At 44.9% G+C, this 56,090-nt stretch overlaps 2 protein-coding genes and 1 pseudogene across 2 annotated transcripts in view; 2 read left to right on the forward strand and 1 right to left on the reverse strand.

Annotated features, from left to right (window-relative positions):
• Jhy (junctional cadherin complex regulator) overlaps positions 1-5,038 on the forward strand; it is a 63,698-nt gene extending 58,660 nt beyond the window's left edge. Inside the window, exons 6-8 of the mRNA XM_050133533.1 lie at positions 1,650-1,730; positions 2,437-2,565; positions 4,674-5,038. Of these exons, the coding sequence (XP_049989490.1) occupies positions 1,650-1,730; positions 2,437-2,565; positions 4,674-4,871 (408 nt within the window). The 3' untranslated portion in view covers positions 4,872-5,038. The remainder of the gene's footprint in view (positions 1-1,649; positions 1,731-2,436; positions 2,566-4,673) is intronic.
• A 16,441-nt stretch (positions 5,039-21,479) lies between these two features.
• Bsx (brain specific homeobox) lies at positions 21,480-25,068 on the reverse strand. The gene is made up of 3 exons (XM_050133497.1): positions 24,807-25,068; positions 22,761-22,957; positions 21,480-21,719 (listed from the first exon to the last, which is right to left on the reverse strand). The coding sequence occupies exons 1-3, from the start codon at positions 25,066-25,068 to the stop codon at positions 21,480-21,482; spliced, it is 699 nt and encodes a 232-aa protein (XP_049989454.1).
• Positions 25,069-25,652: 584 nt separating this feature from the next.
• On the forward strand, positions 25,653-54,570 carry LOC126495949 (60S ribosomal protein L13-like; annotated as a pseudogene).
• The last annotated feature ends 1,520 nt before the right edge of the window (positions 54,571-56,090 follow it).

Genomic DNA, 56,090 nt, shown 5'->3' on the forward strand with positions numbered 1-56,090 from the left:
CCTGCCTTGAAAAATGGTCTGTCAGTTACTCTAGGCCTTAGCCAAATTTGGGTGATTGCCCAGGTAGACAGTTGTCTCTGTCATCTCCTGTACATTTTGGAAGCTTCTTGATTGCACTTCCTACCTACTCAAGTAATATTATCTCCCTTTTCAGGCCTTTGATGGAGATGAAGATTAGATAATCATAGTTAATTTCCTCATATGATTTAGCCAAGCCATTTCTAATACAAGACTAGACTCTTTAGGATAGAATGATTATTGAAACATTTAGCATATGTTCCTTGCTTAATATTGTTTATGCTGGTCGTAATTCTAATTTTTATAGTTGATATTTGTCCTTATTGCATATAGTTTTTATTAGGCTTAGAACTCTTTTATTTAAACAAAAGGGAGAGGTGCTGTAGGAACTCCTTCAGCCAATAGCCTTTAAGATACCAGCCCACTTGGGTGTGACCCCTTAGACTGTAAATGCCTAGATAAAGCTTGTTCTTGCTCTCTCTCAACTTCTGGATTTGGTAATTGGAATAATTGGATACTCAGTTCTGAGCTAGTGTAGATTGTTTATAACTTCTATCTTCAGTTCTATACTATCCCAACAACGGGTTGTAAAATGTTCAGGCTGCAGTGTCAGCACTTGTCTTCAGAGTGTCTCGAAAGGCAGGCTTCACCCCTCCACAGGGCTTTCTGAAGCAGTGTGTGTTGACTGCCATTATGTGAGGCGGAGTCATTTGGTTTAGCAGACTGCTTGAGTGGACATCATGGTAACTGCTGCCAATTGTGTTATAGATAGTTCAGTTAAAAATGCTAACCAAAAAACAAACCATAGCACATTTTCTAATTGGTCTTAATAACAAAAACCCAGAGTCCAATATTAGGGGATGAAAACTGAGAGAACAGAGAAGCAGAGCAGTCAGCCACTAGAGAGACCTTTTACCTCTACCAAATCCTCAGACTGAATATCCCGGCTGCTTGCTGTCTCAACAAAACCTCAGACGGTCCTGCTGCTCAGACCGCTGTACAGACTGAATGTGCCTCAGACTGACTGCTTCGGACCGCTGCCTCGGAATGCACTGAGCTCCTGTCTCCACCCACCTTGTATTCCTCTCTCTGCCCAGCCAAAATACTTCTGTCTCCACCTCCCCAGTGCTGGGACTAAAGGCATTGGATCCCAAGTGCTGGGATCACATTTGTGTGAACTCTGTTTCTCTTTTAGACTGGATCAATTTAATGTAGCCCAGGGGGACAATGAACTAACAGAGATCCATCTGCCTCTGTCTCCCAAGTCCTGGGATTAAAGGTGTGTGCCACCATTGCCCAGCCTCTAGTGGCTTAGTGCTGCACTCTGATTTGCAGGCAAGCTTTATTTGTTAAAACATAAACAAAATATCACTGCAACAAATCGTTACCTTGAAATTGCTTATTATTTCAGAATTGACTTTCTTTTACTGGAGAAGTGAAAAAGTCAAAATATATTGGCTAAACCAACTACAAATACCAAATAGACTATGATCAGTAACTACCATGAAAATGGCGCCATTGCCAAGAAATGCGCTCGTTTTCCCACCTTCCACCAGAGCTTCTGGTCTCCTCTGTCCTTTCCTATGACTACTGATCCTTAAGAGGAACCATTTCTGTGGTTTTGATTTCAGAGTTCCAAGCTGAAAGGCTATCAGAAAAGAGACGTGAAGCTTGGAGGCCTGGGACCTGACTTGGAGTCCGTCAGAGACAAAGTAAGTGGCATGTGGCATTTTCAGACTTGGTGTCCTCTGCCTGTCCTTAGCAATACGGTGGGGGGAGGGGGGTGCACTCTGGCATCAAACCCCATGCAAACATCTGGCACTGAGTAGACACCCCTCAGAACCAGCCATGCTGACACAATAGAGACCCAGATACTCCTGCTTGGAAAAAAAAATCTTAGCCTGTGTTATCTTATGCCCTGCCTTTTAGTTCGATCTGAAGAGTGGGGTGCGTGAGTGTGGAAAGGGATGTGTGTGCTGTGTGGTTGTTGGTCTCGCTGATAGAGTTGTCCTGATAACTTTGAAGTGGCCACAGAGACGACACTTAGGATACGAGTTCCCCAGCCCCGAAGAAATGCATCCACTTTACTCTCTCTCCTCCAGTGAAAGGAGATCTTCCTGTAATGTGTTTGAACTGCAGTTGCACTCAGGCATAAAAAGAGGATAGTTCAAAGTTGGAAGCAAAAATGAAAATAAATTGGGTAAATGCAACAAAGAAGAGGCTGAATAGGGTTTAGCCTCTGTTAAGAGAGCCCAGGGAGGGCCGCTGCACTCACGGCCGGTTCTCCGGGGAAATATTAACCAGTTCACTGCTGCCACCTTACACAAGTCACCCCCCTGAGCTGCCCACCTCGGTTAAACCAGTGTCACTGGGAGAATTAGCAGAGATTAGCTCACTTTACTCCATTTCTCTGAGCAGATGCAAAAATTAATGCAGCAGAAAGAATACGCAAAGCAAGTCCAGGAATACAACATGAAGACACTGTCCGTTCTGTCCAAACCACAGACAGCAAAACCTGAAAGTAAAGCAGTGATTTCTCGGCAGAAGGTAAGGAGCTCGCATCGGGACACGTACTGCTTCCGTCAGAACTAAAAGGAAACTTTGGTCACCACCTAACCTTAAACAAGGTGTCTGGAGCCAGGCATGGTGGCACATGCCTCTAATCCCAGCACCAGGAAGGCAGCGGCAGGTGGATTTCTCTGAGTTAGAGGCCAGCCTGGTCTAGAAAGCAAGTTCCAGGACAGCCAGTGCTGCTATGCAGAGAAACCCTGTGGGAGGAGGTGGGAGATGTGTTTGGGACACAGGAGATATTTAGTCACAGCCATTCCTGCACTTGCATGTTATCCACTAACACACACACACACACACACACATACAACTGTTAGGTCGGTATGTTGTCTTAGCTTTATTACATGTGAAAATAACAAAGTGACTTCTCATCAAGAGCTAGCAGGCTGGACTAACTATTGCTTTCATTCTTTATAATTAAATTACTTTCAAGGAAATTAGCATCCTCATGTTGTTCACGCAAAATAAATTAAAAAATCCTCATTGTTTCTTTTAAGTTCTTTTCACTATGCTTTTCCAGGGAGAATGTATGGGTTCCTCTGGTGGGAAAAAAAATTAAAAATACAGAATGTGTGTCCTCTGAGTTGTCATCTAACAAAGACTCGGGATGGGAACGAAATGTGTGCTGTGGAGACCCTCTGCCACCCCCTGCCTGCCTCAGCTGATCCATTCGGTCCCATACAGCCATGGGGACTCCTGGCAGGAGAAACAGGTGATGTCTTGGTGCCTTTAGGAACGGAACGTGTGCAACCTGTTCTCAGTCACCAACCATCATATTAACTCTTCCTCAGACTGTGACAGCCTCGTTTTCCCCCGCTGCATTTTCATGCCCATCCCAAAGTGACAAATCTATTAGAGAGGCGCCGTGTCTCTCTCATACAGAAGTTCAAAAGGCGAACATTTTATGCTTTAGTGTTTTTTTTTTTCCCTTTCTGGTGCTTGGAAATCTATCCGTTCCCATTTCAGTTGTCAATAACTTCTCTTTTTTAAGATTTATTTATTTATTTTTATTATGTATACAGTGTTCTGCCTGCACACCAGAAGAGGGCACCAGATCTCATTACAGATGGCTGTGAGCCACCATGTGATTGCTGGGAATTGAACTCAGGATCTCTGGAGGACCAGTCAATGCTCTTACCCTCTGAGCCACCTCTTCAGTCCCAATAAAGTCTCCTTTAAAAGCAAAGCTTGAGGCAGGGAAGGTGGCTCAGTGGTTAAGAGCACTTGCTATTTTTACAGAGACCCAGGTTCAGTTCCCAGCACCCATGTAGTGGCCTCATCTGTAACTCCAGTTCCATAGGACCTTCGTCTTCTGACATCTGAGGGTGCCAGGCATGTACGTGATGCACAGACATGTATGCAAGCAAAGCACTCATACACATAAATCTAGCAACAAAAGCTTAAAACTGCAAAACCAGTATGAATTCTGTTGAATTCCCCCTCCCCTGGTTTGTTCCGGCACCCTCAGATGAACAGAACCAAGGGTCATGTTCATGTTGGCAAAGGCTCTGTCGTTGAGTGGCAGCCCTAAGCCAACTGATCCCATTTTTATCATAACTTCACCTTTAAAACATGGCATCTACTTTTTAAAAAACTATATTTTCAACATCTATTTTCTATAGATACACTTAAAATACCCAACTTTTCTTTCAAAGAACAATGGGATGCAATGAACAAAGTTGAGTTTTCATCAACTACAGTGTTGTCTTCAGTCTCCGAGTCCTTCAGCTACAAACAAAGGTAGAGAGGCCTGTTGATTCTATTGGAATCTTGGTTTTAACAAGACTCTCAGAGAGTTGGCCCAATAAACTAATGAGATATCTGCTAACAAACACTTAAAAGAATCTGCCATGGTAAAAACATCTGAGTAACCTAACAGCTGTCAAACCACCCCTCTCCAGCTCCTTTTCGCTCCACAATGCCTTGTTTAGTGACAAACTTACTTTGCGTAAACTATGCACAATAACATGTTATCTGCATTCAGAAGGCATATCTGCCCATAATTACCACAGTCTCCATCGCTATCATAAACCTCTCCTAAGACTAACTTCCCACTTTAAATGGTATTTTTTCTATTTTGCCTCCAGGCTTTGGAATATGCTAAAACCATCCCCAAACCCAAACCACCAAGTCTGACGGATCAAGCACCAAAGAAAACTAAGAAGACACAGAACAGTGAGAAAGAAGGAAGCTTACCAGAAATTTCCCTGCTGGAGATCCTGCAGAGCAGGCATGAGCGAGAGAAGCAGGCTGTGGCTGCTTTCAAAGTCCTTCACATTGTCTAGACAGCATTTGGTGGGGATCAGAACTGCCGTGGAAGAGCGGCGGAGAAACGAAACAATTCCGTCTATACTGAGTGGCAACCCGGCACTGTCACCTGCCAGCCGCCTTTGTCTGCTCTGTGTGGAAGTTACTGTGGGGCCCAGGTGGACACTGGGATATGTTTAACCTTCTGGATATGAAAATACATAGTTTATTTATTTTAAAATCTTTTAGAATATGGACTGATAGAGAGCTAGACAATAAAGCCGTTGGTTTACATTGGGTCTTCTGGTTTGTTAACTACCTCTGTCCTTCTTCCACGTCAGGAAAATTTACAAGTCCCTCCAAATAAATTTGTCTGCGTGTGTTTCTCTACCCCCCCCCCCCCGAGACAGAGTGTACAGACTTGGTTTTTCCTAACATGTGTTTAGCTGATCTAATCACTGAGGTAATACTTAGGCTTTCAAGTTTCAAAAAAGTCTATTGCATAAAGTGGAAAATTTGAAGATATGTCTATATGTGTGTATTGAAATGGGGGGAGGGGAAAGGGCCTAATTTCATACTAAGAGAACACTGACATTAGTCACAGATTCTACAAGTCCGGAGAAACCCACCCCAGATCACTGTATGGTCAAAGCCATCATCAACTCCATGGCTATGAATGTCCTCGGCAGCATGTCATCACTGTGGCTATCTTCAAATAGTATCAAATGCATGCTCGTCAGAGTCTACTATGGATGTAAATATTCATTCTCTCATTTTTCTCCTCTGAAACATTATCAAGAGTATCAATCTTAAAATTACTAAAAAACCAGGAGTGATCACATATGTTTATAATCTGAGCACTCGGGAAGTTGAGGCAGGGAGGGTGGGAGTGCGTTTCAAGTTGGAGGCTAGCATGATCTAAATAGTGAGAGTCTGTCTCAAAAGAGCCACAACAGCAAAGGACTACCGTTTACCTCCTTCCTGGACATTGCATCCTTCCATGAGTGTGTCCAGAAATGAGGCATTCTAATGAGCTAGGGCAAATCTGTGTGCATGGTCGAAGGATCAGCTTTGTGCTACCTCCACACTCCAGAAGCTGAGCTGAAGCAAGCTTTACCGTCCAGCACATAAAACCCTGGGATGGTGGTTCTCAACCTGTGGATCACGACCCTTTTCCACAGGGTTTGCATATCAGATATTTACATTATGTTTCATAAAAGTAGCAAAACTACAGTTGTAAAGTAGCAAAACTACAGTTGTAAAGTAGCAACAAAAACAATTTTATGGTTGGCGTCACCACAACATGAGGAACTGTATTAAAGGGTCACATTAGGTCACCTTGGGAAAGTTGAGAATCGCTGCCCTAGGACATCAAAAGTCCTTACTCAGAGACAAATAGCATCTAAAATACTTCAGCCAAAGAAATAAAACCATTGCTGAAAGTTTGGGTCTGAAGTCAAAGAACGAATTCAATGAACCTTCATGTGGCCTCAAGCCATCATGGCATCAAGGTTTAGTGAAATGTCACTAAGCCACCACAGTCCAGACAGAGGAGTCAGCACAGAGAAGGACAAATGCTTTGTATTTCCTTCTGTGAGTGGCACAGTATTGACAGTATTAATTTCATAAACCCAAGTGATTCATTTTATAGCATTTGTTTAGAAACTCGAAAAAAAAAAAAAAAGAACCAGCCTATTGGAAGTCAGCCGTGTGAACCAACATGGCATCAAAATTCTCTATGAGAATGCATGGAGGGCCAGCAAAAGGCTTAGCAGGTAAAGGCGCATGCCATATAACCTAGCAGCCTGGGTTCAGTCCCTGATGCCCATGGTGGGAGGAGAGAACTGATCCCTGAATGTTATTCTCTAACCACGTGCACACTGTGCCATTAACACACACACACACACACACACGGACAAAATACCACAACCTAGGAAATCCTTGAAGTTTGATGAAACAAGACAGTTGAGGACTAGAAGAAAATAACAGAAACAAGAAAAGAAGGAAGGGGTGGGAGGAAGGAAGGAAGGAAGGAAGGAAGGAAGGAAGGAAGGAAGGAAGGAAGGAAGGAAGGAAGGAAGGAAGGAAGGAAGGAAATTTGGACTTGAGTGATACCATGAGGGAGACAGCAGGGGCCTGGGGAGGATGCATTTGACCAGATGTTATATGAGCCATTGAAAGGCATAGGACAGATAATTTTGCCTGGTCTCTATGAATTGGTACAGATAAAGGCTCTTTAAGCCCCATGCCTTCTCCTTAGCACGGCCTTCTTTCTGACAATGCTTTTTCTAAAGTTTCCACAAGAGCAGGCTCTTACGTGGAGCCTTTTATTTTTTACAAGTAGCTGAATTTAATGACAGCTGTCTTCTTGATATTGTTTTGTGCCGTAAGGAGTCTCTTGGGACTTATCCAGAAACCAAGTCAAGAAAAGACAGTATCGAGGAACAAAATAAAAGGTAATCCCAGGAAAGGCAATGATGCCTAATGGGCCCAATTGGGGCTTATTATTGGTTAATGAATCATTGTCAAAACATCACAGCAAGCATGAGCGTGCACAGTCTCATCTACAGTGAGAAAATGACTCTTCATCCCAACCGTTATTAACTGGGAGTTGTTTGAAAACACGTCCAGTAATTACAACAACACTGGAGCTAATTGAGAACTCTGAGTTGACAGCAAACAGCCCACAATAGCAGACTCGGTCAACTCAGACGGGGTTTCTTTTCTAATTACTTACTGAAAAATAGCAGGGAAGGAAATTGAATTTGGGTGACAGACTGCAGGTATCAAGCTTAACTAAATCTCCCTATGGTACATACATGTGGATCATATACACAACCATGATGTATGTATCATGATTTAATTGCTGTCTCCAGTGTGGTCTTTTTAGGATTACCGCTCCCTAACATGCATTTCAGCCAGCGCTCGAGCATCCGTAGGCATAGGGCAGCTCACTCCTAAGGCTCTGTACGGTTTCATAGTTTCGGTTCCCAGTGGGCAGAAACAGAAATACACAAATGCTCCATCTACTTTTTTGTTATTTTCCCAGGAAGGAAAGGATTGAAAACTGTAGCAACAAAGTGAATCTCTGCTTTGGGGCAGATTTTGCTGGTCTCAGTGGTCACTCACTACATCAGTGATTATAAAAAGTGTTCTATAATGTCAAACAAAACAAAGCTATTTCTATATTATAAAGGGACAATTAGGGAGAAATATATTTATAACAAATAAAAGGTCTTTGTTAGGGTTTCTATTGCTGTGAAGAGACACCGTGACCACAGCAACTCTTACAAAGGAAAACATTTAACTGAGGCAGCTAGCATACGGTTTCAGAGGCTGAGTCCATTATTTTTATGGCAAGAAGCATGACACTGTGCAGACAGACTGTGCTGGAGAAGGAGCTGAGAGTTCTACATCTTGATCCACAGGCAGCAGGGAGAGACTGTGTCCCAAACCCACCTCCACAGTGACACACTTCCTGCAACAAGGCCACACCTACTCCAACAAGGCCACAACTCCTGATAATGCACTTCCTATGGGCCAAGCATTCAAACATATGAGTCTATAGGGCCATTTCTATTCAAACCACCACATAGACAAACTCTTTAAAAAGTTACATTTAGGGCCAGGGGAGATGACTCAGTCCTAAAGTGAGGGTTTGGGTTTGGATCCCCAGTCCCCACACATCTGTAACCCTAGCACTGTTGAGATGGGAGAAGTAGAGCCCTGGAGCTCAATGGACAGTCAGTCCAATAGAGCCACTGAGCTCCGTGTTCACTGAGAAGCCAGAACAACTGAGGAAGATACCCAATACCACCCTTCTTGTGTTTGCACGCGTGCGAGTGTGCACACACACGCACGCGCGTGTGTGTGCGCGCACACACACACACACACACACACACACACCACTCAAAGTTATGTGTAGTTTATTCTGCTTTTAAATTTTTACCGAGAAGTCACTCTGCATGAGTGGAAGCCAGCGGTGTTCAGAACTGTCCCCTCCCCCACAGCCTCCACACTGAACACAGTGTCCGCTTCTACTCAGTGCCTTCCTTTAGCAACCGCATACACCCTTCTCACAAAGGGACTGAGAGAACGTAAATACCAATTTCTTGAGCAAACAGCTTGTAATAGCAGACTGCTCACCTTTCCATTTCACTCCCCAGATCATGCCACTGGCTGAAACAGCCCTATGTTTCACTGCTGATGACCAGATTTTGTTCAGAAGAATAACTGAAAATCAGGGCTCCCCACAATGGTATAAAAACAACACATTGCAAAACTTAATAAGACATAGAACGAGTAGGCATTTTTTCAGCTCTCTATCGAGCAATGCAGGGCTCTTTAGAAAATATGAAGAGAGGAAAATTTGGTGGACAGGTTTATGTCTCGTGTTGCCTCTCCATTACCTTTTTATTTCCCCTTTGCAAACCTGGGTCACATAAGTAATTAATTTTCAATAAGCTGGATAAATGGTCTTTGCTATTAGATCGCTCTAACAGGCTGAGAGGACGGCAGCAAAGGGAGAATTCCGGGCCAATGGATTTAGTAAGGCCTTGGCATCCCTCCTAAGACTTCATGCCCACTCTTTTACTGAACCGTCAGTTCCTAGAGGCCAGCCATGATCGTGGGACTCCTGGCCTGCTTTTGAGTTGGCCTTTGTTGTTTGTAGTTCCAAGCTTTGTGGAAAATTGTGTCTGCACATCCATGCTCACATGCAAAAGGCCAGAGCAAGACATCCGGTGTCTTTCTCTGTGGCCTCTCACTTAATTTCCTGGAGCCAGGGTCTCTCGCTGACCCTGAAACTCATTGTTTGGGCCAGCTGCCTAGCCAGTGAGCCCTGGGGAGCTACCTGTTTATATTCCCTATCGCTGAGGTCACAGGCGCAGGCAGTCATGCCTGACCTTTTATGTGGGTACTGGAGATTTGAACTCAGGCCCTCACGCTTGCAGGGCAAGTGCTCTTATTCACGGAGCCATCTCCCCAGCCACAAGTCCCAAGTTTGCACCCATACTGCCAATGTAACAGTAAAAAAAAAAAAAATCATCCTTTGAAAACCTGTCTACGCAGAGAAAAGGTTTTATCCTGAGGTTATTCTGAATAAACTCAGTGAAGAGTTCTACAGCGAATAATTTGGGCCCTACTTTTTTTTTTCCTTTCTGGCAAATTCGCTCCCTATTTAATATTTCAGTATAGTCTTTGACATCCAAGCAGTGATCAAAATGAGGATGCTAAAGCCTGGCTGGCCCTCCCTCCCCCTTCCCGTTCTGTCACCTGGCAGTGAGGTCCTTGCCCGTTTTACCTGCACCCACACAATGCTGACACTTTGAAGTGGTGCAGATGAGGTCCCTAAATTTGTTGTCCCTACTTAAAATTGATAATCTCCTATGTTACAAACCTCAAGCACCTATTTTTAATGAAAGCTTTAGATGAATATCAAAGAACTATTTAGCCGTGTCTAATATTTTAATTAGATTATAGTCTCAATTTAACCCATTAAATCTCCTTTGATGATCCCCATATTTAGTGTTTAGCCTCAGATGCACGAGGTAATGAATACCGGACCTTTTGATTTAATGAGAATTTCGGCTCTTCCAGCCTGCACCTCTATTTTGTGTACCTTTTATTTTGCCGGCTATAGAATTCAGTTAATTGAAGGGGTCTCTCACCATCACACATTAAGGAGTAGAAATTAGCATCCCCATTCTGACTGAAAAATGCAGGCGGACAGTTCGGCTTTGATCTGAGGATTGAGCTGAAGAAGGCAGCAGCCCCCTGAAAATGAGCTGATGGCCTTGTTATCCGAGCCAAATACAGATGCGTCCATGTGTCACAAAACACTTAATGTCTTAATTGGTCACCTTCCAATTCTGCCTGTCCTGTTCATCTCATTCTCCTGAGAGCCTGCATGTGCAAGTCTGTCTGTCTGTGCATCTGTCTGGCCTTCTCTATTTCTCCCATTTTTCCCCTTCTCTTCACTCGGCTGCTTACCTAGATTGTAAATTAACTCCAATTCAAGAAAAAGGCTACACAGCCACCCCTCAGAATTCAAGGGGAACCTGATGCAGGACTCCCCACAGATATGAGGACTCTGTGTTTGGCCAAGTCCCTTGATTAAAATGGCTTGGTGTTTGCTCGTGACGCCCATCCGTCCTCCGTGTGCTTTACCTCAGCTCTAAGCATCATTACACAATGCAAATGCTATGGGAATGACTGTCAGATTGCACTGTTCGGGGAATGCTGACAAGAAAACAGAGGCTTCATGTGTTCCCACGGAAAACATAGCTTTTTCAAATATTTTCAGTTAGTGGTTGGATCCACATATGCAGACTCTGTCATCCAAATGCAGAGGACCAACTGTAGCAAAAATGCCTTCCTTTGGAGAATTTTTTAAGCATTTGCTTATTTTGATGTGTGTATAAATGTATACAAATATTTTCTTTCCTTCCACCATGTAAGACCTGGGTTTGGAACTTAGCTCATCAGGCTTGGAACCTCAAGTGTGCTTACCCACTGAGTTACGTTGCTGGCCCAGTCCTTGTAATTTCTACAAACATATGGAGCTATTCAGAGCCTTTCCCAGACACAGTGCTTAAGTTCTGTGTTCTCATCCTCCTAACTCCCATGTCATGTGGAAACACACACACACACAAACACACACACATACATGCATACACACACACACACACACACAAAGTCTGGTTTCGTTTTCAAGATTAATCATATGAAATAATTGTGTGAAACTCTTCCAGGGGAAATGTGGACAAATGATCACTTATTCCAAAGAAGAAACTAGCAACAGATCAAAGTACAGATACTCCCAAAGTCCAATTTGACAAGCCAATATATTTTATTGAAGTTATTTACAGGAATATGGGTGAGGGGTTATTTACATGAACAGAGGTGACTCAAAGACAGCTGCATCACCAAAGCCCACCCCATTGAGGTAAAATCTCTCAAAGCTGGGAACTGGAGCATATAGCACAGCCTAGAGGCAGCTCAACAAATTTTAGGATGTCCTTTCCTGGTAGAACAGTGGATCTGAGCCTTTTCCAGGCAGCTCAGGTAGTCTGTTTCTTCCAGACAGTTCATTCTCTTGTTTTGTCTTCGCTGCTCAGTCTGAACTTCATCTAAACAGCGTGTCTGCGACTGATTTCCCGATGTCTTAATAGCTTCTGTGCATGCTTGGAGAGGGAGGAGCCTAAGTGAGTCTGCTCAGTTTCAGGGACTTCCTGAAACTATTCTGAGGTGTTCGTGTCTTCTGGAGCTTCCCTGAAGGGTGGAATGTTAGACTATGGAGTTGTTTCGTCTGTCTGTAAACATCTTGTATCTTGGTGAGCATCCCTCCAGGATGGAAGATTTTAATCTCAGAGGAAATGGCTACAAAACAAGAACTCTAAAAGGCCCAAGGAGGAGGAATGACGGCAGTAATGAAATTCTGAAAGCTGGAAAAAGAGATGAGCGGCACACTTTAGAAAAACTGACCAACTCCAAAAGTAGTAAATTCTAAGCCAGCCCAGAGAATAGCCCTGAGTCATCCTGACTCACCTTAGTAAACAGTGAGGATGCTCAAGAACTGTCCTCTTTCCCTGCGCTCTCAGAACGTTGAGACTTCATTTGAAGGAAGATCTCTAAGGAATCTGACTGGCCAACAAGAAAGACCCTGGGGCTGTAACTCATTGGTAGAGCAATCCGCTAACATACCCGAGGCCCCAGGTTCAATCAGTAGTGCTAAAAGAGGGGAGGAAACTATTAACTTGGGGTTGCTCTGACTGTACTTTAGGGGGCTGGGATATATCTCAGTTAGTAGAGTGAGTGGCAAACATGCACGAGGCTCTTAATTATATCTCCAGAGCCATATAATAGGCCTGTGGTGTGTGCCTTTAACAGCACCACAGAGGTAGGAGGAGCAAGAGAACTAGAATCCAAATTCATCATCGGCAACCTACCCTACTTAGGCTACATGAGACTCTCTCATCAAGTAAATAAGCAAATTTAAAGAAAAAGACCTAAAACTCCTGGCCTCAGCGGTCCTTCAACTGCCCATAATAAAGGTCTCAGCTCTGCACCTGTACTCTTAGGTTCTCATCAAGTTCTTCATCTTTTTAAATAGGGTGAGAAAAGGAGAAATCCCAAGCATCTGAGCTGATTACACAGGACACCTTTCAAGAGAAGAAGAACTGGGGGCCCACCCAGAGCCCTATGAGTTAGAGACAGCACAGCATGGCATCAGAAGTCAACTCAAGCATGAGGTTAGAAAATAACAGAAGGATTTTCCCCAGAAATCGGAGTGAAAATGTGAAGGGAAAGAAATAAAGCAAAAAGAGTACAAAGTGAGGAGCCTGAAATCCAGTGGGGGAAAATCCAAAGCACAGGCATTAGATAAGGAACAAATAGAAAACAAAGGGGGAGAGAGGGCCATCAAAGCAACAGCTAGAGAAAACTGCTTCTAACTGAAAGATCAAATGAATTTTCAGATCGACAGTGTCTTCTGGATGAAAACAGAACCGAAACAAGACGCGTAACTGAATTTTGGTACACTGGCTTGGAAAGAGAAGATCCTGTTGGCTTCCAGAAAGGATACTGAGAAACAGCACAGCTGCATTTTGAGCATGAAGATGGGTTTGGATCAACAGTTGCAATTGGCAGCTGAACCAGTGGAGTCAAGCATTTGGGATTACTCAGAAATGCTCATAAATTATTTCTGCTTAGAAGTGCTCATAACCATAGGACTGGAATAAAGATTTACCTTACACAAGAGTGAGTTCAGTACTTCTAACTATCAGGTACCAGTTCTCAGAAAGCACAATAGATTTGTTTCCCAGAGCAAGAGATATTAGCCCATAGCAGAGCTCTTGACTGAAGCTTGAAACTCAGTCCCGCATACAAAACAAAACCAAAACAAGACGGGGAAAATAAGAAAGAAGATAGTTTGGGAAAGAAGAACAGAAGGAAGTGAAAGGAACTCCCAGGGTGACCGAGAAGGGAGTTGCTTTGACACCGGAAGAAGAGTAGACTCTTCCGAAGGGGCTGGGAGAGAGATTTTTTTTTTCAGGGAAGCCAGATGTTAGAAATATGAGTATCTCAGGAGTAAGATGGAGGGGAGTGTAAGAGTTTTAAGACCGTGGGATAGTTCAATCAGAGGAGACACAAGCCTCCACTGGCTAGCTGGCACAGCTGGAAACTGCATATGTGTATCATGACAGTGATGTAACTGGTGCTATATTACTGAGAAGGGAAATGGAGAGAGGGTATGTGTGGCAGAGACAGGGAAGAAAGAAGATATTTCCACCTTTCCTGGCCTAAAGCTCTAGGGTCTAAACCAGCAATACAAAAAACAACAGTTCGGTGAATCACCTTAGAAACAGAGACACAATAAAATGAGCAGAGATGGAAGACGGGTAGTTGTCTCTGGGGTAAAGAACATGGAAGGGGTTGGTCATTGAGATGGCTCAGTGAGAAAGGCTCCTTGCTGCCAACCCCGAGGACTCACATGGTGGAAGGAGAGAACCAACTCCCCCAAGTTATGTTTTGACCTCCACACTCATGCTATGATATGTATGGTATATACACACAAATATGCATGCACACACATGTGCATTCAAGCACACACACATACACACATACTGAATAAATAAAATGTAAAAAAAATTAGGAAAAAGGTAGGAACCTCTCTTTTTTTCTTTTCTTTCTTCCTTCTTTTTTGTTTTTAAAATAAAATCCTTATAGAGCTATTTGGTTCTTTAAACAATGTGCATGTATAAATAATAAAAAACAGCTCTTTAAAATTTAAAATAAAGCCCTTAGAAATTTAAAGTAAAAGCAAAAATGTATGAGCAGAGCTGGCATGCAGTATTGGGCTTTCCTTCATTTGGTCTTGCTTTCAGTGTATAAATTCCCATTTGAAGTCTCAAGTCGAGCACTGAGGAGGTAGAGTGAGGGCTATCTGAGCAGGCAGGTAAGCAACTCAGATAGTAGAGAGCTTGTCCTGTGTGCATCAAGCCTTGGGTTCAGTCTCCAGCACTGCTTACACTCGGTGTGGTGGTGCGTGCCAGTAGTCCCAGCGCTGAGGAGGTAGAGGCAGGAGCCTCACAAGTTCAGAGCCATCTTCAGCTACATAGAAAGCTCATGATCAGCCTGGGCTACATAAAACCCTGTCTCCCCCCCCTCCCAAAAAATGTTATGGGACTGGAGAGATGGCTTGGTGGTTTAGAGTTCATACTGATCTGACAGAGGACTCAAATTTGGTTCCCAGAACCCATGTTGGGTGGGTCACAATTACCTCAAATTCTAGCTCCAGAAAATCCCACACCCTCTTCCAGACTCTGCAAGCATCTGCATTTACACATGCTTATAACCACACATGTGTACATAATTTTAAAAACAATAAAAATAAATCTTAAAAAAAAGATAAAATACCAGCAGGCTATTCTTTGGCTTGCAATGGAGTAAATTATTGGCAAGGAGACTCCATTATCTTATTAACTATAATGTGGCCTCTAGGGAGACAATGAATGTTGGAAATTCATTGTCTGCTCCCTAATATTTTATATTCATCATTATTTTAATTAATTTTAAAAATTTTCTAAAAATTTCACAATGAGTGTGTTTATGTTCTTCTACCTTAAATGTATTATTTTTATGTATCTGGGGACAGGTTGCACAAACCATGGTGGATATGTGGACATCAGAGGACAACTTTATGGAATTTTTCTCTCCTTCCACCTTTACAGGTTTTCCTGGGATGGAGCTCAGGTCTTCGGGCTTGTGTGGCACATACTTTACCTGCAGAACCATCTTTCTGGCCCCAACAAATCTGTCTCATCACTTCTTCCATCCCCAATTTTATTTTTGAGACAAGAGTTTCACGTCTCCCGGCCTGGCCTCTTACTCACTATGTAGAGCCAAAACTGAGCTTGAATTTCTTACTGATCTTCTTGCCTCTACCTCCCAAGTGCTAGGACTGCAAATACGAACCTTTATGCCCAGTTTTGTTTCCGCTTTTGAAGGGGGTTGTTTTTGTTTTTGTGCTCAAAGGGGAAAGACACCTTAACAATACAGCCGGAACATAAATTCTGGCTTTTCCTCATAGGTAATTCTTTGTCACTAAAAAGGTTCCTATGAATTTGAACCTCCCTCTCTCTATTCCCTATCAGTCAGCAAACCAGATAACTGAAATCCTAGAGCATAATGGGGTGAGGAAAGGTAAAGAGGGAAAAGGCTTGATGTCAGCGAGCCATTTACAATGAAGCCTTTGGGGCCATGTTTCTTTCAGGGAATACAAATCTTCTCCTAGCTCAAAACAGTAGGACAAAGTGCAATGGAACCACCCACACAGCTCCTCTGTGACATCCTTTGCAATGGCATGGTGAACCGTATGAATGGTTGAGATCCTGTATAGTCTGAGTCACGGCCTTCATAACTGATATGTTCTGAACTAAGGTACAGTCTGCTGTGTTCTTCCAGCTGAGACCTCATAGGAGGTCTGCATAGCTCTTATCTCTCTCCGCTCACCATTCCTAACTCATTTATGGGGCGCACCTGGTCAAGGCTGTGATGCCAACTCAGCCCCACCTGTGATTCTCCAGTACCACAGGGAGAGCACAAGAGAAAGGGATAGCTCCAAATGAAATCATGGAGGCTCGGTTATCTGGTACCCTGAGCATGGGATGCAAGCTTGTCATCCTTGAACTTGGGAGGCTGGCAAAGGAGGACCTCGAGCTCAAGTCCAGCCTCATCTATGTAGTGAGACTGGCTTCAAATGAACAACCGACAAAATAAGCTGGAGGGAACATGGGAGAGCCATTTGAATTTTTATCTCACTAGTAAATATCTACTAGCATTTTCTCTAATCAACTAGTTGTATTACCTGTGCAACTCCCCAAACTAACAAGCTTTAGGCCACTGAGCATGTTTCTGTGTGCCTCTAGTAACCCATCATCACTAGAGGATTGGTGAGGGTTTTTTTTTTTAAAGGAAAGGTGTAAACATGAGGCCCTGACTCATCCTATCAGAAGAAGGAGTATCTTCTGAACTAGCCCCAGTAAGCTCTTGCCCCACCTTGGCTTGAATGAAAAGAGTGTGAAGGAACACAGAACCTCCCAGGAAATTCATTCCAGGTTCATGTTGCTTCTTTTTAATTCTTACATCTGAAATTGCTACAAAAATTCTGCAAGCTATAAGACCCACAGACCTGTAGTCGCTTTACCACAACAACCTGGGTTGCCTGTGCGATATCACTGGAAGCAGTTTCTTCTCTTAAACCTGCCACTCGGTCTTTGGGAGCATCTGAGACTTGATTTCTCCCGCATATTACGTGTCGAACGAAGGGCTTGGAAGTTATTAGATGTGTCCTATAACAGAGATAATTTCTTCCTGGGAGTCCCATTGCCTTTAACTTAGTAAAATGACACTTTGATGTCATTTACTTTCTGAAATGAAGCATTAGAACTCAATGAATTAAAATACGAATTCTCCCCCTCTTCCCTGTTTCTCTCAAGTCTTCTAATTGCTGCAGATCTATTTGTTTAAATTAGGATGCAAGAACTGAAGTCTTCATGAAATGTCAGACCATCTAAATAATGTGAAACCTGCGAGAGAAGATAGCATGTCAGAGCTTAATGATGGAGAGGGCAGGAGATGGAGTTCAGTGGTGATACACTGCCTAAAGCACGCATGAGGCTCTGGGTTCAATTCCCAGGAGGAGGAACGGGAGGAGGTATGTATCCCAGCTTTGTATAAGTAAAGAGAGAGGCCCACACTAGGAAGTGCTCTGGACTTGTCTGTAACCTCTGCCTAAACCTTCCCAATGAGAAGGTGCTTGGTGACTTGTGGACTTTTTGTCCCTAGACCCATCCTCTTCTTTAGCATGGCAGAGTAGCTCCACCTCCAAGCGCAGCTGCCACAGCTAGCTTCTCCTCCAGGCCTCCCCAAAGCTTTCCTCTGCCCAGCCCAAAGGCTGGCTGTCAGTCCTTTATTTGTGTCTTACACACCAATGACTGCCTAGGCTCCTGCACACTCAGTAAATTTTAGCTTGTCAATATTCTCTTAGAAGTGCGATGACCAAAACATGAAAAATAAACATAGCAATTTAAGTATTTCTCAGGTAATTCATTATTTTGCAGAATGAGTCAAATTCGGGAAGACCCAGGGAATCACTGCTTCAACAGGGTGTATTTACAGAACGATTCTCTCAGCTCCAGAAGCCCATGTGGTGTGCCTCTCCATTGCTACCTCTTAGAGCGCCAATCCTCGCTAAGCCCTGACACACATTCGAGTTAAGTATTTCTTAGCGTGACAGTCAGCTAACAATAAGCTGAGAAATATTACTAAAAGTCTCTCTCAGAAACTCGGAAATCAAGTTATTCAGGAGCAGAGTCTTGGGAACAAATATGGGGGCGACATTCCCATTTGGGATTAGATGAGAAGTTATTTGCCTTCCTCAGCTAATCAAAGATGCTTCTGTCTCTTCAAAATCAGGTCTATGTGTCTTTCTACAATATAATGCACATAGTTTTACAGGATCTTTACTAAAAAGAGGAACCGAGTTGAGACAAAAGCTCGGACCATTCAGACAAAATACTTTTCTAGCCTATTGAGGCTTTGATCAGTTTTGAAGGTCAAAAGCAAAAATTGCTGTCATGTTACATTCAATTGAGACTAAATTGTGCCTGTCTTTTAATATCACTGATCTGGAAGAAAGGAAGGACTGGGGGAAGGACAGGAGGGGAGGGGAGGGGGACAAGACAGCAGAGGAGAAGAGAGGAGAGGAGAGGAGAGGAGAGGAGAGGAGAGGAGAGGAGAGGAGAGGAGAGGAGAGGAGAGGAGAGGAGAGGAGAGGAGAGGGGAAAATTTTGCCATCACTTTGTTTACTACAATTCCAGGATTGGGGTGGGGTTGGTGAGAAAACTGCCTTGCTCCTATGTCTGGTTGCAATGTCTGGTTGCATTCAGAGCTCTTCCCCTCCCAGCCATTCCAGGTCAGGATAGCTGGAAGTTACATCTTCCTAAGCAGATGATGCTCCTGAATCAGACCCCAGTTCCTGGGACTCAGGACTGTGCCCCAATCAGGAAGAGCTATTCTTAAACTGGAAGCTTCTCTGTTTACCAGCTTCTTCAAGACAAGGCCCTCACTCCGATCCCCAAGGATTTTCTGAAGGCAGAAAAGACAAATGCCCAGTGCTTTTGAGTCTGTGTTCACCGAATAATTTAAACTCTCCCTTTAGCTGGCTCCACGTAATATTTTTTTTAACCATTGCTTTTCTTGGCAGTTGTTGTGCTCAGAACTAGAACAATTTGAGTTTTTTTTTTTTCCCTAGGCTCTTGGCTCCATGCTTTTGTGTGAGCTATCTTTCTCTTATTATCAAATCACGTTCCTCTAACCAAAAGGTTTGTTGGTTTGTTTGGTTGGTTGGTTGGTTTTTGTTTGGGGTGTGTGTGTGTGTGTTTATTTGTGTGTGTGTGTGCAAGCATACGTGCGCGTGTGTTACTGTAACATATTCTCTGCAAACTACTTCCTTTACATGGTTCTGTAAGGTTGCAGATGACGTTTGGAAGTAGGAGTCTTGCCTGAAGAGTCTCTGCTTTTGAAAAAAATATGGTCATTATCTGAACAGAAGAGGAGAACTCTGAGCATCATCATCAGCCACAACTTCACAGACTAAAGAAATGAGGATGATGTTCTTATAAAGCTACAGGGGAAAACTGCAAGACAAGCATTGTTACCAGGAAGTAGCAAAAGGGAAGAACATAGGAAAAGAAGGGAACAGAGTCAAAGATCTGCGTCCAAGCTCAGCTGTTAGCTAGCCCAAATTTTATGGATACATTCTTAACTTTGTCAAGCCTCAGTTTCCCGACCTGTGCTTCACAGTTCCCTTGTCTGACTAGCAGGCACTCCCCAAAGTACAAAGGCTGAGATACAAGTGGTAGCTTTGCCTCCTAAGCAATACAGACTGGGTAAAGCTCTTTCCGTCCACTTGGTTTTGTTTTGTTTTTGTTTTTAAAGTATCTCTCCATTTGTTTCATTCGTAGTCTCAGAACTTTCACCTAGAGGAATTTGGAAATGCATCCCCTCGTTGGGGGGAAAAAAGATTAAATGCAACCCAAACTCAAACCACTGCAGTCTTGGTCATTGTTTATCTCTGTGCCGGGAGGGCCCGAGGGTGTGGAAGACACCTGCTAAATTCCCGCCTTCTAGTCCTCACGAACTCACTAATCTAAAACCCACCAGAAGGCAAGGCAGACCCGAAACCGAAGTCCTCCTCCCCGCCCGGCTGCTAGTCGGAGAAGGGTCTTCACATACTTCATTAGCATAGTTTCATGTTACAAAATACCCAAAGGCGGCGGTCCTGTCCGCCTCCGCGGTTTGCAGTGACCTTTTTCACCTGAATGAAATTCATTCATCTCCATTAGTCAAATGATTGAAAACAGGAAAGTCGGGGTCGAGAATCTGCCAAGTAAAGGTCCCTGCTACCGAGGGATATAAGAAACTCTCTGAGACAAGGGAGATGACGTGCTAGCTGAACCGGACAACGAACAATTCCGGAAACCCATGCTCCTTCCCATTTTTGCCCCGCAAGTCCTTTGTTATCTAAAGAGACTGCGGATCTAGTAAGAGAATAGATGACCTTCCTGGGGCAAAGAGGAGGAGTGGAGGGGCAAGCGACAGCTTCCATGCCTGCCCCCCCACACACACACACACAGGTGCGCGCCCACAACCCCTTTTGCCTTAATTCGGAAAGCTGTAGAGTGTGCTCCTTGCCGTCCTACGCCTTGCTAAAACACTGCACGGAGTGAGCGCGCCCATGAACAACCCGAAGACAACACTTTTAAAATCTCAGTAGCCTTTGGGACATGGAAGGGTTGCGGGACAAGTGCAACAAGTTCAGGAAACAGAAATTGAGCTGTGGATTTTCTCTGTCCACGATTCTGTGGGGGATGGAAATTGTGGGGTCCATCAGCGCCGCAAGCGCCCGGGACAACGAGCGCACCGATGACCACCCGGAAGGAGGAGGATGGAAGCGCAATCCGTAGAAGGGGATCGCTTCAGGATTTGAGTTAGAGATGTGGGGTCCGGGTAGGGGTGTGAGCAGAAATAGTGACAAGTCTCCGACAACTCTGTCAGGACACTGAAGGTTCAAAGGATCCGGCGTGGCTCTGCCTGGATCCCCGCATGACCGCAGCCCCCTGGTCCCTTCATCTGCAGTCAACGGTACTGCTTAAGGGAGAGCTACTGTCCAGGTGCAGAGACCGCGCGCGGGTACAGGGTGACAGAACTAGGGGGCAACTGGCTGAGAAATGAGAATGGAGAGGTGCTGTATTGGCAGCGGGAGGAAAGCTCTGTCGAATTGTAGAATCGCGAACCCGGGTGCCAGTTTGGGCTATGACACTGGGCAGGTCCTGGGCTCTGAAGACGCCGGGCACGGGAACCAGCGATCACACTGGTGATTCCCGACGGGGACAGGATGGGGTTCGGGAGGAAGCTTGGGGGTGGGTCGCGGGCGGCTGTAGGTTGATGAATGGGCTGCATCTGTCCTTCCAGCCGGGGTCGGCTGGAATAGAGTCTAGAGTCTCGGCGAGTCTTTCCGCCCCGCAAGAACCTCGTCTGGCCCAGCGACCTTCTCTCCTGGGTATCCCCAGCGCGGTCATTCAGAGGACGTGCGGCCCTGAGCTGAGCTCGCCTTCGTCCCCAATGTCCACCTCGTCCTCCGGCTCAGTAAGCACGAAGGCGCCCGCGGGCAGACTCAGCCGAGCATCGGCGACGGCGGCCTCTGGAGCATGGGGGCTGCCCTCGGGGCTCTCAGGCCCGTCTACGGCTTTGGGTTCGTCTTGAGTCTTCCTCAACTGCTTTTTATGCTTCATCCGCCGGTTCTGGAACCACGTTTTCACCTAGTTTAGGGGATACAAACAAAATCATGTCATTCCTCAGACAAATGGTGACAGCTAAGACCTGGGCGAATGGTGGCGTTTAGGTGAAAAGGCCATCTGTCTACTGAATTTAACTCGGTCCTAACGTTACGGTCCTCTTGTGCTTTTGAAAAAGACGCACTTTATCGTTTTAGGCTGAACGAGAACCTACGGCTTCCAAGAGAGATTGCCCCGGAATAGTGATGGGGGTCCGCGATGTGGAGAGTTATTAATAAGGGTAAGTGCTGCCTGAATAGGGTTTCCTTTATGAACCTGTGGTGGAGACAACCGAATCCTGGGTCCAGCAGACCTTGTGGACTGGAAGACAAGAATGGAGTAAAGTGACCGGTTTTCTTTGGAGAGAGTATTAGTCTCCGCTCTGAATGACTAATGATTTCACAGCAAGATCATGAGAAGGGATAAAGGAAGGGGCAGAGGGGATGGATGAATAGGACAAAAGAGAAAAACTAAAGCGGACGCTTTAACTGCGGTGTGCTCAAGCCCTAGGGTACCTAGGAAGACTTGCAGCTGTGAATGGCACGGGTTGAAATAAGTACATGGGGGGAGGGCAGTGAAGAGGGGTAAAGGAGCATAGAGTGGTGGTGTAAGCTGGTAATCCACACACGGAGGTTGAGGCAGAAAGATGAGGTTTTGCGCCATCCTGGCTACACAAGGAAACCCTTTCCAAAGCAAAACAAACAAACAAAAAAAAAATGTTTAAGCTTATCCAGAAACAAGAACCCTCCATCTCAGCTTGTCACCCGCTTAGTTGGAAGAGGAATAGAAATAACCATTTAAAAACCATTCGGTGACAGCCGAATCACTCGAAGTGATTTTTCCTCCCAATAGAGCCGGGTAGATAAATCTAATGTGAAATTTGTGTATAAATTCTTTCGGGTCTTGAGGATAATCTGCAAGGAGAGGGGAGAGGTACATTTTTATTTCATGGTTCTGGAACTGTTCAGAGCTGAAGGAAGAAGAGCAGGACGTAGAACGCGGGGCTTCCTCCCCTCTCCTGCCCACCTGAGTCTCGGAGAGGCTGAGGGCTGTGGCCAGCTCCACACGCTCTGGTGTCGACAGATAGCGCTGGATTTCAAACCTTTTCTCCAGGCCGGAGAGCTGCGAGTCAGAAAACACGGTGCGAGCTTTGCGGCGGCGGCAGTGCTTCCCCGGCAGCTCCGCATGCTGCGGGTGCGGGAACAGCGCCGGGACCGGCACCCCTACAGAGACAAGAGCAGTGCGTTGGATGGAACCCGCAGACCCAGGAAGTAACTTCAGCCTCCCAGTTTCACTCCACTCCGGTGCCCAGCATTCCCAAACACCTGTCTCCTACTTGCCTCAAAGCTCCTGGAACCCATCTCTCTATAACTCTAGGACAGCGGGGAGGAGGATCGTAAAATAGATCTTGAAGATCTCTTCCTAGAAGACCATCCCAAAACACAAACAATAAACAAGTAAAACAGAAAAGAAAAATAGAACAAAAATCTTCGTGGGGAGACTTCCTCACAGCGCGCATCCAGTTATCTGTTGGGCCTGGCAAAGTTTTCTCGTGGAGTCCGATGGTACACCGGAGCCGTCCACTCGCTTCCACCCAGACCTCTACAACACCGTGTGCTAGTCGGGTGCAGTAGGCTGGATAGGACTTAGCCTTCTCAGCTCTAAAAAGCACCTTTCCCGGGTCGCCTTTACCTTTCCATCAACCAAACAAAACAGCGCAAAAACGCTTATCCAGAGAAACTGTGACGCTCGCCCTTGTCAGTGGCAGGGTCGCCCTGCAGACCCTGTGTAGTCTGATCCTAAGCTTTCCCTCCGACTTCAAGTCCCGCGAATCAGGAGAGCTGAGGCGCTTTTTTTCTGGTAATCAGAAGAGGATGCTTCCATTTCGCGACCCTCTCAGCTTTACTCAATGTTTTACATGCTCCAAGAATACAGGCCTCAGACACCAGTGTCTACCAAGCTGTTTTTTAGCACCACGGATTTTGGGCAATACCAGCCCTGAGAGAAGAGTTCGTTCTCCACTTTGCGTCTAAGCCAGGGAGCAATGCAGACCTCAATGGGTACCTCAAAATTTTCTCCCTAAGCTTGCGCTTGAGAGTGGGTTTATACACTTTTCTTTTTTTTTTTTTTTCTGAATCCCAGTGCCCACATTTCATACATTGCCTGCTCCCTTCCCTCAGCTCCCACTGGAGCAAATTCACTATTGTGCTCAGCATCGGGAGTAGAAGAATTTTTTTTCTAGTTTAGCTGGAAAAAAAAATGTTAGGGAAGAAAGTGTGCATGTAGCCTAAGAGAAACGAAGGAACGAACCTACATGTTCCCCAGCATCTCCAGGCCCACTTTTACTTTCCCAGTTCCCACTCCTTGCCAAACACTAAGTCTGAAATACTTTAACAAGGGATCCCAGCTACTCTAGCAACTGGACCAGAAGAAGGAAAGCCAAGCAGACTGACCATGAATTAAATGTTGAACCTTAGAAGTGAAGCCGGTTCAAGAGCTGCATCTCTCTTCTGATGTGAACCTTTCCTGCCATTCTGAATCCTCTTTCCTCAGACTACCCCAAGCCCTCCCTCACTTCCATGTCCTCTGCAGAATCGGCCAATATTCCTGACCCAACCTAGCCGAAGAGAATTGGCCAAGTGAAGCCTTTTCAGTCTCTGCACTGAAAAGTTCAGGGGGATTCCCTGGGACAAGATGATGGAGGACCTCCTTCTGAGATAGAAGAAGTTGGGGGGGGGCTGAGAAATGAACAAGTTGGCCTGGAAGAGTGGAGTAAGACTGAGCACTGCACACCAAGAATATGACCGCATCCATCCGCTCCTGCTGCCTCTGCCCAGACACAACCCCCGTCCGTTATAAAAACTGCGAAGTAACAACGAATCATTTCCCTCAGTTGGCATGCCTCGGGGGAGCTCTCCTTCTCTCAGACAAGCCCCCAACCTTCTACTGTTGCAGAGGAAGGGAGGCCACCCTGCCAGATCTGGTCCCTGGGGGCTGTGCTAAAACAAAACAAAATAAACAAAACCCAGCTCCCCGTGTCTCTCCCCACTCCTGGGGGCTTCTGATACTTACCCGAGGTGGTCAGGAAATAAGGATGGTGGTGGTCCCCCTTATGCAGAGGGTGATGGGCATGAGGGGTGAGGAGGGTGGGTGTGGGCATAAGGGGATAACCATAGTCTAGCAAAGGCACCCTAGAGGCCAGAGAGCTCGCAAAGTGGTCAGGGGCCACCTCTCTCAGCGGCTTGGGTTTGTGTAGGAGAATGTCCTCTATGAAAAACGACGTGGGCCTCTGAGAAGATGCCGGATGGAGAGGAGAGGTGAAGTTGAGATTCATCTTGCGGAGCACCTGTCACAGGGTGAGGGCCAGGACAAAGTGTAGAAGGCAGACAGCTTCGCAGCTGGCCTAGTCGAAAGCCCGCACCTACTCCTGACCGCCTAGGCTCAGATCTCGGCTGCTCTACCGACCTGGGCTATCCCCGGTGCTTGTCTTCTTGCCTCTCCAGCGCCTGGGTAGGTTGGTTCTGTGTGTTGGAGAATTGGCAGCTTGGAGAGGGGAGCCGAGAGAACCAATAGCAAGGCTGCGGAGGCAGAGGGGAGGGTGGGGTGGGCTCGGGGCGGGGCAAGGATCTGTCCGCGGTGCTGAATGAGCCTGGACAAGCAGGGAGCGCTGAGCTCAATAGGTTCGGTTCCTAGCAGGATTCTCAACCCCAATTTCTGCCCCTCCCCTGCAAGAACTGTTGTGGTCCGTCTTTTAAAAAGACTGAAAATGATTTTTTTTCGCCGTTGTTTAACAAACAAGAATACCCAAAGAGTCCCAATAGCGTAAAATAAAGCACTTACTCAAGCATTTGGGCCTGTTTGGTTTTTAAAGAGTTTCAGAAATGGGTAACAAAGGAGGAGAAAAGTGAAGAAACAACGATGCAGACTGTCTGCTGCCATGCGGAGCTGCTAGAGTTGGGTTACATTGACAAGAGGGATGATTGGATTGTTGAGGGAAATAAAGACACCGGTGAAAGATTCTTAACCTGGAATTTAGGGAGTGAATGAACCGGAGTGGGGAGGGAGGGGTTCTATGTCTATCACGCAAATGACTTGGTCGTTTAAAATCTGCCCACACAGCCACCTTTGCTGTCACCCCCCATGCTGCTCTTCACTTCCATCAAATGTTGTTGTGTTCTTGTTTTTGTTTGGCTATTTTTGCTACACTGCCCATTCCAGCCCGTCTTCCCCATCACTGCAGTAGATTTTATTCCCGGTCTCTCTCCCCTGCCTCTTTCCTTACTCTTCTTCTCAATCCTTCCCCCCCCCCCGTTTGTCTTTTTCTAATCTGTCACATTTATTTCCCTGGAGTCAATTTGCTAAAATTAAGGTGATCATCTACAGCACAGCAGGAGTAATTTGGGCTCGCATCTCTGAAAATTGCTCTAATTATTGATGTTAAATTCGGGGAAATTAAAAGAAGCCACTTCTCTTCCATCTCCCAATTTTTAAGCTCTAATTTGTTGATATCTAGTCGTCATCACAATTCCAATCACTACTGCTAATAGCAAAAGTGTCTTAACAGAGACTGAGTCCTCCCAACCCATGCTATTAGATAATTAGAGGAGGTGCTGCGAAGTCAAGTGTTGATCCTCGGGCTCTGCAGTAGGATTTTCCATCTGATCTAGCAGGTAGAACAAATTAATTACCAGAATAAATTAGGCCCCAAACTTCAGGGCTCCGGGAAGTGGACGTGTCCTATTCCACACGGACACAATGGTAACCAGAGAGGAGAGGAAAGCAGAAGAAAGTGTGTCAGGGAGACAGTGAAATGAGATCTTGGTAAGCAGGCATGTAAATGAAGTCGGAACTGTCTCTCTTTGTCTGAGCAGCGACTTGTGCTTTAAAGTTTGTAATAGTAGGAAGAGAAGGCCGGAGAGGAAATGACCACCGAAAGGGAGACGGTAGAGTTTACAGAAGTTCATTGATCGTTCTTCCTGGCCGAGTCATCGCTTATGGTACTGAGGGAGAGGCAGAAAAATCTTGATAGGGCGCTGAGGTGATGATCCACACAATGGAAGTCCATCGATCTCTACTCTCGGGTGAAAGTATCAAATGGATATCAGTCATCTACATGTAGTAAATGAATCTCAGTCTATTCTGTCTCCAAATACAAGGCTGGCAGGCTATTGTGGGGCCGGAGCTTTACAACCAGACTTTAGTGGGTGTCAGTTTCAGTCCTTGACCTGGGTTTCCAGCCACTGTACAGATCCTCGCCCGGCCTCCGGGGGGCGGGCTTTCAGCTTCCTTGGGTCAGAGACTAACTTGTACCTTGCAAACTGAATGTCACTTGGGGGACAGGATTAGTAGAAACGTCCTTGAGTGCCAGACTTTGAGCGGTGACACAGAGAACTCTTCCTTACACAGCTCTCCGAGTGCTCGAAGGATCGCAGGGGAAAAGGAGAGAGGTAGACTACATTCTCGGTCTTTTGGTTCTTTGGTGTCAGACAACCTTTACAGCCTGACACAGACTCCGCTCAGGCTAAGGCTCTCCCAGGGACACAAGCTGCGATAGGGAAAAGGGTGGCGGCGGCGGCGGAGGCTAGCCGAGAGCAGAGCTGCCCATGGAGAGAGACTGGAAGACGTTTTCCTGGGAAATCCGGCCGTCCGCGCTCTGCCTCTTTAGGTCGCTATAGGAACCTAAGAAGTTAGAGCCGAGAGAGGAAAGCTGGTCGCAGGGAAAGGTCTAAGACCTGGGGCGCTGGCGTCTTTCCCTACCGGATTAGCATAGCCGATTAGCGCCGCTAAAGAACAAGGCTAGGAGGCTGGATGAGTACCGCCCTAGACGCCAGGACCGAAAGAGACCCTGAGGACTCTAGGCATCCTTGGTGCCGCCACCGCCCTTATCCATGACAGAGATCCTTTTTCCTCCAGTTCCAGACACATAGCAGCCGGGGACCCTGTGGGGCCTCAGCCCAGTGCGACAAAGGAAGAGAAGTGCGGATGCGGACAGCGAGAGGATAGTTTGTCCTCATAGGTTTCTGATCCCTTCCTGGCCTCAGGTTCCAGGCCGAGCTATGTCCTAGATTCTAGAGAAAATCCTGAGGCAAGGAATGCCTTGAAGTTTCTCCCATTGACCGATTCCTTGAGCAGAACCCCGCGAAAACGCTAGAGTGACCAAAACCAGCTCTGGCCCAGTCCTACAAGGGCTCTGGGGTGAATGCAGGGCACAGGGTATCCAACCCCTCCAGGTCTCAGTCCTGGCTTGTTCTAAGGTAAGGGAGTGCGTATTGCAATTGGCAGCTCAATTGCGCATCACTCCCTACCTTCCAACTCCACCCCTCTCAGGCCCAGGACAGACTGGGTAACCAAGCCAGCATCAGAGTTTAGATAGGAGGTAAAAATTACAAGCTGCAGGGAAACAATTTCTCTTTAAAACAACAGCAACAAGCCCTCCCCCCCAAAAAAAAAAAAAAACAGATGTGTCATGGTCTAGTCTAACCCTGAAGCCTAGAACAGTGTTCGTCAATAACAGAGTGTGACCCACACAGACCATTTTAAATTCTACTCGTAAAATTTTAAAACCAGGCCTGATGGTGCCCTGCCTTTAAGACCTCAATCCAAGCACCAGGGAAACAAAGACAGGCAGTTTCAGGGCTTTTGAGACCAACCTGGTCTGCACAGCAGGTTCCAGGACAACCACAGATATACAGAGAATTCCCAATTTAAAAAAAAAAATTAAAACAGGGAAATATTTGTATCCTGTATTTAGTTCCAATATACCCCAAATATTAATATTCAACGCATGATCAATATAAATACTATTTACATACTTTTTCATACTAAATTTTTGTTTGTTCTTTAGGCAGGGTCTCCTGTAGTCTTGATTGGTTTTGAACTCAATATGCAGCCAAGAATAACCTTGAACTCTTAATCCTCACTAGTTCTAGGATTACAGGCACCACGCCAGGCTTCCTACTAAACCGAGTGTGTATTTGGCATTTCCTGCACATCTCAGCTGACTCTAGCTCTTTCAAGGGCTTGGTAGCCACGCTGGGTTTGAGGCTCCTGTATTGTGCAGCACCCTTATAATTCACCCCCTCTTTTACTTCTTCCAAATGTAGACAGACACGTGGGAAAAATAAAAAGCAGTTGCTGCAACCAACCCAACACACGCTCAAGGTTTTCCCTTCTCCATTCACCGAGATGTTTAATTTCTGTGAGAATCCACTGACTGCCTACTATTCAAAGACTCCTTTCTCCAAGCCTTGGGAAGTTTCATAAATGCATCCATATTTCATTTCATTTTATTCTCATTCACTTGGCCAAAAAAAAAAAATCTGTCACTCAGGACAAGAAAGCTGTAGCCATAAGTCTGACACAAATCCAGATCCTATGTGCTGCCCAGAATAAAAGAAACAGCAGTAAATACTAAAGATCAAATGATCGTCTCTCCCCCATCTAGGAGTCAATGACATTCTTGCTTGGGTTTTAGCCAGAGAATCATTAATTTAAAGAGAGAAAAGACATGCTTTTCAGGGACTAGATAATTAGTCAGGCCCTCTCTTTTATGTCAGCCTCATCTAAAACTGCCAGCTGAGGTGGGACTTAGTTTCCCCAAAAGATGGCCCTATTGATGATCAAAGGAAGGGCTGGTTCCATTAGCCAAGTTGCCTTCAAAATAAAGGAGACATGTATTTGAGCAGGATCTGAGTAACACACTTTACTCGTAACAGTTTGTATTGTATTGCTTGTTGTCTGCTTCAGCCCACCTTCTGTCTGGGTACTTTATTTTAAGCACTACCAAAGTGGATGACACTTCTACAAAAAGAACAGGAGTCGCTGGCTGCTTCTAGCAAATGCATCTTCAAAACGAATGCTTTTCTACAGGAAATTAGGATGTGTTCCCTTGTGAGACACGCATTCAAAGATGTGATATTGAGAACCCGGCATTTCTAATGTGGCAAGGACTAGATCCACCCTGGTTGCTCATTCGGAGGTGGGGTGATCTGCAAGGCTAAGATCTCCCATTTCTCTCCTGAAGTTCTCAATGCTCTCTTTGGCAATCTCAAATTAAAACACTCTTCGTGATCTATTAGAAAGGGGAACTTGGAAGAGAGAATCGGTTTCAAATGTGAGAAAGCCGATATCATTTCTTAACTCTCTGAAAGATACACAATGGAATGAGAATGGCCTTTAGTCTATCTCTTACTAGCTCCACATTTCTCCATCAGACTCGAAAGAGTACCCAAATATATTACTATGTGGGTGGTTGGGATGATAAGTTAAAAAAAAAAAGTCAGGCAGTGGTGGCACCCGCTTTTATTCCCAGCACTCGGGACTCAGAGGCAGGTAGATCTCTGTGAGTTCAAGGTCAGCCTGGTCTACAGAGCAAGTTCCAGGACATCTAGGACTACACAGAGAAACCCTCTCTTAAAAAACAAACCAAACAAACAAACTAAAAACCTTTTATATATTTATATACCCTATTATTCTAGGCATGATGGTGCAGGCCTGTAATCCCAGCATTTAGGAGGTGGTGACGGGAGGCCTGGGAATTTTAAGGTCAGCCTCAGATAGTTAGGGAGCTTGAGACCAACCTGTGTTTAATGAGATGCTGTCTCAAAAATACAACTGAGTTCTGCAAACAGCTTTCACAAGACAAGCTGCTAACCATATTACGAAGTTATATAGGTCTCATTTTTAAAAAGAGTTAACTATTTTTAATTATGCATGTGCCAGCATGTGGGTACTGTCTACGAGAACCCATGGCTGGCAGAGGTATCAGATCCTTCTGGGCTAGAGTTACAGGCAGTTTGTGAATCATGCTATGTGGGTGCTGGGAACAATACTGGCTCTGTGCAGGAACAGTTTGTGCTCTGAACACTGAGCCATCTCTCTAGCCCAAAGACGCTTCTCACTTATTTGGGTTTGTATGATATATAGTCATATGTGTGTAGTGATATTTCATTTGTATTTTAATAAATAAAACTTGCCTGAAGATCAGAGAGTAAACTAGCTCCACTGGTCAGCATTACAGACCATGCAGTCTTTAACCCCAGTAGCCACACTAGTTTGCCATAGAAACAGGGCAGTCCATGCCTCTAATCCCAGTGGTGCACGCCTTTAATCCCAGCCCTTGAGAGAAATATAAGACAGGGGGAGACAGTTCACAGACACAGTCTCATTCTGAGATTCCTGGAGGCAGGATCACCATTTCCAACTGAGGTAGAGGCTGGCTGTTTTGCTTTTTTGACCCTCGGATTAGCTTTGTTTATTAAAATACAAATGACATATCACTATATATGTGTGTTTATTTTCATAGTTAAAGTCTCTGGTATTATGAATTTATAAGACCCTTTCAAATTCTTTCATTAGGAACAGACATGAACTTGTGATTAGTTCCCAAAAGAGATACCTAGAGGGAGATATTTGGTACATGTTTTATTAAAATTGCTTAGTTGTTTATAAATTGATGATTAAGAAATAACATCACTGTTTGTAAAACCAAGTTCATTTTCATTCCTTTGACACTTGTTGGTACTAGATAAAGAAAGGAAATACAGATCTCATCACTCTAAGGGAATAATATTGAATTTGTTTTCCAATGACCACAAAGATATATGATCCTAAAAAAGGAAACAGAAGGGAAAATATTGAAGAAGCAATGTTCCATAAAATTAAAACAAACCAGGAATGGTGGCTTTAATCCCAGGACTCCAGAGATAGAAACATACACACCTTTAATCCCAGGACTCCAGAGGTAGAAACATACACACCTTTAATCCCAGGACTTCAGAGGGAGAAACAAGTGGATCTCTATGAGTCTGAGGCCAGCCTGGTCTACATAGTGAATTCCAAGACAACCAGGACTACTTAGAGAGATGCTGTCTTAAAGTCAATCAACCAGTAGATAATTAATACAGCTAAAACAAGGCAGGATAGTGTGTGTGTGACATAAAAATTTTGAGGCCACTAAAAAGCCAGTAAGACAAGCTGTGTTGGTTTTCTAAAATTCTACATAACAAAAACCTTAAGCAGCATAAAAAAAAAGTAAACCACAAACAGGAAGAAAGTACTTGTGGGGGCTGGAGAGATGGCTCAGAGGTTAAGAGCATTGCCTGCTCTTCCAAAGGTCCTGAGTTCAATTCCCAGCAACCACATGGTGGCTCACAACCATCTGTAATGGGGTCTGGTGCCCTCTTCTGGCCTGCAGGCAAACACACAGACAGAATATTGTATATGTAATAAATAAATAAATGTTAAAAAAAATTTTTGAAAAATTAGTGTAAAAAAAAAGAAAGTACTTGTGATTCGTCAGAGGGCTCTACTATGTGTAAATTCCTTTTTTTTGTTTTTTTTTTGTTTTTTGTTTTTTGTTTTTTTGAGACAGGGTTTCTCTGTGGTTTTGGAGCCTGTTCTGGAACTAGCTCTTGTAGACCAGGCTGGTCTTGAACTCACAGAGATCCGCCTGCCTCTGCCTCCCGAGTGCTGGGATTAAAGGCGTGTGCCACCACCGCCCGGCTATGTGTAAATTCCTGAGTCAGTAGGAAGATACAGATGTGTGTGTGTGTGTGTGTGGGGGGTGTTGTTGTTGTTGTTGCTTTGGAAACAGGGGTCCCTCTATGTATCCCAGGCTGGTTTTGAATTTATTCTGAGGCCAGGATTGGCCTCAAACTCTCAATCCCCATGCTGAGATTACTAGCATGTGCTACCACACCTGGCTCAAGAGTATAATTTTTTTATTTTTAATTATGAATATATGTATATGCTTGTACATGTGAGTAAAGATATTTAAAAGACTGGAATATGGCATCGGATTCCCAGGAGTTACAGTGACTGTGAACCTTCAGACACAGGAACTGAAGTCGGGTCCTCTAGAAGAGCAATATGTGCTCTTAACCTCTGAGCCATCTCTGCAGTTAAAGAGTAGAATTTTAAAATGGAAAAGGGATAAAAAGAAACAGCACACACATACACAAACACATACATACACAAACACACATATACGCACACACACACACACACACTCCAAACATTTGGAAAGATGCAAACAGAAATAATATTAGCCAGTCATGCCAGCACACTCTTGTAATCCCAACATTCAAGAGGCTGAAGGGGGTAGAGTATGGATTTGAGGCTAACCTGAGCTGCTTAGTAAGACTCTACCTCAAAAAAGAAAGAAGAAAAAATTTTAAAGTGAAATTAAAAACATTAAGAAAAATCTTTCACCTACTTTTTTTTTTTTTAAACATACATTTCTTTTGTGGGGAAGAGGCAAGCAACAGGCCTCTCTTGGGGCAGTAAACGGCATCTTTCAAGGGCCTGTTTTCTCCTTTCGCCATATGGATTCTGGGAACAGAACTCTGATAGTCAGGTGTGAAGGCCTGTGCCCTAAAGCACTGAGCTGCTGTGCTGGTCCCTCCCCCCTAACAAATCTTCAAAATAAAAAACCAGCTCAAGAATTCTGCTGATGAATCCGTGGGAAGTGCTTCCTCTTTTGCATCCATGCAAGGATTTCAAGCTCTTCAATGAAGAACAACTTGATAATATCAAAATTATCAGTCCCCACAGATATTTATCCCCCCCCCCCACACACACACACACACTGTGGGTTGCAAACTATGGCTAAATTACAGAAACTTGAATGAAAGGAGCGTAAAGATACATGGCTAAGTGAAAAAAAAAATCAAGTAACAAATATTACCTTCGGTTTTCAAAGAGGGGAGGAAGAGAAAGTGTAAGCGTGACTACCTCTGCCTGTATCACTTGGAGAGATGCATAAGACACTCACATGAGTGGCCGCTAGGAACCAACCTAGGTGCTGGGAATTCAGTGAGGATTAAGTGTTTCCCCTCTGGACCTATTGAGCCTTTCGAGAATAAGGCATAAAATATATTAAATTTGCAAAAAGTGAAAAACACAGAAAAAGGATGATTTTACTTTCATGCAAAGACTCAAATCAAAATGTACTACATTTTATATTATGATTTTCCTGTCATCTATGTGAATTATTGGTCCCAACTTAGAACATAGTTACGTTTGACTAAACATACTCATCGGTGAGGACCATGGAACTCTTGCTTTTGGATGCCTCATCTGTGATTTCACAGAGCTAACACCCTCCTGCCCCCAGACACACATAAAGAACAAAAAAATAGAGAGACAATTTAAGGCTTAGCTCTGCTTCAGAATCACACACATGCCCCCCAATCATAATAATTATTATGATATTATGATATACGCAATCATAATCATGAAAAACACCAAGGGCTTCTCTGTGCATCATAAGGATATGCGAATTCAGTTGATTCTGTGATTCAAATTGAAAATAATACTGGGAGACAGTGAAGTGGAAAGCCCTGTTTTCTCTGCAGTGACTGTCTGTAAATGTTGACCGAAAATACACCCAGGAGCAGGGTGGAGGTGCCTTTTCTTACAAGTACATATCCTGTCGCCAATAACAGATCAGGGTTATAACCTTATAGACTGTAACTTTAGCATTTCCCAAGGCACAGTATTGGGCCTTGCCAAAAATCAACACAAATGCTGCCCTGACTGGCTGCTGGGTTCTTTGACAGTTACCAAAGAAAAGAAGAATTTAATGCTAATTCCATTCCTGGAGCCCACTGCGTGTCCTGCAGGCAGTTCGTCGGGATGGGAACTGTCTCTCAGGTAGCCCAGGTGCTCTGAACCTCTCCTGCTTCTTCAAGGAGGCTTAGGCAATCTGAGCCACTTCTAGGCAGGCAGGCTAGCCTGACACTTTCAGCTCTCCTTATTGCTGCTATGCTCTTGCTCAGGGCGGGGCTTCGTGTGTCTGGTCAGTTTCAGGGACCTCCTTTCCTTTCCTTCCTGAGCTTAAAGAGCTGTCCCAATTGGTGGAATGTCTCAGAGGAAACCGCTACATGACAACCTATTATAGGAAGTATTTTGTGGTGTGAATATGTAAAGCTTTAAAAAGTGTCTGGAAATCCGAAGCCTAGTGAATACAAGGAAAGCAGCTTCCTCCAGGCATCTGGTGTTTTTGTGTCTCCTCACTAATCCAGGCTGCAAGGGAACACAATTTAGTTTCACATTTCAGGAAATGGGAGGTCAGTGATGGGCAGAAGAGGATTCAAAGACATGTTTATACAGGATAAGAGACCAGGCTCTTTCCAATGAATCATGTTTTTGTTTATATTAAGAAATAAATTATTGCCTTGCTTCATGCTTGGTTTTGAACTTTTATTGAAGCTGTATATCAGGCGGAGTTGAGCCTAAAAGGCTGGGTGGTCTGGAATGGTCGAGTGGGATTGGTTCCAGCTCACATGAACGATATAAACAGGTACTCACAGGTCGGGTGGAGCGTGGTTTGCTTGCAGGATACTGAGATTAGCAAAACCACAGCAAATATTTCTGAAAGTATTTGAAGTATGGCTGTGTATTTGGAGATCATGAGAAGCAGGTCTAATTGTGAGGAAAAGGGGGATACAGCTGGGGACAAAGAAGGTTATTTGAGCCATCTATACCCACAAATAGTGGTTCTCTAAGAAACTGTATCTCAAGCTAGAGAGGTGGTTCAACAGTTAAGAGAGCTACTGCTCTATCAGAGAAAGGGGCTTCGGATCCTAGCACACACACACCAAGCAACTCACCAAGGCCTGTAGCCCCACTTCTGGCTACATGGGCATGTGCGCGCACACACACACACACACACACACACACACGCACGCACGCACGCGCGCGCGCACACAGAGAGAGAGAGAGAGACAGAGACAGAGACAGAGACAGAGACAGAGACAGAGACGGAGGGAGAGACACAGAGAGAGAGATAAATATTTTTAAAAAGTTTAATTGTATCTCATTTCTATGTACAGAAGGAATTAGAAGAAAGAAATTGGTAAATCTATACATTTAATTGTTGGTGTTCCCAGATGTAAGCCCCTTCAGTTAATAGCCAACCAACCACTCATTTGTACAAAAAAAGTCCAGGTCTTTCTGTATGGATGCCAGCTATGATAGCAGTAGCTTAGAAATAAATACAAATATAACATGCCCTTTGTTCTTGAATCTGTTTTTGTCTGTCTCTCCAATCCCTTCTTCACTGGCCTAATGTTTGATTCAAATGATAGATCAAATTATATCAGTTCATGCTGAAAATTCTTTAGTATGTTGTATACAATTTGTCAACAAAATAACATTTGGTAATTTCCCAATACTCAAACTCTAAGAGCCCTCATTGTCTCTCGTCTTTAATCTTTTTTAAGATTTATTTTTATTCATGTATGGATCTATGCCTTCGTGAGTTTATTGCATCACGTGCATGAAAATACCCACAAAAGCCAGCGGGTGTCTGCTCCCCTGGAACTGGAGTTATGGGTAGTTGTGGGCTGCCTGATGTTAATGCTGGGAACTGAACCCGCATCCCCTGGAAAAGCAGCAAACAATCCGCTCTGCGGAGTGTTTCATTTCTCCAGCCCCTTTCTCTCTCTTCAGTGTTAATATACACCACACCTCTGCCAGGAGCATTTATTTTTCTAGCCATAGATTGGGACTCCATTTATACAGGTCTCGGCTAGCATATCAATTCCCCTCCGAAAGTCATTTCATCTTAGAGCCTTTTCTCGTTGCTCCTGAGAGTTAGGTGCCCTTGCTGTGCTACCACACACTTCTGATATATGTTTTCTTATATGGTAATTGCCTCTTTGTCTCCCTCCCTCTCTAGTCTAGAAACTCCAAATAACCAAGACCAGTTCTACCCCCAGCATCAAGTGTGGTGTTTACACACAGTCAGAACTCAGTACATACAGAGTGACTGGCTAAATTAGTAGGTGAATAAGGAAATGTATAAATGAAGCATCACCCCAGAAGATATTCCTTTGCCTGGGGCCAGGGGAGATGGAGATGCTAATCCTCAGTAGCAAGGGATTTTGCTGATGGTAGACTGGCTTGCTGTCAGGTAACAAGAGGTGGGGAGGGTGGTTCCTATGACAACCTTTAAGCTTATTAAATATCATTGATCTATAGTGCTCAGGGAAAATTCAGATTCTAGTGGGTCTACATGCAGCCTGGCGGTGATGGCACATGCCTTTAATCCCAGCGCTCGGGAGGCAGAGGCAGGCGGATCTCTGAGTTCGAGGCCAGCCTGGTCTACAAGAGCAAGTTCCAGAACAGGTTCCGAAACTACAGAGAAGCCTTGTTTGCGGGGGAAGGGGGGGGCATATCTACATGCTTGGATCTAGAGAGATGGCTCAGAAATAAGAGCACTGGCCACTTCTCCAGAGGGCCTCAATTTGATTCCTAGCACCACATGGCTGCTCACACTCATCTCTAACTCTAGTTCCAGGGGATTCAGTGCCCTCTTCTAGCCTCCTTGGGCAGTTGCACTCACATATATACATACACACATACAGACAAATAAATAATAAGGTAAATCTTAAAAAAAAAAACAGTAAATCTGCAGGCTCCAACTATTTGGTGTGGGGGGAGGGGCATGTGGGGGGGTCTTAGAATGCCAAGATTAGTAAATTCTTAGAGCCTCAGGTGTCCCTTTTGGTAGCCTTTGCAGTACAGATAGATTATAGAGGAGAAGACTCATCTGTCTAAAGTCAAACACTAAAAAATAGTAAGAAAGCAGAGCCTTGAAAACCAGTCTCTGCATCCAGTGAAGAGTTAGCTTTCCGTGACTCTGAGATGTAGGGGACCCTGTCAGAGACACATCAGTCACAGCCAAAATGGCGCATTTCTCATCATGCTGATTGTGAAAATCCAGCCAATGAAAGTCCATGCATTCACTTTCTCCTTCATCTTTCCCCCAGTACTTACTGAGTCTTATTATGAACCTTGCACCACCAGGTACTACAGAAAACTCCAACCCAAGATCCTGGAGCATTTTCTAATTGGGACTGTAAGATGGGGAAGCTGAAGTCTGCATCCTGCTCAAGTTTTGCTCAGCAGATCACTTGCTGTTAAATAGAAAGTATAACCTTCTGCTAGCCGTTCAAGCCAAAGATCCAGCTTGGCATGGCCAACCCTGAGAGAGCCAGGCTCTGTGTACTCAGTTAGGTGTTAACTAACGTGCCTACAAAGTATTTGCAGAAGACCTCCATGTCAAAAACAAAATTAAAAAGTATTTTAATTGACAAGCTTAATCTTAATTAAATTAGGATTAGCAGATAAGCAAATTAAATAGACCTATAAATGCTAAAGAAATAGTAACAGTCATCAAAAGTCTCCCAACCAAAAAAAGCCCAGGACCAGATGTAGTGCAGAATTCTACAAGATTTTCAAAGAAGAACTAATACCAATACTCCTCAAATGGTTCCACGCAATAGAAACAGAAGGAACATTGCCAAACTCTTTTAATGAGGCTACAATTACACTGATTCCCAAACCACACAAAGATATTACTACAAAAGAGAATTACAGACCAATCTCACTCATGGACATCGATGCAAAAATACTCAATAAAATACTGGCAATCCGAATCCAAGAACACATCAGAAAAATCATCTACCATGACCAAATAGGTTCCATCCCAGAGATACATACATAAAAAAGTCTGTCAATGTAAATCCACTATATAAACAAACTGAAAATAAAAAAAATGGTCATTTCATTAGATGCTGGAAAAGCCTTCAACGAAATACAACATCCCTTCATGATAAAGGTCTTGGAGAGAGTAGGGATACAAGGAACATACCTAAACATAATAAAGGCAATATACAGCAAGCCAACAGCCAACATCAAACTAAATGGAGAGAAACTCAAAGCAATTCTACTGAAATCAGGAACAAGAAAATGTTGTCCACTCCATATCTATTCAATATAGTTCTTAAGGTCCCAGCTAGAGCAATAAGACAACAAAAGGAGATCAAGGGGATAATCAAAGGGAAAAGAAGAAGTCAAACTCTCACTGTTTGCTGATGATATGATAGTTTACATAAGTGACCAAAAAAATTCTACCAAAGAACTTCTACAGCTTATAAACACCTTCAGCAATGTAGCAGGATACGAGGTTAACTCAAAAAAAAAAAAAAAAAAAAAAAAAANAGCATAAAATATCTTGGAGTAACTTTACCCAAACAAGTGGAAGACCTGTGTTGCAAGAACTTTAAGTCTTTGAAGAAACAAACTGAAGAAGACACCAGAAAATGGAAAGTTCTCTCACACTCTCGGGTAGGTAGAATTAACGTAGTAAAAATGTCAATTTTACCAAAAGCAATCTACAGATTCAATGCAATGCCCATTAAAATCCCAGCAAAATTCTTCACAGACCTTGAAAGAATGGTACTCAACTTCATACGGAAAAGCAAAAAGTCAGAATAGCCAAAAACAATCCTGTGCAATAAAAGAACTTCTGGAAGCATCACAATCCCTGACTTCAAACTCTACTACAGAGTTACAGTACTGAAAACAGCCTGGTATTGGCGTAATAACAGACAGGAGGACCAATGGAACCGAATCAAAGACCCAGATATCAATCCACACACCTACAAACACCTGATTTTTGACAAAGAAGCAAAAAATATAAAATGAAAAAAATTTCATCAAATAGTGCTGGCATAACTGGGTATCAACTTGTAGAAGAATGAAAATAGATTCATATCTATCTCCATGCACAAAACTCCAAATGGATCAAAGACCTCAACATAAAACCAACCACACTGAACCTCAAATAAGAGAAAGTGGGAGGTATACTTAAACACATTGGAACAGGAGACCATTTCCTAAATATAACCCCAGTAGCACAGACACTGAGAGCAACAGCTAATAAATGGGGCCTCCTGAAACTGAGAAGCTTCTGTAAAGCAAAGGACACAGTCAGCAAGACAAAATGACAGCCTACAGAATGGGAAAAGATCTCTACCAACTTCACATCAGACAGAGGACTGAGTTCCAAAATATACAAAATATACATAGAACTCAAGAAATTGGTCATCAAAAGAACAACTAATCAAAAAAAAATGGGGTATAGACCCAAACAGAGAACTCTCAACAGATGAATCTAAAATGGCTGAAAGACACTTAAGGAAATGCTCAACATCCTTAGTCATCAGAGAAATGCAAATCAAACCAACTCTGAGATTCCATCTTACACTTGTAAGAATGGCCAAGATCAAAAACACTGATGACAACTTATGCTGGAGAGATTGTGGGGGAAAAGGGAACACTTCTGCATTGCTGGTGGTAGTGCAAACTGGTACTTCCCCTTTGGATGTCAGTGTGGCGATTTCTCAGAAAATTAAGAAACAATATTTTTCAAGACCCAGCAATACCACTTTTGGGTATATACCCAAAAAATGCTCAATCGTACCTCAAGAACATGTGTTCAACTATGTTCATAGCAGCATTATTGTTCATCATAACCAGATCCTGGAAACAACCTAAATGCCTGTCCACTGAAGAATGAATAAGGAAAATGTGGCACATTTACACAATGGAGCACTACACAGCGGGGGGGGGGGGGGGGGGGGGGGGGGGGGGGGGGGGGGGTGATCACAAAGGGGGGGGGATCAGGTTGAGAATTTTGGGTCCTGAGAATTTTTGATATCTTGAAGTTTGCCGGCAAATGGATAGATCTAGAAAACAACATAGTGAGTGAGGTAACCCAGACCCAGAAAGACAAATATCATATGTACTCACTCATAAGTGGATTTTAGACATAAAGCAAAGAAAACCAGCCTAAAATTCATAACCCCAGAAAACCTAGACAACAATGAGGATCCTAAGAGAGACATACATGGATCTAATTTACATGGGAAGGAGACAAGATCGCCTGAGTAAATTGGGAGCATGGGGACCATGGGAGAGGGTAGAAGGGAAGGGGGGGGAAAAGGGATGGGAGCAGAGAAAAATATATAGTTCAATAAAAACAATAAAAAACACCTAGGATTAGACCTAAAGCCAAGTCACTTTAGGACTCACAAAGGACAAGTAAACTAATGTGTATGGTAGCAGCCAGCCAGATTCACGAGGCCCAATATGACACTGGGGAATTCCTGCCATCCTTCAGTTAGGGTCAGGGATGGAGGAAACAGATACAGTGAGGACTCGTGACTTAAAAGCTGACTGAAATCAAGGGTGGAGAGAGAGCTCAGTGGGTAAAGGTGCTTGTCCACCAAGGAGGAAGACCTGTGTTTGATCTTAGGATGGGGGAGAACCAATTCCTGTAAACTAGTCACACACACACACACACACACACACACACACACACACAAAATAAATAAGATAAAAATTCATTTAAAAAAAGAGATAGAAGTCAGTCGTACCTGTGGTCCTTCAATTGGATTCTGCCTTGAACCAACAACAAAGGATGCTTTTAAAAATGGAAAGTTGTTGTTTCTTTTGTGATGTGTTTTGTTTTGTGAGACAGGGTTTCACTGTGTAGCCCTGGTTGTCCCGGAACTCACTCCTGAAACAACCCCACTGGTCTCAAACTCAGAGATCCTTTTTCCTCTGCTGAGTGCTGGGATTTAAGGTATGTGCCACCACCCACCTGAGTTTGAGACTCTTAATTTCAGGGTCATTGGTTCAAGACCCGTGGTGGGCAGAGGAGAAAATTTGAACCTGTATTTGCATGACTTTAATCCCTGCCCTCAGGAGCCAGAGGAGGCAAATCTCTGGGAGCTGGAGGCCAGTTTGGTCTTCATAGAGTTGCAGGCCAGCCAAAGCTACAACAAAGAAAAAAATACAGAGGGGGCAGGGCCTAGCACAGTAGTAACGTAATGGATGTAGCACAGATTGTGCCTCGTTTGAATGAGACCCTGGATTCAAGCCACAGCAGTGTGGGAAGAAAGGAGGGAAGAAAAGAAAAAAGAGGCAGGCAGACAGATACACATACACACAGACAGAGATAGAGAAACAGGGAGATTCTTAAATAAGGTGACACTTCACTGTGTCTTCATTTAAATAAACCTCAGGACAGAAGATTGATAGCCATTACATTCTGATTTGAAAATAATATTCAGCCACAAAAGCTAAACAAGGATAGATGTTCGTATATGTACAGCACGTAGTGCTCAGAAAACATCACAGACCAAGACCTTTCTAGGGGGCTTGAGGTTTTTAAAAACCAAAACAACAACAGCAACCAAAAAAGAGTACTTCTTGAGGAATGGATGTGCAGGGGCCAAGCCTGTGGGTCACTGAAGATTGAGTCAAGGGAGTTTAAAAGCAAAGATCTCCTGCCCTTTTCCCTACCCCACCCGTGAGCGCCTACGAAGGGGCCCCGGCGAGTCTAACCCTCAGAGACCCTGGGCCTCATAGTCTAATTCGTCTTTGGAAGTCCTCTTGCTGTAGCTGCTGAGCGCCTGACCTCCTTGCTGTTTGGGTTGTAAGCTCCTAGACGAATAATCAAAGCTAATTACAAACACAAAGCGCTGCTCATTTACAAAGAAATGACCCTGGTTACTTGTTGCACCAGCCGGAGGTCAACTGAGTCCAACCCAATTAGTACTTTCCCCGGAGGTTATTGTGACCTCCTCTAGGCCCCCGGAGCCACGCAGCTTCCAGCAGGGCTAAACCACCCAGGAGCCTTTGACAGCAGAGGACCTGATTTGATCTCAAGCTTAGTGATGACCGACTTCCCCTAACCTTTAAGCACAAATTCAGCGAGTCAACATCAAAATAAGTAAATAAATTAAAAAAAAAAAAAAGCAGCCGAATGGCTGATGTGGCCATTCATATGCTCTGACTAATGCGGCCCCTGATTTCCCTTCCAAATTAAATGCGTTTCGCTTAGTACATTTTCAACAGACGTTGCTCATCTGCTGGATTAATGAGTTTGCTGTGAAAGCTTCTTCGGTAGCAATTCGAAACAAAAGCGCCCTAACACGACTGCCGCTCAGCGTCCCCAGCCCTCTCCATCTCCGCCCCTCTTCCTCCCTCTACTTCCCCAGGGCAAATGCATCCTTGTTGCCAGGACGGGGAAGCTGCAGTCGGCCGAGGGTTCTCTTCTGTGTCACTACACTACATTAGGAATAAAACCTTCCACTTAAACACTTAAATGAAAACATCGAGAAACTAATTTACTATTTGCAATCACATGATTTAAGCCGGAGCTGCCTTAATTTCCTTCCATTTTGCTTCATATTCAATGTGCACGCTCGCTAGATTGGTCTATGAAAAGGCTGTCTCCGAATCGCAACACTTAAGACCTCTTTCATTTTCTTTTTGATTAAATAATTGAAATTCCTGTCAGGACCTGCACTTTACTGCCGCACAGATTTGGTGTGTGAGGATAAAGACACCCCCCTTTAGTTATTTATTTATTTACTTATTTATGTGCTGTTTATATCTTAAAAGCCAGTGGGCTTTAGTTCAGCGAGGCCTTGGGAAAATGGACGGAAGCTATTCACCCATTTCACGGGAATCTCCCGTGCCCATTAAGTGATTGTTTGAGACAAATTAAGAAAAGCAGGGCCTCTCATTTAGCCACCCCCATTCATCTGGAAGCTTCTACCTGCTGGAAGAGGTCCAGCTACTGCACTGCCAATACCAGCCATTAGGAAAACCAAACAGAAAACCTCCATGGGCGCACGTGCATGTACAGACACAAAACCCACACCTAGCAAGTGAGCCGGAGAAAGCTTCGTGTACCGAAGTAACTAACAGTCGAAGGTTGTATTGTTTGATGAATCTTGGGCCAGGAGCCCCCGATGAACCTCTGAGCCTGTTGGAGTTGAGGCAAGCCGATCCTTAAGAAGAGTGAGGGAGGGTCCCTGGCTCAGAGGAAGAGCTAAGCTTCCACTTTTCCAGCCTCAACATCTGCAGTGTGTGTGTGTGTGTGTGTGTGTGTGTGTGTGTGTGTGTGTGTGTGTGTAAATGGGGGCAAGTGTGTGGAGGTACTGGTCCTCCTTTTCTACTTTGCTTGGTGCATGATCTGTTTGTTGTTTTCTTTGCTCCATATACCAGACTAGTTTGTTGGCCTTTGCGTTTCTTACGGTTCTCCTGTTTCTGCGTCTTTGCTCTATGCATCTGGCTTTTATGCAAGTTCTGGGGATTCGAACTCAGGTTCTTAGGATCTCTTTTTTTCCCCGTTGAGCCATCTCCTCAGCCCAGGAGAACATTTTTTTAATGCAATAGCAACAGGCATTTATGTGACTCTCCCTTTTGGAGCGGGTTCTGTGGTGCCTATGCAATCTAAGAACAAGTGTCTTCTTTAAACACAAGTGGCAATCCTAATTTATTAAGCTGGCCATCCCACACTCTAGGATGGACGCCCTGACTCTCCCTAGCTGTGCGGTTCAGGGTATGCTATCCCCTCAAAACAATCTTCTCTGTGAAATGGAGACATGAATAAATGGTTTCTCCTTCTCCAAAAGATGCCTGAGAGCTTTAAATGAGACAATGCGCAGAAACAGTCGGTGTGGCATCTGATATAAGCAAATTGTTGAACGGAAATCACAACCCCACTATGTACACACACATCTCTAGTGCTCAGTCTCTCAGAGAGTGTGCCCACAGAAAATAGTCTCTTTCACATTCTTCCCTAAATGTGAAAATTTAAAAATACACTAAAAAAAATACAGAGAGGGAAGAAGAGAGACAGAGAGAAAGACTCAAATCTCACATAAATAATGCAATTGTAGAACAGAGCCTTGAAGGCTGTCTAGTCCAATGTCCACCCACCTGAAACACCTAACTCACCTGAATGTCGCCCATAGGAGGCCTCAGTTTGCTTCCACACAGCCTCGACTGGTGACCCTCATTTTGACACTGTTGTCATCTAGAATGCCACACTCGTCATAGAGAAACTTTGCCAATATTAAAACCAACGCCAACTACTCAAGGCCAGGTGTGAGACTACACACCTGCAATCCCCAGCACTGGGAAGCTGGGACAGGACAGTGCCTCTGAAACCAGCCTGGCTACATAGCAAGACCTTGTCTGAGAGATAAAAACAAAAGCAAAAGCATGACAAAAACATTTCTACCACCTTCTCCAAGTGTTCTTTTTCTCCAAAGGCATATCCTCGAATCTTGTACTGTTACTCCTAACATGCATTTTTCAGTCTCTTGTGAATCTATTTAATTTAAAATCATGCTTCCCTTGGATTGAGCAAAATAGTCCAAGTATGCTCTGAACCATGTTGGATAGAAACGCATATTGTATTTTCTCACTGATTAATGACTAGGCTAGAAACTCTGCCAAACATACATACCATACATACTGAAAAGCATGCTAATGCTATGCACAAGATTAGCTCTCAGCTATGCATGTTGAAGAGGACCTGTGACAAGCGTGAATGCCAAGGAAGCTGTTCCCCTCCCAGCCACGCTTTCCAGAGTTCCTGTTTCATAGTCGGTCACTATGGATGGGATTGGGGGATGCCAATTCATTTTTAACTCCAACCTAAAGAAGAAAAGAAGGTTCAGCAAGACGGCTCAGCAACTAAAAGTGCTTGCAGAGAAAGCCCGGTGCCCCCAGTTTGATCCCTAAGACTCAGAGAAGGGTGAAAGGAAAGAATGGACTCTATGAAGCTGTCCTCTGACCTCCACATAGGTACCATAACATGTTCATGTACCCCCCACACATAAACGCTTGCATATGCCATCAACATACACAATAATTAGTAATAAGAATAAAAAATAAGAGGGGAGGGGGGAAAGAATAAAAAATAAGGGAATACTTCACAGAGCAATGTACGGTAGCAAACACCTGAAGTTACAGAACTTGGGAGGTGGAGGCAGGAGGATGGACATTGTAAAGTCTACCTGGGCTACATGGGTAGACCTCATCTGAAAGCAAAACAAGTTGCTTGACAGTTCTAAATGCTAGACAGAAGGACCTAGATAGGAGCCTTCGCTTTCCTCTGTCACCTAGGCTTGCTAGCGACATCAGCTGACTGGGAATGCATCCCACAGGCAGTAAAACTACATGAGCCATTGAGGCCAGACTTGAGCATGTGCCACTCTTGACAGTGGGGGGTGATGTGGGAAACACATGTGCATGCCAGCTGTTCAGGTGGAGGGCACAGGTGGGCACAACCCTGGGAGGAAGTTCTGTGTAATGGGAGCCATAAGGTATTCTGTGGACACAGACCTACCCAGGGGCCACAGGGAAAACCTGATGTCTTATGAAGACCTTAGCCAGTCTGAATTCCCTTTCCTAAAGCAATGGTTCTCAACCTTCCTAACACTGTGACCTCCTCATGCTGTGGTGACCCCCAGCCATAAAATTATTTTTGTTGCTACTTCATAACTGTAATTTTGCTACTTTTATGAACTGTAATGTAAATAGCTGATACACAACCCCTGTGAAAAGGTTGTTCAACCCCAAAAGGTTGAGAATTGTTGCTCTAAGACAAAACTAACTGACCCTATTCACACAGAGTACAGCAGGGCATTTATTCCCTACCTCTGCCTAGGACAAGGATGCTGGTCTTTTCGTCTGGGATGGCCTTAGTGACCTAAGAGAGGAATATTCAGTGCTCAAACTTTCTTTCTCTCTTTATATTTATCTAAATATTTTTAATTGGCTTACAAAATAGCAGGCTTCCATATGCAGTTTTTATACATACACATTTTAGGCAGCTCTGGACACCTGCACTCCTGCTCAGCTCTGCCCTCCTCTCCTGTCCTCCCTCCAACCCTATCACATTTGCCTCCACTATGCCCCCTTCCACTTTGCTCTATCATCCTCCCCACCACCTCCCTTAAAACCCCCTTTTGTAGCCTTCCCGTACCCTTCCTACGTTTCTGACCTTTGCCCTTGTTTACTCCCATATCAAACTAACCTTTTATTCTAGCGTTAGGACACTGTGGAAAACAAGAAGACAAGACTTGGACATTCTTTTTCTCTGTTTTATCACCAACCCCCAGAAGATACATGTACATGATAGGCAATTCATAAATACGTGGGAAATGTATAAGGAAACCAACTGTACCCTTTCTGTTTTCTGCTATTAAAATATACTTTCTTCAATAAACTGATATTAATGATAATAATATTTTTGAGAATATTTTTCTTGGAAAACATCAAAGTAAATAATTATTTTTGAAGATGTGTTGATCTGTAATGCCTGCAATTGGAAACCTCTAGACTAGAAAATTTGTTGATGGCGACTAAGTCTTGTAACCCCTCAGACACCGAGTGAAAATGCTTCAAAGATCTTCAGACAAATCGTGACAGGTGTCTCCCTCCAAGGTTTGCATGACTTGGATTGAGACTGTGGAATAGCTGAGTATGATGGCACAGCCTGATAGCACAGCTCTCGAGAGGCTGAGGCAGGAGACTTGTGAACTCCAGACCATTGTTGGCTCACACCTTTACTCACAGAGCATCTCACCACGTCAGTTACTAGACTCTCTTTTTTTAAAAAATTTATTTATTTATTAAAGATTTCTGTCTCTTGACAGACAGTTGTACCATCCAATCTCCAGCTGAGGTAGGAAAGGCCCCTTATCTCTTCATCTACAGCGTCAGCACCAGCGTGCGCACTGCGAGGAAAGAGACTGAAACTAGCTCGGCCACACACAAACCTTAGCAATTCTGTGCAAAACCCTTATATAGAGAATTTCGTGGCTTATGAAGTCAAAGCTTCTGTATAGAGATTCTAATTTTCAGGACTGCTGACATTTCAGGCGAGACTATTCTTCTTTTGTTTTCCCATGGTTTTGGATATGAGTGTTTTGCCTGCAAGTCTTTTCTTTTCTGTGCCTGGTGCCCTCAAAGACCAGAAAGGGGCATCAGAGAACTGAAGTTATAGATGGTTGTGAGCTGCCATGTGGGTGCTGGGAATCGAACTCTGGTCCTCTGGAAGAACAGCCAGTGCTCTTAGTCACTGAGCCATCTCTCCAGCTCCTGGACCATTCTTTATTGTGGAGGCTGCCTTCAGTCTTGTAAGAAGTTTGGGCCACATCTGTGGCTTCTACCCACTAGATGCCAATAGCACCCTCCCACCTGCAGACAGAGCCTCTGGAAGGGCAAGGAGGGTGTACACAGTTCTCTGCAGTTAAGAACTTCTCAGTCCCAGGAACACTTTGCAAACCAGGTTCACTCCCCACTGGGTTCAAATAACATCTCATCAGAACCAGACAGACACATATCTGTAAGAGTCTTGAAACAGGACCAGGAAATTTTTTAGACTATGGGCACTGATGAAGAAGGTTTAGGCTGCTGGGCATGCTCAAAGCGTGCTTCCTGTTCATTCATGGAAGTGCCTTGTCAATACATCTACTCAATATGCCATGAACACCATTCTATTGCCAGAAAAAAAAAATCTGGCATCAATTGATTATTAATAAAAACCCTGTGATAAAAGAAAATAAAGAGCACTAAAGGGCAGGCATCAACCACTTCAAGGGCAATGCGCTTTTGAGTCTAGATAGTCAAATGTCAGCTGACCAACCCTGAGGCGTGCGATGCACAGCACGCTCTTCACACGGAGGCGATTTTCCGTGTGAAACGACAACACAAAGTAGGTGTTTTCATCTCAGAACTCCTGAGGCTGAGCAGGTTGAGCAGGAGGCTGGCCTATCTGGAATCAGTCTGAACTACACAGTGTGTTTTGAGGCAGCTTAGGCTGAAGAGTCAGACCCTGCTTTAGAAAGAAATACTTGGGCGTGGCAGGGCACAGCTCGAATCGCAGCACGTGGGAGGTAAATGCAGGAGGATCATTGGGTAGGAGAACAAAGACATCTTCAGTCAGTTTGGGGCTAACCTGAGCTCCATGAGACCTGGACTCAATGTAAATAAATAGGTTAAAATGAAAGAAAGAAAAAGAAAAGCAAGCCGGGCGGTGGTGGCGCACACCTTTAATCCCAGCACTTGGGAGGCAGAGGCAGGCAGATCTCTGTGAGTTCGAGGCCATCCTAGTCTACAAGAGCTAGTTCCAGGACAGGCTCCAAAACCACAGAGAAACCCTGTTTCGAAAAAGAAAAAAGAAAAGAAAAGAAAAGAAAAGAAAAAGAAAGGCAACCCAACAGCTTGAAGGACCGCAGGTTAGGCATTCCAGATGTTGGTGCTGCTGCTATTATTTTAGCGGTGTTACTGATTCATTAAACCCCCAAAATGGAAATCCACTGCCCCACATCAGACAGCTTGTTTATGAGCGGCTGTGAGGAGGAGGCAAGTCCCTCCACGGGGACCCTTGCACTCAGACTGCTCTTGCATGCGATTTGCTGCCCGATTTTAATGAAAACCAACGTCCCCAGCCACTTTTCCCAACTGGAAGTGAGGCTGGCGTACAGCAGAAGTCAGCGCAGAGTCCATGTTGGGGGTGAGTTACATGACTGCCAGGCAGAGTTTGTTCCGCAGCAAGTTCGTGTGTAGAAGAATGCACAAGTTGCAATTAATTCCCAGCGAAGTCGCTCCTCAAGTTAATTAGAAATGCAAAGTGTGAGTCTAAATGTTATGAGATTATAAAATGGCTTAATAATGGGAACAATGAGATTGGAGCATATGCATTCCGGCCATGTAAACATTTCCTAACGGTGCCAATCTGATTTCATTTGCCTAATCGTGCCATTGGTATGCAGCCACCAGCCTGCAAATAGAAAGGCTGAATTGCAACAGATCACCCTTCTAATGTCATAATTATTAATCTTGGAGGGAAATGGAGCTGCCACAGTCTGATGCAGGCTGCTGGGCCCCTTGAATTGAGATGGGGATGAGCAATGCTGGGGAAGGAGGAGGAAGGGATACACAGGCCCCAACATCCCTCCTCAGCTTCCTGACCAGTATTTAGGTAATTAGAAACTCAACAAATTAAAATGGCTAGAATGCTGGGGAGAGGCTGGGCATCAGTTCCCCCAGCCCTCAGCAAAATACTCCACACACACACACACACACACACACACACACACACACACGCATACATGTTGAGTAAAAGAATAAGAGGGAACTTTTTGTGGCATTGGGGGCACCCAAGACTGAGAGTCCAGGTGACAAATGAATGGAGATTGGGCTAAGCAGGGCACATGCGACTTCTCTTTGCTTCCTCCATCTTGCTGGAGTGCTCCCTATCTTGCACACACAAAAGCCCACTCCTAACTGAACCAGCTGACCACATTCCTTCCTTTGGGAACTCGCTAGCCTGTCTTGTCTCTCCATTTTGAATATAAAGAATGTAGTCAGGATATTCTCAGTACTTCCCATGGCAGAGTGTGCATGCTGTGTGTGTGTGTGTGTGTGTGTGTGTGTGTGTGTGTGTGTGTGTGTTACAGCATATGTATGTAGGTCAAAGGACAACCTCAGCTGTCTTGGTCTGAGACAGGATTCTTTGCCATCTGACACTGACCACACCAGGCCAACTGGCCCACAAGTTCCTGAGGAGCCACTTGCCTCCTCCCATCTCACTACATCCACTGTCCGGCTCACTGGTGGTAAGAGTGTTGGGGTTACAGGTGTGCAATGCTCTGTCTTGTTTTGCATAGGCTCTGGAGAATCTGAACTCAGGACCTCAGGAGTGCACAGACAGTACTGGGGAGTCATCACAACAGTCCCTCCCCCAAGTCATTTAACATGGGCTTGTTAATGTGGCTTGCAGATCTTCACGACTGTAGGCCAGAGCTCTGGATACCACAGTGAAGATACAGCTGCTGGGCAGGATATGCTGAAGGCGCGGGTTTACGTTCTTAACTTACACTTCACTGTGTGATGGTGGGCGAGTCACCTGGCCCCTGGGAGTCTCCACTTTCTCATTGACAATCTGGGAATTTGTGACACCCGCCTTACAGTTTTGCTGTAGAGTGTTATTTAAGACAAAAAAAAAATTGAAATCACTGTTTAGTTACACACCACCTTGTTTCAAAAGGATCTGGAGCAACCAGAACGCCCTGCGTAAAATATCAAGTGCTACGTGAGCCTTTAAAATGCAAATGCTCAGCCCAAGTTTCTCTGCTCCAAGCAGTCTCCTTCTAGTCAAAGAAGTAGTCACCTGTAAACAAATGCTGCAGGAATTTCCAAGGCCCAGCGGGCTGGCTGAAGATACCCCCACAGGCCCGCCCGCCCCGTGCAACTGGCTCAGCCCAGGTGGGTGGAAGACAGGGCTGGGAGGCACCAGGCATGGCAGGCAGGTAGGCATGCGCCGTTATGATAAGTGGGGAGATGGGAAAGAAGGAGAAGAGGAGCAGTCCATGTGCTGTGGAGAGAGGCAGAACTGAAGACCTAAAGGTGGTGAGGAACAAGCTGATGACTTCCGGGCCTGGGATGCTGCCCAGGACCATGTCTAGGTCCATGGCCCTACCACAGCCAGGGTCTTTGTGAATGTCTATGGCTCCTGTTACCACTGAAGGCCATGCTGAAGGGGTCTGGGCTTCACCTGAGACCATGTTAGCGTCCGGGAGTCATGCTGCCACCATGTCGTGCTGATCAGAGTGTCCAGTGATGCCACCCAGGGCCATGGTGACATCTGGGCCTCGCCTGCTACTTAAACCATGTCTGTGTCTGTGATTCTACAGCAGGGGTTAGATCTGCCATCAAAAGCCACATGGAGCCGGGCGATGGTGGCGCATGCCTTTAATCCCAGCACTTGGGAGGCAGAGGCAGGCGGATCTCTGTGAGTTCGAGACCAGCCTGGTCTACGAAAGCTAGTTCCAGGACAGGCTCCAAAGCCACAGAGAAACCCTGTCTCGAAAAACCAAAAAAAAAAAAGCCACACGGATGGCCTTGTTGGTGTCCTTGGCCAGACTTGGAGGTTGGGGAAGGAAACCGGATTCTGTCACACCCTTTGCTGGCCCTGAGAGATCTGGCCCTGCCCCATCTGGGAGAGTTCACCCTTCACAGAGCTGGCCTTGTTGACCACAGCCCTGAGAAAACTGGCTCCAACCCTCAACAAGGGCACAGGAGAGCTGGCTCTGCTCCTTGCCTGAGAGGGGAGGTCCCAGCAAAGGCCTGAACTGACAAACTCAGCTACCACCCAGGCCCACATCCAGGGAATTGAGTCAGCCCACCCAACATCTACCCCATCTCTGACCTGTTAAAGAGCATGAAGGGACTGGATCATAGGAACCCTAGCTGCAGGATCTCCATGACTTGAGGCAACAGCAGGATATCCAAGAAGGGGGTTGGTGAGGATCCAGTATTAACCAGAAGACAGAGGCCTTGAACCAGACCAACAACATCTCATTGCACTGAACACTTGCAAGTAAAGTTGTTTGGACAAAAGGGTCAACTGCATGACACTCTGCAGCTCCCAATGCCGCTAAGACAAATGAAGAGATAATGGAGAGGCAGGAAAGATGGAGGAGAGAAGTGCTTAATTAATTTTTAAAATTTTTCTATTGTGGTAGGGCACTGAAAAGATGAAGGATGAATATGGAGGGACTGGGAAATGAGTGAGACTGGGGGCATGATGTGAAATTCCCAAAGAATCAATAAAAAAATGGTGTTTAAAAAATTTCTAAAGAGGGCTGGAGAGATGGCTCAGAGGTTAAGAGCATTGCTTGCTCTTCCAAAGGTCCTGAGTTCAATTCCCAGCAACCACATAGTGGCTCACAACCATCTGTAATGGGGTCTGGTGCCCTCTTCTGGCCTGCAGGCATGCACACAGGCAGAATATTGTGTACATAACAAATAAATAAATGGATAAATATTTTTAAAAAATTTCTAGGGCTGGAGAGATGGCTCAGTGGTTAAGAGCACTGCCTGCTCTTCCAAAGGTCCTGAGTTCAATTCCTGGCAACCACATGGTGGCTCACAACCATCTGTAATGGGGTCTGGTGCCCTCTTCTGGCCTGCAGACATACACACAGACAGAATATTGTATACATAATAAAATAAATAAATATAAAAAAAATTTTTTCTAAAGAAACACTGGGCCAAAATGTCTTGTCTATAGGACTGATAGAATTATATCAAACCTAGACATACTTTTTCTTCTACTTTTTTAAAAGCTGAACAGATTGTTTCATTTCCTTAGACCTCGAAGCTTTGTAAAGCAGATGTGAGTGTAAAGACTGAGATGACAAGCAGGGCTGTGGTAGCGCACGTCTTTAATCCCAGCACTCGGGAGGCAGAGGCAGGCGGATCTCTGTGAGTTCGAGACCAGCCTGGTCTACAAGAACCAGTTCCAGGACAGGCTCCAAAGCCACAGAGAAACCCTGTCTCAAAAGCCAAGACAAAAACAAGCAAACAAACAAAAAGACTGAGGTGACATAAATAAAACCCTTGCCTGACTCTCAGAGAGCTCTGTGTGCTACTGGTCACTACCGTTATTGCTTCATAACTTGTTATTGTTGATCTTATACCAGGAAGGATGCTATTCTTTTACATCATTAATTAGTCATTATTATTCATTATAAAACAAGTAATGGGGCTTCACTACGAGCTCCGGGAGGTCCACTAACGTATGGATATCGCCCCAAACATAATCTTTGATTGCCTACTTAACAGCCTACACACAGAGCGGTGGACTGTTATGATACGTCCACATGTGTCTAACTGTAAGGTGTGTCCTACAGGAAGAGCAATCGCTAACATCTGTGGAGAAACTGCCTAAAGAGCACCATAGGGCTAACATAATTCCTGTAACAGCTCTAGCGAAGTTGGTTCTACCCGCATCTTGCTGCTGAAGAAACAGACCTGGGTGGATGGCTCAGTGGATAAGGTACTTGCTGTGCAAGCAGAAGGGAGCCTAGTTCGGATTCCCAGGACACAAGCCAAAGCCAGGAGCCACAATGAATGTCTGGAATCCCAGGGGAAGGTGGAGTCAGGCCGATTCCTGGGGTTTGCTGGCCTGACAGTTCAGTCAACCTGGTAACTCCAGATTCACTGAGAGACCTTGTCCCCCAAAAATTAAGGTGGGGAACAACAGAGCAAGATACCAGAAGTCGATCTCTGGCTTCCACCAGGCCCATGCACTTGCATGAGAAAGAGAAGAAACTGAGGCAGACGTGCATACCTTCTCTGACGCTCGTGTGTCATCAGACTGTAGAACTGGTATCAAAACCAGAGTCTGTTGCCAGAGTCCACCTGTGTCCCTGCAGGGTTACTGAACCACACCTGGCTCCTTCCTTACTCCGAAGGGATTCGCTCCCATGCCTTCCTTGGAGCCTTCAAATGGTAGGCCAGAGAGGGTTCGAAGGGTCAGTGCAGTATTGTCAGTATTGTCTTTGTTCTGAGCCTCCAGGCAGAAGGTGTACATGAGCTATGTCAGCCTGCACTGCTCACTTGGAATACTTCCTTGTTTGCTTTTTCACTTGTCTGGCACCTGTGGACACTGGAATGAGCAACCTTGGACTGCAAGAAATGGAAGAATAGAGCAAGCACTCAGTCCTTTTGGCTCAGCCGTTCTCCTGCACTAGAGACAGCCGTGGCGCCCAGCCCGAATGGCATGATCTTGAAGTCCCACTTCCACAAGGATTCCGCAGCAGCAAGTATACACTTGGCTCAACCAGCCAGCACACAAGATTTGTAGACGCAAGGCCCGGCAGGCGAAAGCATGCCCAGCACCCCGCGTCTGGTCCCATCAGGTCCATCGTGAGGTGCCACAAGAAAGATACCACACCAAGGTCCGAGCTGGCAGGGACTTCAGCCTGGAGGAGCTCAGGATGGCTGGTATCCATAAGAAAGTGGCTCGCACCATCGGCAGCTCTGAGGACCCAAGGAGGCGAAACAAATCCACAGAGTCTCTAACAGGGCAATGTGTAGCGCCTGAAGGAGTACTGCTCCAAGCTCGTACTTTCCCCAGGAAGCCGACTGCTCCAAAAAAGGGAGATAGTTCTGCTGAAGAACTTAAATTAGCCACCCAGCTAACAGGACCTGTGATGCCCATCTGGAATGTTTACGGAAAGCCAGAATCATGACAGAAGAAGAGAAGAATTTCAAGGCTTCTGCCAGTCTTTGCATGGCCCAGGCCAATGGCCAGCTCTTTGGCATCCGAGCAAAGAGGGCAAAGGAAGCTGCAAAGCAAGATGTTGTAAAGAAAAAATGATGTGCTGTTAGAATAGTGAGATAAATTTTCCATAAAGCAAAATAAAAAAGGAAAGTAAAGACATACAGACATATAGACAGAAAGGAAAGGAAAGGAAAGGAAAGGAAGGGAGGGAGGGAGGGAGGGAGGGAGGGAGGGAGGGAGGGAGGGAGGGAGGGAAGAATCTCAATCTGGTGTTTGAACTTCAACCTTAGCAGGTTCTCCATTTGGGAAAGTGTGGCGCTCTAATAGTTGGGCTCAAATGAGTTGGCTGCTGCAATCTGAGAGGAATGTCCTCTCAGCCCTCATTCAGGGCAAGAGTCTTGAAGCTGGGGAGGCCTGCAAGGCTCTGGGGTGAGAAATTCAGTGTGCTTTACTTGGAGCTCCGGGTTTGAGGCTCAGGCCTTTTTTCTGCCTTCAGTCGTTTACCCAGCCAGAGTCTTTTTCTTTAAATATTTATTTATTTATTTATTATGGATACAGTGTTCAGCCTGCATGTACACCTGCAGGCCAGAAGCAGGCACCAAATCTCATTATAGATGGTTGTGAGCAACCATGTGGTTGCAGGGATTAAACTCAGGACCTCTGGAAGAGCAACCAGTGCTCTTAACCTCTGATCCTCCAGTCCCCAAAGTCTTTGAGACAGAGCTCCCCAAAGGCAGCTTCTTGTCACTCGGCACTTCTCCATGGCAGCTCGGTCACAGACTGCATTATCAGGATTCTCCCTCTCTGGGACACATCTAAGCTCCCAGCAGTTAGTTGCCAGACCACAGAAAAGAAGGCTTGGGGGATTACTGTAAGGAGGTTTTCCACAGCATCAGCAGCTGGATGGAAGGAGGCAGTTGACTCAGCTCTCTAAGTACAGCCAAGGAGAGAGATGCAGTCAGTTGATGCTTGGTATCCATGAGAAATTTGTTTCTGGATACCTTGCACACACAACATCCAATGATGCTCAGGTCCAGCTCATAGGAAGATGTGCAGTTTACATGTGTGTCGTTTGCTTGCTTGCTCTGAAACAGGCTCTCATATCATAGACAAAGCCGGCCTGAAACTCACTATGTAGCCTAGGCTGGCCTCTAACTTATAAGCCTTCTGCTTTAGTCTCCCAGGTGCTGGGATAGCAGCAGGCATGTGCCACCATGAAATTGTCTCTAGATGCTCACAATGCCTGTACAATGCCAACGCTAAGCAAGTGGGTACGCTGTATTGCTGAAATCTTGACACAAGATCTGAAACCAGAAAGGGCACCGTGAGGTTGGGAAGTGGTGTTGAGGAAGAAGGGCAGAAACAGGACATATAAAATGAAAGAAGAAAGAGGCCATTTGGGAGTAGAAGGGTTCAAGAGGGATGGGGGGGAGGAGGGTGAGAATCAAGAAAACAAAATCATGTCTAAAAATGCCATAATGATTCCTAACATCTTGTATGCTAATTAGATTTTTTTTTTCTTGAGACAAAGTTTCTCTGTGTAACAGCCCTGGCTATCCTGGAAATCCTTTTGTAGACCAGACTGGTTTGGAACTCACAGAGATCTGCCTGCCTCT

This window comes from Alexandromys fortis, unplaced genomic scaffold (assembly GCF_014885135.2).
Source record: "Alexandromys fortis isolate MF-2015 unplaced genomic scaffold, M_Fortis_MF-2015_v1.1 scaffold_231, whole genome shotgun sequence".
Taxonomy (NCBI): Eukaryota; Metazoa; Chordata; class Mammalia; order Rodentia; family Cricetidae; genus Alexandromys; species Alexandromys fortis.

Excerpts from the sequence above, each read along its gene's own strand:
- Bsx (XM_050133497.1), bottom strand. The coding sequence starts at position 25,068 with ATGAATCTCAACTTCACCTCTCCTCTCCATCCGGCATCTTCTCAGAGG. Across the intron at positions 22,958-24,806 it reads TTATTTCCTGACCACCTCGG|GGGTGCCGGTCCCGGCGCTG; the intron begins GTAAGTATCAGA and ends TTGTCTCTGTAG. Across the intron at positions 21,720-22,760 it reads TCAGCCTCTCCGAGACTCAG|GTGAAAACGTGGTTCCAGAA; the intron begins GTGGGCAGGAGA and ends CCCCTAAACTAG.